General features: G+C 42.6%; 1 protein-coding gene across 1 annotated transcript; it reads left to right on the top strand.

Annotated features, from left to right (window-relative positions):
* Positions 1-23282: 23282 nt before the first annotated feature.
* Positions 23283-57290, top strand: LOC127579449 (proline dehydrogenase 1, mitochondrial-like). Its single transcript, XM_052032272.1, has 14 exons — positions 23283-23997; positions 26800-27008; positions 36517-36551; positions 42205-42354; positions 42973-43037; positions 43605-43721; positions 44683-44762; positions 47230-47311; positions 48719-48811; positions 49508-49654; positions 50860-51035; positions 51761-51859; positions 53994-54082; positions 54761-57290. Exons 1-14 carry the CDS (start codon positions 23665-23667, stop codon positions 54946-54948), a joined length of 1863 nt encoding a protein of 620 aa, XP_051888232.1. The 5' UTR covers positions 23283-23664; the 3' UTR covers positions 54949-57290.
* The last annotated feature ends 14799 nt before the right edge of the window (positions 57291-72089 follow it).

Below are 72089 nucleotides of genomic sequence, written 5' to 3'. Positions count from 1 at the left end.
TGGGTACCATTTCCATATTGCTAGTAAATTGTGGGCTGTTGGATAGATGCAACTCTAAGCACCCTTCAAAGGATTAACTAGATTTTAAAATGCTCTTGCAGACCAGATACCTTGTTCAACTTGATGGGTGATGATAAACCTCAGTTGTGGTTAAAGCAGGTATTACCAGATCAGTCACCAGCTCTGCAACCCACGCAAACTGATTTCTATTGGAGGCAATGAGGCTATGTTTCCTAGAGTTCCAGCAGCTCTTATCTTAACAATCCAGTGCCACTGAACTGAGTAGGTTAACCATATAATGTTTAAAATATGGTTCTGAAATCATCCAGCATCCTTTTAAAGAAGAAATCTGCCCGTATTCCCTGGACTAAAAGCAGGGAATTTTACTGTCAGTAAGAGATATTCTCCCCTGTTCTGAAAGATTCTGCTGGATGACATTCCAACCCTCTTAGGCTTGCCAGAGAAAAAATGCCAGAAAAACTATTTTCAATTATTTGACAGCCAAGGTTAGCATTCCAAGGAAGCTGTTTCCCAACACCACTCAACGCCTGCAGATATCTAAGGTTCCATGGTTCTCCCTTTACCACATTTGGCTGAAAGACTTTTATTTCTTGTCTTGGATTAGTTCCCTTCATTACTCAGTTGTGTGTTGGTTCTGCCTAATGACAAATAACCATGGCTGTCATTTCAGCTTAATTGGTACTCTAATAGAGGTGGAAAGACAGGCATTAACATTTCTGTTTGAAAGCAAAAGACAAGCCAACGAGGTTCCTGACTCCTGATCATGCCCAGCAGGAAGTAAAGCTTGTGTGGTTGTTAAGTAAGGGTTGCTCTTGGCAAGTTAGGGTGTTATGTAATTAGAATTGGTGGTTGGGCAACGTAATTGAGCTGCAAGGGTTGCTGAACCAGAAGGAAGGAATGGATTCAAAGAAATAGTTCTTGTGCCTGTCAGACTGTAACTGAAGAGGCAGGATTGGGGCTCTGCTGTAGGGTACAGCTATTATTAAGTTATATAACACAGAGTCAGAGATAGAGTTTCCCATTAATTTTAATCATCTGGTTCCTCAAATAAAAGTTGGATGACCTTCAAATAAATTTGTTACCTGGCAACAGAGACCTTGAGGGGATCATGTGCTACTTATTCATTTTCAGTCTTTGAGAGCTCAATGTTTTTGACAAGAACTGGAACAGCCTAAGCTGACTATAAAAACTTCAGGAATGGAATTAGCCCTTCAAATGAGCTTTGTGAATGTAACTGCAGTTTAAGTGCATAACAGGCAGTCACTTCCAAACCAGTTAATCCTCAGTGGTTTAAAATGTTTGTGTAAGTGCACGTGGTGTCCATGTGTCCACCATCTGCAAAATTAATTTTCTCAGCATATCTTCAGATCTTATTTATTATAATCTGGATAAGTAAAAGCAGATAAAGTAACTTTGAGAAATGACCACCTGTGAAAGCTGCTGTTTATTTTTGATTATCTTTAGATCAGAAGGTTACTGCGTGACTGTAGATCTGTTGCAATAACAACTTGCATTTATTTAGCCCAGTAAAATTTCACAGGATACTTCACTGGTGTGTAATTAATGATAATTTGACAGCAAGCCAAATAATCAAAAAATTGACCTGGGACTTCTAAGGAATGCTTTAAAAGGGAAGAGAGAAATTGAAAGGTGGAGAGGCTTCAGGGAGAAAATCCCATTGCCCTAGGCCCAGGCTTTGAAATGCATGGCTGCTATTTGGAAGCAATTAAATCAGGGATACACCACAGGTCAGAATTGGAGGATTATAGAGATATCGGTGGATTGAGGGGCTGGATGGGATTGCAGAGGTAGGGAAGGAAAGAGCCACAGAGGGATTTGCTGGAGTGGAAGCAGATGTTAATAAGCAAATCTGTGTCAGTCAGGGTACAGCCGTGAAGGGCTGAGAAATTGAGAAAGGAATATTGAAATTAACTAATAGAAAGAACAGGATGAAGTGAAGAAGTGTAAGTGAAAGTGGGGAGCTCATGCTGCTATTCCTTTTTAGCATGGGGTCTCTGTGAGCAGTTTATTGACTGCCATAACAGTGAAGCCCTCCATGATTCCCCATTCACTGACGATTCATACCTTCCTCTGTTCTGCAACGCTTGGCATTATTTGATGCAAAAGTAAAAGGTAATCCAAAATTAATATTGTAAAGTACTTTTATAAACACATCAATGCACTCTGTACTACCTCAATGCACTCTGTACTAACCCAATGTAACTGCACTGTGTAATGAATTGATCTGTACGATCGGTATACAAGACAAGTTTTTCACTGTACCTCGGTACAAGAAACAATAATAAACTAAATACCAATACCAATACCACTGTCATAGCGGATGGTAAGGTGGCAGAGAATGGGCGGCCTGGTGACCCAGGTATTGGGAACCAGATTTGATTCTGAACTTGGCCGCTCTGTCTGCAGAGTACTCTTTGTGAATGCGTGGGTTTCCTCTGGGTGCTCAGCTTTCCTCCCACAAGACATGCTGGTAGGTTAATTGGCAGCTGTATATTACCTCTTAGTTGTAGGTTAATAGCAAAAAGAATCAAAGGGGAGACAATGCGCATTTGTGGGAGAAGCTCCAGGGCATGGGGAGATAAAGAAAGGAAGAATGTGACTGGTGGAATTGCTTAGGCAGTTGTCGTTTCAGGTCGAGAAACTTCATCAGTCCAGATGAAGGTTCTCAACCTGAAGTGTTGACTGTCCATTTTCCTCCACAGATGCTGCCTGACCCATTGAGTTCCTCCAGCAGTTTGTTTGTTGCTCCAGAGTCCAGTATCTGCAGTCTTTTGTGTCTCCTGATAGAGTCAGCCTGCATCTGGTAGACCATGTATCCTCCTTTTGTGTTGTAACAAGAACATTTCATTGAAACACTGACTATTTCCCCAGTGCTGGTCTTCTGTACGTCCTTGTCTACTCTAATGTTATATTCAGTGCTATTCGCTGGCTGCCTTGTTGAAGGAAATGTGAACGTTATTGGGCACAACCTCGATTCAAACTGGAATTTTAATATTGAAGCATGCTTAATCAAAACTTATGCAGGCCAATAAATATAGAATTATATGAATCAGGTTACACTGTTAGTCCAAGGCAGCAGAGATTTAGAAGATTCAGGTTAAAAGAGAGTAGAAGGAGGGAGGCCAGCCACATTGGAATAGTCAAGTGACAGGTAACAAAGGCATGGCTGAGGGTTTCAGCAGCAGACGAGCTGAGGAGGGGGGGAGTGTCTTTAGACTTGGGGTTAAAGTAAAGTGGTGATGTTTACTGAACTAATATCCAGAGGCCTGGCTTATTAACTTAGAGATACCAATGCAGCTGGGAATTTTAAACGGAAGTAAGTAAATAAGTATGGAATCTGGAATGAAAAGATTATACTATTAACGATGACTATGAAACAAATAGAATGTCATTAAAAAATAATTGGCCCCACTTAGGTCCTACATGGAAGGAGATCTGCAATTCACAACCAGTCTGCTCCTTCACTAAATGGTTTGCCCGACCAATTAGGGATGGACAATAAATGATGGCCTTGCCAGCAATGTCTACATAAGCTCTCTCTAAAATACAACAGTTCTTTCTATACTCCATCAAAACCTGTCAGGATTTTAGAAATTCTATTTGGCCATCCCTCAGCCTTTGCTTGTGAAGAGTAAAGGAACAGAATCTGTTCATCTTTTCCTGACAGATATAACATTGGAGATCTAGCATTATCTCTGTAAGTATATTTTGCACCTTCTCCAGTGATTCTACATCATAGTTTTGATGCCAGTTAGGAAAAAATTTCTCTTTGTTTTCTCTATTCCTTTCCTCTAGAAATTAACCCAAATACTTGCTTTGCTTCTGTTAGGTCCTTATTTACATAGGTTGTAACTTTTAATGATTTAATTATTTGTACTCCAAGATCCCTTCTCACATCAACTCCATTTAAATTCTTATTTTCTAAATAAAACACAAGCTCATTATTTTACTTACTAAAATTTAATACATTACACTTAATTATACTGAAAGTCATTTGCAAAATAGACACTGGTCATTCAGATTTATTAATGTCTTCTAATAATTCGTCAGCATGTGTTGACCCTCCCAATTTGCATTTGTTTCCAAGACAGAAATTCTGCATATGATTAAATGTCTAAATTGTTAATATAATTAATTATAATTAATGGTCCTGGTTTTAATTGATGTATTTGTAGTTCTCCTTTTTTGATATTGTTGCTTGAATGAAACAAAATCACCAACTTGGACATGTTGGGATAATCGAGTTGTCTCTGTTCATAAATCCATTACAAGCATATGTAATATTACCCGGATGCATCAATCTGCATTCACCTGTTTCCTGTTTTGTCTTTCAGTCAGCTAACTACATTCCTAATTTAACTCTAGTGTCTTACTAATGTGGTAAAGTTTATTAATAAAGTAACAGAGAGAGAGAATGAAGGAAATGGAGTCGATGCAGTATTTATGGACTTCCCAAAGGCATTTGATAACATGCCACACAATAGACTTGTCATCAGAACTGAAGGTTATGGAATAAAATAGACTGGCAATTAAATATCTCTACTAGATCTCTTTGTAATCTCCTCTGAAAGAAAATTGGCAAAAGAGCAGGATTCAAAGTGAAAAGTTGCTTTTCAAACTGGAGGGAAGTGTACAAGGGAGTTCACCAAGGGTTGGTGTTAGACCATTGCTTTTCTTAATATATATTAATGATTTGGACTTGGAAGTACAGGGCATAATTTTCAAATTTGTTGACCACACCAAATTCTGGAAGCAGTTAACTCTGAAGTGGATTGTAATAAACTCCAAGAAGTTATAGGCAAGTTAGTGGAATGGGCAGAAAAGTAGCACATGAACTTTAGTGCTGAGAAATATAAAAATGTTACATTTTGGTAGGAAAATATGAACTAGAGGTCACAATTCTAAAGGAGGTACAAGAACAGAGAAGTCTCGGGGTACGTGAGCAAAGTTTGTTGAAGGTGACTTGGCAGATTGAGAAAGTGGTTTAAAAACAGGTGGGATCCTTGGCTTTATCAACAGAGGCACAGAGTACAAGATCACAGTAGTCATGATAAACTTCTACAAAATGCTGGTCCAGCAGCATTGAATTATTATGTCTAGTTCTGGGCATCACACTTTAGAAAAGATGTGAAGGGTTTGGATGGGGTACAGAAGAAGTTCACTCAAGTGATTCTGGTGAATGAGGGATTTTAGTTCTGTGAATAGACGTGAGAAATGGGGTTGCTCTCGGAACAGAGGAGATTAAAAGAGATTTGATAGAGGTATTTAAAATCATGAAAGGTATAGACAGAGTAGAGAGAAATTATTCCTATTTGTGAAGGGGTCAAGAAACAGGGGGCATAGAATGAAGTTGATTGGTGGTAGAACTAAAAGTGATATCAGGGGAAACAATTTTACTTAATAAATGGTTAGAATCAAAGTCAAAGTTGAGTTTATTGTCATATGCAGAAGTACATGTGTGCACAGGTGCAATGAAAAACTTACTTGCAGCAGTATCACAGATACACAGCATCATGTAAGCAGCAGTCACAAGAAAAAAACATAAATTAAACATAAATTTTACAAGAAACAACACAAATAGAACAAAAAAATGTTTATTTAAGTGCAAAGTGATCAAAGTAGTCATAGTGTTGCTAAACTGCAGTGATTAGGATTGTGCAGGTTGTTTCAAGAACTGAATGGTTGAAGGCAAGTAGCTGTTCTTGAACCTGGTGGTGTGGGACCTCAAGCCTCTGTACCTCCTGCCCGATGGTAGCTGCAAGAAGATGGCACAGCCTGGATGGTTGGAATCTTTGGTGACAGATGTTACCTTCTTGAAGCAGTGCCACATGTAGATACTACTGATGCTGGGGAGGGATGTGCCCGTGATGCATTGGGCTGAGTCCGCTACTCTGCAGCTTCTTACGTTCCTGTGCATTCGAATTGCTGTACTAGACCATGATGCAACCAGTTAGGATTGTTTCAACAGGACATCTGTGGAAGTTTGGTAGAGTGTTTGGTGACAAGCTAAACCTCCTTAACCTTCTATGAAAATAACCTGGACCCATTGCAATTTGCTTATCAGCGAAACAGGTCTACAGCGGATGCCATCTGCCTGGCCCTAAACTCAGCTCTGGAGCATATGGACAGTAAAGACACATACGTTAGACTATTGTTTATCGACTACAGCTCTGCCTTCAATACAATAATTCCAAACAAGCTTGTCACCAAACTCCGAGACCTAGGACTCGACACCTCCCTCTGCAACTGAATCCTTGACTTTCTAACAAACAGACCACAATCAGTGAGGATAGGCAGCAATACCTCCGACACGATTATTCTCAATACTGGTGCCCCACAAGGCTGCATCCTCAGCCCTCTACTCTACTCCCTATACACTCATGACTGTGTGGCCAGATTCTGCTCTAACTCCATCTACAAGTTTGCAGATGATACCACTGTTGTAGGCCGTATCTCAAACAGCGATGAGTCGGAGTACAGGAAGGTGATAGAGAGCTTAGTGGAATGGTGTCATGACAACAACCTTTCCCTCAATGTCAACAAAACAAAAGAGCTGGTCACTGACTTCAGGAAAGGGGGCGGTGTACATGCACCTGTCTACATCAATGGTGCCGAGGTTGAGAGGGTTGAGAGCTTCAAGTTCCTGGGAGTGAACATCACCAACAGCCTGTCCTGGTCAAATCACGTTGATGCCATGGCCAAGAAAGCTCACCAGCGCCTCTACTTCCTCAGGAGGCTAAAGAAATTCGGTTTTTCCCCTTTGACTCTCACCAGCTTTTACCAATGCACCATAGAAACCATCCTATCTGGATGTATCACTGCTTGGTATGGCAACTGCTCCGCCCAGGCCCACAAGAAGCTGCAGAGAGTTGTGGACATAGCCCAGCGCATCACGGACACCAGCCTCCTCTCCTTGGACTCTGTCTTTACCTCTCGTTGTCTTGGTGTAGCAGCCAGCATAATCAAAGACCCCACCCACCCGGGACATTCTCTCTTCTCTCCTCTTCCATCGGGTAGAAGATACAGGAGCCTGAGGGCACGTACCACTGGACTTAAGGACAGCTTCTACCCCACTGTGATAGGACTATTGAACAGTTCCCTTATACAATGAGATGGACTATGACCTCATGATCTATCTTGTTGTGACCTTGCACCTTATTGCACTGCACTTTCTCTGTAGCTATAACACTTTACTCTGTACTGTTATTGTTTTTACCTGTACTACTTCAATGCACTCTGTACTAACTCAATGTAACTGCACTGTGTAATGAATTGACCTGTACAATCAGTTTGTAAGACAAGCTTTTCACTGTACCTCCGTACAAGTGACAATAATAAACCAATACCAGTAATAAACCAATACCAATACCAATACCAATACCAATACCAAAAGTACTGAATGTGAGTGCATCAATGTGCTGGGCCCAGGACAGGTCATCCGATGTGTTAACATTCAGGAATTTAAAGCTGCTGACTTTGTCCACTGCCAATCCACCCTCCTTCCCCCTCCTGAAGTCAACAATCAGCTCTTTAGTTTTACTGACGTTGAGGGAGAGGTTGTTGTTGCGGCACCAGTCAACCAAGTGTCCTATCACAAGGCACCTCCAGGCAGAGAGAAGAGGCAGATTCAATTGCAACACACTAAGGGGAGCTGGGTATAAAATTAATATAAAATTATGAGGGGTATAGATAGGGTAGACTGCAGGAAACTTCTCCCCATATCAGAGGTAGGTAAAACTAGGACATAGGTAAGGGGTATGGGGTTTATGGGGGATATAAGGGGAACCTTCTTCAGTATCAGTATCTGAAAGGTGAGAATCCACAGGTCAGTGGGAAGAGGCAGGGGAATGGGAATAGCTGGATAGCTCACACATCGAGTTGGTACAGACTTGACTGACCAAATGGCCTCCTTCCATGCTGTAACCATTCTGTTTGGCTCTGGGTGTTGCTGAGGCAGGATTGTCACTGGGAACCTGGGAGCTCTTGAGTTTATTTGGCCTTCCAGATGAACGAGGTCAGGTTTCTGTGGATGGTGAGTTTGATCAACAGGCCAAATCCAGGAAGATAATCTCATTTTCTTTTATACACAAATGAACATACACTTTCTGCTCCATTTCTGCCCTTACGTTTACTCTCTCTTCAGCACCTTCAGTGCAGTTATAGAGTTATAGAGAAATGCAGCACAGAAGCAGGCCCTTCAGCCCATGGAGACGACACAGGCCATTAACCACCCATTTGCACTAACCCTATATTAATTCCATTTTACACTATTTCCACATTCCCATCAACTCCTCCCAGATTCTATCACTCACCTAAACACTAAAGCCAAGTTACAGAGGACAATTAACCTCCCAACCTGTACATCTTTGGGATGTGGGAAGAAAGCGGGACACTGAGAAGGAACGCCCATGGTCACAGGGCGGACATGCAAACTCCACACAGGCAGCACCCAAGATCGGGAGTGAACCTGGGTCACTGGAGCTGTGAGGTAACGACCCTACTAGCTACACCATTGTGCCACCCATTGTCTTGCCACTGAACAGCTCATCCCAAAATGTGATTGGTCAGTTCAGGAGATTTAACTAGGATGTTGCCTGGGATGGAGCTATTCACTTATGAGGAGAGACCGGAGAGGTTGGGTTTGTTCTCACTGGAGTGGAGGAGGTTAAAAGGGGATATGATTGAGGTATATAAAATGATAAGGGGTATAGACAGGGTAGACTGCAGGAAACTTCTCCCCATATCAGAGGTAGGTAAAACTGGAGGAAATAGGTTGAGGGTAAGGGGGTATGGGGGATATAAGGGGAACCTTCTTCACCCAGAGAGTGATAAATACCTGGAATGCACTGCCTAAGTACGTAGTTAAAGCTGGGTCATTGACACTATTTAAGAAGTGTCTTGATGAATCCTTGACTCGCTTAGGCATAGATGGCTATGGACCAAGTATTTGGCAATCGGATTAATACAGAAGGGTGCCCAGTGGTTAGTGTGGACAAGTTGGGCCATGTGGCCTGGTTCCATGATGTATGATTCTGAGAAATTCAAGCACCATCTTGAATCAGCAAACAACTTAAAAAGGGACATTTTCTCTCCATTTGATTTCTATTCAGATGTATTTATTTATTTAAACATTTCTGTTTATATTTAAAGATTTAAATTTCACATGATCAATAGTCTGTCATTTATAAGCAACTTTTAAATTTGCCATTCATAAAAACATAATTTAATAAATATATTTGGATAGAGACTTATTCTCAGTCACTGACAATGCAATAAAGTAACAGCTGCACTTGGAACTGCTTCCAAGATTCAGTTCTGTTGTCTTTACTGGACATCAATCATAGTCATTACAGTAGTGTTCAAGTACTGAAGATAAAGAAAGACATTTCTTACTCAAGTAGAATTAATTTTAAAAGTGGCATATTTCAACATTCTACTTAATTCTGTTATATTTTGTTGTGCAATATTTAATTAGTTATCAATTTCTATATTGTATTCGAAGAGCAAAACATCATATTAATAAAAAAGTAAAACATTAACAGAAAATTCTGAAAACACTTAACAGGTGAGACAGCATCCGTGGTGAGAGAAACCAAGTTAATATTTCATATTGATGAGTCCTCATTTCTGTTTTATTATTTTAGTCTTGAGTTTGATTCAGTAAACTAAGACTACACTTACTGCTTATCCTATGTTACAACTTCTATTGCTACACTCTGGAGTAGGTTGGCTTACTGTGTAACTCATTGTGCTGGCTTGACTCTTGCTACTGCTTTAAATACAGGGGGAAACAAGACAGAAAAACAGATGAAATTGCAACAGACACACATTTATTCTGCTGGATTGGCTGCGGCCTCTTGCCAATGGATTTGGTTGGGTGTCTGAATCTCACACTTGAAGCAGGCAGGAGTTTTGTTAATGTATTCTAAGTGGGACATGAAAAGGTGCAGCAACAATATTGACTACAGGACATGCAGTATCCAGCACACCAGGGAAATTTGGCTGGGTAACCTGGCCTTTGACAGATCTGCAGACAAGCAGATACTTAAGAAGTCTATGCATTGTAAGGGTAAGGAGAAAACGGATGTTAAAATTTTTAATAAGTCCAAAAACTATCTCCATCCTATCCACTTCTGGGTTTTAAGGAAACAGGATAGAATTAGGGAGGGGAACTAAGATAGGTTACTTTGGCAATTTAAGTAGATCCTGACTGTGATTTAAACTGCATTGCAAGGTTAACACTGGGAGGTATCCCAAGCCTTGAGAAACCTGGCAGCTGAAGGAAGGTGAAGTTTAGCATAACTTCCTAGTGTTGCAACCAAATTCTGTAGCTCTCAATTCACTGTGTTTAAGGATTATATGCATTTTCAGTGTGATTCACATTGTCCGGCAAATTCAACTTGGTAGCACTCAAAGCCTCCATGTCTCTACTTTAAAAATCAAGCATCCCATAATCTTTCTTAACAGCTTCTTTGTTTTGGTTATTCAGCTGCTGGGTCTCTCCAAGCTAGAACCCATTAAATTTTTATTGACAGAAATAAACTTTATTCATAAAAATATATATGCAAGAAATGCAAAACAATACATGACTTCCTTTACATTTATAATGTCATCAAGTTAATACATTCTACGTATAAAGCACCTCTGCCACTCATGTGGCCTCCTTGAACAATACACGCTTCAAGTGTTTGAGGAGCTGTTACATAAGACCCAACTTCTCAGAGCTCAGTGACGCAAGACCATAGATTGCAGACCTGCCCCATGAAGCTTTTGCTTTGGTTGCACCAAGCTTCAGTGCGTCCCTCAGCATTGGGATGTGCCAGGCAGCTGCATTCACTTCCAGACATCTTGTTGTACTGAAAGACCAAACATTTTTGGGCAGATCAAAGTGCTTCATTCACCAAATTGATGATCTTCCCGCAGCACTGGATGTTTGTCTCAGTATCCATCACTGGGAACAGACCACAGATCAGAGGATTCTCTGTTACACAGCTGCATGGTACGAGCCTCAAGAAGGACCCTTGCATCCTTTATCACATCTTCTTTGAAAATGCACAGTCCATAAAGAGGTGGATGATTATTGTACCCTCATTGCAGCTGTCCCTAGGATAGGGTGTGCTGGAAGTAAGACTCCAACTGTGCGGACAGGATCTGATCGGGAAGCTCCTATTTACCAGCCAAGCAAGATCATGGTGCTTGTTGGTGAGTTCTGTCGATGGTTCGATCTGTTCAGGATGCCATCCCACAGGATCCATTATGTCCTCCTGTTGGGGCCTGCAGGACATTCCATCCTGTCCTGCCTGATGGACTTTGTGGTCAAAGGTGTTTTGCTGCAGAAAATTTTCTGTGAAGGACAGGTGCTGTGGCAAAGTCCAACTGAATGAAACATTGTGACAATGAGGCCAGGCCCATCCTTTGCAACACCAGGGACAGAATGCAGTGGCACTTTGTGATTGCATACTTCAGTTCTACGCACAGCTTGATGCAGCCACATGCAAAGGTGGCCATCAGGACGAATTGCAGAATGTAGGTTATACTGGCTTTCAGGACCTTTCCTTCCAATGGCACCATTCCACAATTCTCTTTCTAACGTTCCAATCACCTGTGGCCCCAGTTTCTCTCTGGCCCCCTGAAGTCTTGGCTGTCCATTGTACTGAGTTACTATCAGCTGCAAATTTTGAAATTATGTTTTCCACATCCATGGCTGGATCATTAATATACATCAAAGTAAGCAGTAATCCTAATATCAAAACCTGGAGACTACTAAATACTTCCCTCAGGAGATATTCACCAACCCCTCAACCAGTACATATCAACACTATCACTGTCCTATAAACTTGGAGCTATAATTCTAAGAGCCTCATCTCTGAGCCTTTTTAAGATGTTTTTGTTTATTTTTGCTTTCAGTTACCACTTAGATTTTTGTGAACCTTAGTGTCATGTGTCATCATCTACTATTTTTTTGCCCCAAATGTCCTTTATGGAGACCAGAGGATATTCCATGAGGAAAAGGGGACCTGCATGTCAAACAGGCCCGGCTGCCAATCTGTGCTTTCAATGGACCTCAACAAGTGAAGAGAAAGACTACAGACATTGGTGGCATGCCAGCAGGTCCATGCTGGCACAACAACAAGATGTTGGATGCCTTTTATGACAGAATGTTCTTCAGAAGCCTCTCAACAAGTCTATCATTCTTTCCCTGATAGTGCGTGAAGGATAGTTCACTGTTGTTTGGTTGGACATGCCAAGGTAGCATGGACCATTTCTGCAGACTTTGGGAGGTGCACTGGGAAATGGCTGTGTAAAGCTCAGGGACTTTATCAGCAGAGAAGAAGGTGCCAAACATAAGCATGTGACGGAAGGACACAAGTGGCAGCCAGCAGCACAGATCTCACAAATATACAGCTGGCTGTGACCCTAAACATGGCTATACCTGCAATCATTCTACAATTCTTTGATGGTGCTGTAGAAGAAAATACCCCCACTAAGCATCAGCAGCTACAAAACAACCTAACTTTCAGTGGGTGTTGGAGAGGAGTCCAAAGATAAGCTGCACGGTCACTGGTTTGGAAACCTGTACTTCCACCCTGTGCTCCCTCGCTCACTACAACTTCTGGATCCTTATCTCATCATCGGTGTAAATGTTGCTGAAGGATTAATGTGTCACTTATGGCTCACTAATAACTCTGTCTTTTTTTTGTCCCTCTCTGTGTAACTCTCCTTTTCAATGATCCCCATATCTTTCAATATTTATTTGCATAACATTCAATTTTCATCTCTTACTGGTGATGCCTTCCTGGAATTAGTAATTTTAATTTGGACGTGAATATTTATGCAAATAAATTTATATTGAAAATTATATGTTATTGGCATTTAGGATTCATGAATTCTCAAAGTACTTCATCTGATGATAGTCTATGCAACAGGTACTCTTGGGAGACAATGGAAGCAGTTGGTTTCATTCATATGCAAATGTATTTGATTACTTTCAGAAAACAATATTTTGGGAGAAGCATATGAATAATTTGAGATACGATATGGGGAAGTGGTGAGGGAAATGGAGACTGCATGTTTGATTCTCCAAGGTCTTCACCACTGGAGTTTTCCTTCTGTCACTTCAGGATCTATTGTACATAGAACGTAGAACAATACGGCATAATACAGGCCCTTCGGCCCACCATAATGATCATGACATTTTACACCACTGATGGAGGCCATTTGGCATTCCAGGCCCATGTCGCATGACTGAAACTCCCTCCAATTAGTTCAGTTCCACTGTTATTTTTTCTTATATCTGCATCTTTTTTGCCAATCATTTTTAATTTTCTACTCTGTAAAATACCCTCTTACTTTTGAACACCTCTATTAAATATCCCCACAACATTCTCTGTTCTAATCCCAGATTTTCTAATCTCCCCATCTAATTGAAACCAATTATCCTTGGTAACATTGTAATAGATCTCTGCACGCACTCCAAAGCCTTGATGGCCTCTGTAAACTATAATGTTTAGAAATGGAGACAATAAACATGGATTTATAAATGTCTAATATAACTTCCTTAATTTTGCACTCTATTGGTATTGGTATTGGTTTATTATTGTCACTTGTACCGAGGTACAGTGGAAAAACTTGTCTTGCATACCGATCGTACAGGTCAATTCATTACACAGTGCAGTTACATTGAGTTAGTACAGAGTGCATTGATGTAGTACAGGTAAAAACAATTACAGTACAGAGTAAAGTGTCGCAGCTACAGAGAAAGTGCAGTGCAATAAGGTGCAAGGTCGCAACAAGGTAGGTCGTGAGGTCATAGTCCATTCATTGTATAAGGGAACCCTTCAATAGTCTTATCACAGTGGGGTAGAAGTTGTCCTTAAGTCTGGTGGTACATGCCCTCAGGCTCCTGTATCTTCTACCCGATGGAAGAGGAGAGAAGAGAGAATGTCCCCGGGTGGGAGGGGTCTTTGATTATGCTGGCTGCTTCACCAAGACAGCGAGAGGTAAAGACAGAGTCAATTTATAAAGTGAAAGCTCCTATTTTCATCACTAACAGACTACTAAAATGATGACGTCTTCAAAATTTGTACCTACACCCCTTTAAAATTGTACTATTTAGTTTATAATTCCTTGATCTTCTTACAGAGGTGCATTAACTGTGATTTGCCTTTTGTCTGTCTGTTCCACCAATGTTTATATCTTCCTGGACCTTTTCTATTCTTACTTTTGATTGCATTTTCACATCAGCAAACTTTGACATTATGGACTTTATGCTCAAGTGCAGATCATTTACATCAAAAATATCTAAACACTTCACTCTGGTCTGAACAACATTGCTATTGTTTTCTGTCTCTTGTCCAATATGCTATCCATGTTGCTGTTGTCCTTTTAATCTCACAAGGTTTCAGTTAGTTTGCATGGCTATCATGAGGGACTTTATCAACTGCCTTCAAAATGCCCATATGTACATCAACTACTCCTGCTAGTTTGTTTAAGAACCCAATTGATTACGCCATGTATGATTAACATTTAATGAATCTGTGCTGACTGCTACTTACAGTCTCTTTTTCTTCCTTGTTCACTTTGCTGTGGTTTGGCTGAGTCTGGTATCTGGCTTATCTCTTCCCCTTTTTTTTAGGTTATAACATTTAACCATAGAACCATGCAGCACAAAACAGGCCCTTCGGCCCACCATGTTGTGCCGTCCATCAAACCACCCTCACACTATCTAACCCTTTACTCCCACATATCCCTCTATCTCACATTCCTCCATGTCCCTATCCAACAAACTCTTGAACCTGTCCAATGTATCTGCCTCCACCACCACCCCAGGTAGTGCATTCCATGCACCAACCACTCTCTGGGTGAAAAACCTCCCCCTGACATCTCCCCTGAACCTCCCACCCATAACCTTAAAGCCATGCCCTCTTGTCTTGTGCATTGGTGCCCTGGGAAGGAGGTGCTGGCTGTCTACTCTATCTATTCCTCTCAATATTTTATATACCTCTATCATGTCTCCTCTCATCCTCCTCCTTTCCAGTGAATAAAGCCCTAGCACCTTAAGCCTGTGCTCATATTCCATACGCTCTAATCTAGGCAGCATCCTGGTAAATCTCCTCTGCATCCTCTCCAACGCCTGCACATCCTTCCTATAATGCGGCGACCAAAACTGAACACAGTACTCTAAGTGTGGTCTAACTAGAGTTTTGTAGAGCTGCATCATCACTTCGCGGCTCTTAAACTCAATCCCACGATTTATGAAAGCTAACATCCCATAGGCCTTCTTAACTGCTCTATCCACCTGTGAGGCAACTTTCAGTGAACTGTGAATATGAACCCCCAGATCCCTCTGCTCCTCTACACTGCCAAGTACCTTGCCATTTACCTTGTACTCTGCCCTGGAGTTTGTCCTTCCGAAGTGTACCACCTCACACTTCTCCGGATTGAACTCCATCTGCCACTTGTCAGCCCAGCTCTGCATCCTATCAATATCCCTCTGTAAGTTCCGACAGCCCTCCACACTATCCACAACACCGCCGATCTTAGTGTCATCCGTAAACTTACTAACCCAGCCTTCCGCCCCCTCATCTAAGTCATTTATAAATATCACAAAAAGTAGAGGTCCCAGAACCGATCCCTGTGGGACACGACTAGTCACTGCCCTCCAATCTGAGGGCACTCCTTCCACCACAACCCTCTGCTTTCTACAGGCAAGCCAATTCCTAATCCACACAGCCAAGCTTCCCTGGATCCCTTGGCCTCTGACCTTCTGAAGAAGCCTACCATGAGGAACCTTATCAAACGCCTTACTAAAATCCATGTAAACCACATCCACCGCACTGCCCTCATCAATCTTCCTGGTCACCTTCTCAAAGAACTCTATCAGGCTTGTGAGGCAAGATCTTCCCTTCACAAAGCCATGCTGGCTGTCCCTAATCAGTCCATGATTCTCCAGGTATTCATAGATCCTATCCCTTAGAATCCTTTCTAACAGCTTACCCACCACAGACGTAAGGCTCACCGGTATGTAATTCCCTGGACTATCCCTACTACCTTTTTTGAACAAGGAGACAACATTCGCCACCCTCCAATCCTCTGGCACCATCCCCGTGGACAACGAGGACTCAAAGCTCCTTACCAGCGGTTCAACAATCTCCTCCCTCGCCTGGGGAAAATCCCGTCAGGCCCCGGAGATTTATCTGTCTTGATATTATTTAACAACTTCAACACATCCTCTCTCTTGATATCTACAACTTCGAGAACATTACCCTTACCAGCACTCACTTCCGCGTCATCAAGACCCCTCTCCTCGGTGAATACCGAAGAGAAGTATTCATTGAGAACTTCTCCCACTTCCGCCGCCTCCAGGCACATTCTCCCACCTTTGTCTTTAATCTGACCTACCTTTACCCTAGCCATCCTCCTACCCTTCACGTACGTGAAAAAGGCCTTGGGATTTTCCTTAACCTTACTAGCCAACGCCTTTTCATGTCCCCTTCTAGCTCTCCTCAGCCCTTTCTTAAGTTCCTTCCTCGCTACTCTATATTCCTCATGGGCCCTGTCTGTACCTTGCTGCTTGTACCTTATGTATGCTACCTTCTTCTCCCTAACTAGTCGTTCCACCTCTCTCATCACCCACGGCTCCTTCACCCTGCCATTCCTTCTCTGCCTCACAGAGATTAATTGCAATGATCAATCAGCAACAAAATTATTGTTGTCTGACATGACCACAATAACAGATGCAATGGTTGGTCATATCTTTCTCCCTTTGTTTCCATGAGTTACAGGCAACTTCTGACTGACTCTGTGGGTAATGCATGGGTTGTTCAGTTCTTCAAATAAAAAACAACCATAATATGAAACAGGATATAACATTTGGCACCTGCATGTCCCCTACCCTGCCTGCCATTTATTTTTTGCAGAAGTCCATTTATATGTTGAGCAGAAGAAGTTGCATCCCTTCTGGAGGAACAGCACCTTATTTTCTGTCTTGGAACCTTGCAGCCTAACAGCATGAACATTGAATTCTCCCACTTTAGGTAATGTCACCCCACCATGCTTCTTCTCTTCTTCCCTTTCCTAGCCTTTTTTTTCCTCTCTCCTTACCTTTGACCCATCTGTCAGTGGATCTGCTCTCCCCTCCTCCCCCGCACCTGCCTACCACTATCTCTTACCTGCATCTACCCATCAGCACCCTGTGCCCACCCCGCCTCCCCTCTTTTGTCCACCTATCACTGCTCTGCTTTTCCCTCCTATATACCGGGCTTCCCATTTTCCTGTCTTCAGTCCTGAAGAAGGGTCCTGACCCAAAACGTTGACCGCCTGCTTTCCTCCACGGATGCTGCCTGGCCTGCTGAGCTCCTCCAGCATCATCGTGTTTTTCGTTCTTTGAGTTGCATCCCTTCTTCCGCTGTTTGAACGGGCTGCACTCAGTTTCCAGCAAGACTTCAGGCCCACAAGCCTGGTCTTGATCACCTGGTGCAGACTGGGTTGTACGATGGGATTGAAGGAGATAGCAGGAAAATGGAAGGACTTTCTCATTGGTCAGATCCAAATGATATTAGCAGGTCCTGACAAAGTGGGAATAATCAGGTCATTTAGTTCCACTGCCTGCCTTTTCTCCTGGGCTGTGTCCACACCTAGGTGACTCTGTTAGGCTGGAGTCATTCTGTGACCAATGGCCACCAGAATGCATGTTCAACACCAGGGACATTATTATACTTTTATTTTATAATTTTCATTTGGATGTACTACTAATTTGGAGTTTAATGTTTGCACCCTCTGCAGGTCATTTTTAAGAAATGCTTGCATTTCTCTGGAACATTTAACTGGAGAGAGTGGGGAGAGGGTGGAGGGGAAGAGGAATAGGAATAAAGGAGACGGGGCAGAGAAGGAGGTGGAGACTCAACTTTGCACCTCAACTTGGTTTGGTCATTAGGCACTCCAAAGCTCTTGACTCCCTCCCCGTTCCTGCCCCCCCCCCCATAGCTCTCTCTCATCGTCTCACTGTTTTCTCCCCCTCCCTGAATAGCCACACACTCTCTCCCTATCCCCCTCTGTCAAAGACAAAGCACCTTCCTCTTGCACTATCCGAAAATTTTTGTCATTATATCATTATTTTACAATGCAATTAAAATATGAATGAACTCACTTTTTTTTACAGCTGCATGATTTTTGCATTTTATTTTCAATCATTTGATAGCCCAGATTTTAATGTTGTAACAAAAAATGAAATTAATACTAATGTTACATTATGTTGTGGTATTATAATGTTTAGTACAAGGCTCATTCTTTCATAGGCTTTGGTGAAGGAGTCAACAGTGAACTTGGAAGAGCCTCCAAGTGTGCACATTCAGAAAATGTGCATACATACTGAAATCTGATTTAACTGAGGCTAGGGGGATCTTGATTTGGGAGTGAAGACGAAGGTTGAACAATTTCCTGCTCTTCTGTAGATTAGCTTCACTCGAGCTGGAACGTTACTAGAGGCAAGATGCAGTGTTCCATGTTAAGAAGACAAGTCAAGTCTAGTTTATTGTCATGTGCACAAGTATATTGAGGAACAGGTATAATGAAAAACATGCTTGCAGCAGCATCACAGGCACAAAGTACAGACTACACACAGAATGTAAATTATACATATTATAAATGTTATAAATTATTAGAGCAATGAGACAGTTTGGCTTAAGTCAAGTTTTCAGCTGGATTGGCTCTGTGCTGGACCCATTGGTTAGAATATGGCTCATATGGCATTGTGTAGCAGATTGGTACCACTGGTAGTAAATTGTTGAGGACAACTGAACTCGAGAAGGTTTCTCACTAATCCCACTCAACTGATGGAGTTGAAACCTTAAGTTTGAAATTCAGCCCCAAGTTCATTGTCTACTGAGCAGCAATGACCCTGTCCTTCTATACACTGCAGACCATGAACATTCTACATTGCACTCCTCAAAGAACTGAAGAAATACTACCAATGCTACCTGGCCAAAATCTTCCAAGTTCACTGGCAGGATAGGCAACCAATATCAGTGTCCTCTCCCGGGTCAACATTCCCAGCTCCTTTGGGTGAGCCACATCACCCACATGGCCAACATTTCCAGGAGGATAAAGAAATTGCTTCAATGAGTCCCAAAATCTTCTTGAAAAACATAACATCTTCACCGACTCATGGGAGTACCTAGACAGTGACCACTCAAAATGGAGAAGGAGAACTCAGGAAAGCACTGACCCTCCTTGAGTTTCTATGATGGTAGCATGTAAGAGCCATTCATAAGGAGTGCTTTCCCCTCTGTACTACCTTGATGTACTTATGTTTTGAAAAGATCTAAGGATGTATGGATGGCATGCAAAACAAGGTTTTTTACTGTATCTCAGTACATGTGACAGTAATAAACCGATTTACCAATTACAACATCCCAACTCTCCTTACTGAGAACAATCCTTCCCCTGTGATGGGTCCTTGGTTCCCACATTGGCTTCATCAGTTACCTCAGAACCCACAGAATTGGAGTGGAGGAAAGTCATCCTCAATCCTGAGGGTGCTGCTGAACAAGAGCGAATATTATAATGAATCACAGAATGATCACAGAACAGATTGAGGCCATTCAGCCCATCATGCCCTCTATCGGAGCAACTCACTAGTTCTATCCACTCTTCTCTATCCACGGCCTTCATGATCTTGCAAATTTTTTTCCAGCAATTATTATCAAACTGCCTTTGGGAGGCCACTTTGGAATTTGTCTCCACCACAACTGCAGGCAGTGCATTCCAGATTCCAATCATGTGCTGCATAAAAAGGTTCTTCATGTTACTGTTAAAGCTGTTAGTCCTTTTTGTTATACCTGTGACCTCTAGTCCTTGACCACTCCACCAAAGGTAACAGCCTCCCATCATTTACTCTGTCCAGACCTCTCATCAATTTATGTACTTCTATTCAATTCCCTTAGCCTTCTTTTCTCCAAAGGAAACAATCCCAACTTCTCTAATTTGCCTTTGTAACCATAGCCCCTCTCCTCTTCACGTCCTTTCTGTTACATGGTGACCTGAGATTAATGCAAACCTACATCTGTGATTTATTAAAGTTCAGCATAACTTCCCTGCTTGAGTACCTTATGCTTCTGTTGATAAAGTCCAGAACTGTGTGTGACTTATTAACTGCTTTCTCAACCTGCCTTGCCACTTTGAATGATTTGTGCACATGTATCTCTGGGTCACTTTGGTCCTGAACCCCTTTTAGAACTGTGAACTTTATTCTTTCTTCCCATTCTTCCTAGCAAGATAAACCTCCCTTATACGATGAGATGGACTCTTGACCTCACAATCTACCTTGTTTGGCCTTGCACCTTATTGTCTACCTGCAATGCACTTCTCTGTAGCTGTGACACTTTACTTTATATTCTGTTATTGTTTTTACCCTGTACTACCTCAAAGCACTGAGTAATGAATTGATCAGTATGAACGGTATGCAAGACAAGTTTTTCACTGTACCTCAGTACAAATGACAATAATAAACCAATACCACCTCACATTTCTCTACATTAAACTTCATCTGCCATATGTCTGCTCATTTCACCAGCCTGTTTATATCTTGCTGCAGTCCATCATTGTCCTCCTCGCAGTTCACATTATTGCCAAGTTTTGAGTCACCTGTAAATTTTGAAGTTGTGGCTTGCGCCTCCATGTTTAGAGTATTAATATAGATTAAAAAAAGCAATGGCCCCAACACCAATCCCTGAGGATTGCAATTATTCACCTTCCTCCAATCCAAAAATCGATCATTCACCATGGCTGTCTGTTGTCTGTGTCTGTTACTCAGCCAGTTTCATATCCATGTGATCAATGTCCTTCTTACGCCAAATGCTTCAACTTTACTGATGAAGGGTCTTGGCCCGAAACGCCAACTGTTTATTTCCCTCCATGGATGCTGCCTGACCTGCTGAGTTCCTCCAGCACTTTTTGTGTATTGCTCCAGATTCCAGCATCTGCAGAATCTCTTGTGTCTCAACTTTGCTGATAAACCTATTTTATGGCACCTTATCAAAAGCCTTTTGGAAGCCGATGTACATCACGTTAACTGCACAATCCTCATTAACTGGATCTATACCAAATAAAAGTAATATTATCAATGTTAATAACTGGAACCCATAATGCTGTTAGTACAAGGAATTCCACTGGTGTGTACAGTTCTGTTGGTGGCATGTTCCCATAATATTGAAAGGTAAGGTCAAGAGACTTTGAGTGTTGGATAGTGAAACAATAATGTGGCCTGTGGCAGCTTTAGGGAAACGAAAACAGGAGAGGCCCTCCAGGATTTGGAATATGTAAGGGGGGGGGGGCGGGTACTTAAAAATATAATTAGGTGGGCAAAGAGGGGGCATGAAATGGTACCGTCAGGCAAGATTAAGGAGAATTCCAAAGCATTTTATAAGTATATTAAGGGAAAAAGTGCAAGAAAAGAGTACATTGGGGACCAAATCCAGAGGATGTGGGTGAAGTCTCAAACAAACACTTCTCATCTATATTCACCGAGGAGAAGGATATTGTAGCTGGAGAATTCGCGGGGTGGGGGGGGGGGGAGGGGTGAGGGCATTTGAAGGGGCTGTGGATGTTAAATGGTGCTGTCACATGTAGGCATGGTAGTGTAGTGTAACGCTATTACAGCACCAACGACTCGGGTTCAATTCCGGCCGCTGTCTGTAAGGCGTTTGTACGTTCTCCCTGTATCTACGTGGGTTTCCTCCCACGCTCTGGTTTCCTCCCACATTATACAGATATACGGGTTAGGAAGTTGTGGACATGTTATGTCGGTGCCAGAAACGTGGCAACACTTGCAGACTGCCCCCAGAACACTCTATACGAAAGATGCATTTCATTGTGTGTTTCGATGTATATGTGACTAATAAAGATATTTTATTCCAGGCTGCTATGGTAGGCAAGAGATTACTTGGGCAGTGAAAGAGATGTTTAGATCTTTGCTGGCCACTGGTGAGGTGCCAGATCCCTGGGGAGGAACAGCAAATATTCAAGAAGTGAAGCAGGGATAAACCAGGTAATTAAAGCCCAGTGAGTCTAACATCATTTGTTGGCAATTTATTGGAAAAAAACCTGAAGTTAGGATTAATCTGCACTTGGGGGAATCAGGGATTGATCAGGGCTAATCAGTAATGTTAAGAGAAGGCCCTATCTGACTAATCCAAATTTTTTTGAGGAAATGACTAAATGTGTTGATGGTAATGCAGCTGATGTAGTCTTCATAGACTTCAGCAAACCATTTTGCAAGGTTTTCTATGGAATACTGGTCCAAAAGGCAAGAGCCAAGGGAATCTAAACTGGATCTGAAATTGGCTTGGTGATAGGAGGCAGAGGTTGATGGTCAAAGGTTTATTTTGTGATGAGAAGCCCATGACCTGTGATGTAGAACAGGGATTAGTGTTAGGAACTTGCTGTTTGGTATTTACGTGAATGATCTGGATGTGAATGTAAGAGTTGAGTAAGACTGCAGATGATGCAAAGATGGCTGGTGTAGTAGATAGTCAAGAGGATGGCCTTTGGCAACAGAATGATATTGATCTGTTGGTCAAGAAAGCAGAGAAATGGCAGATGGAATTTAATGCTGAAAAATTAGGTTACCTTTTGGGAGGACTAAATAAGGTTAGAATATACACAATTAATAGGAGAACCCCAGGAAGTACAGAAGAAACCTTATGTACAAATCCAAAGATTCCTGAAGGCAGCAACATAGGTCAATAACGTGGTTAAGAAAGCATACAAGATACTTGCCTTCATTTGTTGGGTCATGGAATATAAACAAGAATGAGAAGGTTATGATACAACTATATGAACCATTGGTTAGGCCAGAGCTGGAGAATACAATTCTGGTTGTCAAAAGATAGGAAGGATGTGATTTCACTGGGGAAGGTGAAGAAGACTCACCAGAATGTTCCCTGGTTTGGAGTGTTTCAGCCATGAGGCGAGTCTGGGCTTGCCTGTTTTTGGAGTAGAGAAGGTTGAGGGTAACCCGATTGAGGTATACATGGGGTAGGTATTGAAAAACGATTCCCCTTACCAAAGATACAAGACTAGGAGATTTAGAAGAGTTTTGTGAAAAAAAATTCTTTTCCACCTAAGAGGGTGGTTGAAATCCGGAACTCACTGCCTGGCGGGCGGGGAAAGAGGAAGATCTTCTTTCAACATTCATGCTGATGAAACACAGTGGTATCGAAGCCTGCGGGTTTAGTGCTGGGAAAGGGGATTAGTGTAGATAGGTACTTGATGACTTGCACGAATAGTGGGCCGAAGGGCCTATTTCCATGCCACATGGAAATGTTTTTAGGTGTGCCGGATCTAGAGAGCAGGGTCACAGGAGACATACCCTCTGCCCCTGCAGTCAACCGCTATTGGCTGAGCGGACAGACAGCGACCCACCGCCACTACTCTGGGTAGCAAGGCGGTGGAGCCTCCGCGCTTTGTGAATGGAAGGGCCGCGCCCTCGCAGCTGATTGGTCACCTACGACAGAAACTGGATACAACGAGGAGCATACGGCTGTAGGTTCCGGGACTGGGTGCTCTGCAGCCAGTGTTTGTGCAGCAGGTTATCCCGCCGCCTACCTGCCTGCTCCTGACCGGATGGCGAGCTGCGCCTTCTGCAGACCTCTCTCTTTGCGCTTGCTGCCCGGCCGCGCTCCGGTCGGCAGCTGCTGCTCTCGGCTCCGCTCCACCGCCGCCGCTCCCAAGCGGGAGGAGGCGCCCAATGAAGAGGCTCCTGGCGGTGGCCGTGGTCACCGCCGCTTGCGGGACATCCCGCGGGCGCCTCCCGCTCCAGCCCGGGTCTCGCCTGGCATCCCGGACTTCAGTAACTACCGCGAAGCCTATCGCAACAAGAACAGCGCCGAGCTGGTGCGGAGCCTGCTGGTGTTTCGTCTCTGCTCATACGACATCCTGGTGAACAGGCACAGGGAGGTAAGCGGGAGTCCGGGCCCCGAGTCTCAGGGCAGTGGATTCAACGAGTCTCCCAAATGCAAAGAAGTACACAGCGTGATGATTAGAATCAGAAACTACACGTGACAGTGTAATGGGTGTATTTGCGTTGCAAATGATGACACGAGAGGTTGCAGATGCTGGAATCCGGAGCAACAATCTCCCGGAGGAACTCAATGGGTCGAGCAGCATCTGGGAAGGGAAAGGAATTGTTGACGTTTCAGGTTGAAACCCTGCACGGCTCGATGAGTTCCTCCAGCAAATTTTGTTGCATACGCCTCGTGATGCGTGTTGGTTTCAGGCTTCAAGGACACGCTGTTGGTTTCTGAGAAGTGGCTGGTGGTACTCTGACTGGTGCCGTCTCTCCTTGACCACATCCTCTGCCAGCATGCTAAGAGCTCCCAGAGAAAAGCAGCAACTGGAGAGTTGAGCTTCCTCCCAGTATTTGCCCTTTGGGGCAGACTATTCCTCCAGTGGATTCCGGGTGTCAGGAGTTTGATGTCACGATATTTGCAAAACCTGAGCTTATTTTCTTTGTGGGATGAAATGTTGAGGGATTGGCTCATTCAGCGACAGTGAAGATATTGTTTGGAGGGTGAAGTTGAATGTTTTGCCCCATGAAATCATTCTTTATTTTGTTTGCGTCAGTGTCATTAACATATGCTTTCAAAGTCAGCGAAGTATTTTGTTTCCTAATAGACATAAACACACGGGGGTGGGGGCCGGTCAGGGTTCCATTGGCCAGAACCGTGGTTCCATTGGGGATAGTGCTTGTGCTGGAGTTACGGCAGTGATTTTGGTGGCTGCTTGGATTTCATTGCACTGGCACACTCTCAGGTGGTTCATTTCTACTGATGGTCTGGGGTGGGCAATTTCAGAAGGTGGCTCACCACCACCTTCTTGAGGGCAGTGAGCGATGGCCATTAAATGCTGGCTTTACACCAAAATTCCAAAAATGAATTTAAATAAAAAGTAAACGTCTTTTGATGGAGATATGTGCATTCAGGTTGTGGTTATGTAGTTTACATTGGTGGTGAGGTCTGGGGACGGCTGGGGAGATTGATTCCATTAGTGCTGGTTTGTGTCTCGGGTTTGTTATTCCACTTAGCTGCTTACTGTGGGATCTATTTCTACTTGCACTGGTACGCTTATTAAGAATGTTCTTTCACTGGCAAGGGACTCCCACTGAGAGTCAGAATCGGATTTACTATCACTGACATATGACGTACAATTTGTTGTTTGGCGGAAGCAGTACAATGCAAAGACAAAATCTATAAATTACAAAAATAAATAGTGCAATAAAAAGGAATAATGAGGCAGTGTTCAGTGGTTCACAGATCATTCAGAAATCTGATGGTAGAAGGGAAGAAGCTGTTCCTGAATTGCTGAGGGAATGGTACTTCATTCATGCTGGGATACCTGCTGGAACTGTTGTTCCATTGACAAGGATTGATGTGCAGAGTGGGCACTGAAGGACTGGAGGTGCTTTTGATCTCTAGATCTATTGCAGTTCTTCAGCCTTGACCGTCGCACGGCTGGTGAAGCTGTACCGCTGTATGCGTGCTAGTGAAATCACGTCCAACCAACCACCGAAACCACTCAGAGTGGATGTACATTTGCCACCCAGCAGGGAATGGTTCTTAAAACTTTTGCCTGCTCACGATAGTCAGTATTCCTTGCTTAGAGAAGTTGAAAAGCATCTTCTTCAATTCCTCTTTTCCTGTTGCTTTTATGATCATAAAAAAGGCTCCATTTCTCTTAAAAGATTGTTACAATAGGATTTTGCCATTGCCTCCAAAGTGATTCATTTCCCCCATTCTCACATCAGAAATAAAATTATAAAGGCCAATCGGTTCTGTTGCACTGTGGGTGGGGTTTTGCACTTCACAATTTTTTTTATTTTGCTTCTAGTACAACACTGAAATGACAAATATTGAAAGGGAAAGGGTAAAGGGAGGATTGGCAGTTGGAATCCTGCATAGAATACATCCAGCAGAGGTTCTGATTCTGCATGTTGAAATGGACCCTGATCAGAGAACAGGGAGCCCTCATTACTCAATTCCCAGATCCAAGTGTGTTTTTTTTTTAAAGTATATTTCATCTTAGTTGGAATTAAATGGCATAACATTATGTTTACATTAATCTGATCACATTGGAATAGACATTTGGAAAAGCAGCCCCAAACTAAATAGTAAAATAAGATATCTTTCTTACTCGCATGTACATCGAAACACACAGTGAAATGCATCTTTTGCATAGTGTTCTGGGGGCAGCCCGCAAGTGTTCCACACTTCTGGCATCAACATAGCATGCCCACAACTTCCTAACCTGTATGTCTTTGGAACGTGGGAGGAAACTGGAGCACCCGGAGGAAACCCACACAGACACTGGGAGAATATACAAACTCCTTGCAGACAGTGGTCAGAATCGAACCCGGGTCTCTGGCGCTGTAATAGCATTATGCTAACTGCTACACTACTGTACCCTGCCCATATTCTGAACATTGAAGTGTCATTAATTTTTCAACAACAGAGAAGCCTGTTTCATAAAAATTATGATATTTCATTAAAATCATATTTGGAATCATCTTCCTAGGTTCTGGTTGGTCTTTGTTCTGTTGAGGTGTAAATTTGATAGATTTGAAATCGCTGCTGTCAACCCATACTTGTTTTCTCTGGAGTATAAAGTGTGGTCATATGGGAGAGTATTAGTGTAGTGTAGTGTTTTGGGATGTGTAGTGTGAGGTCAGTCATGGTTCCACAATGTATTGTTTTATTTTTACAGCTCATCAATCTGAGTAGAATCCTGCTGGGAAAATGGCTTTTCAGGAAGCTCATGAAGATGACCTTTTATGGACAATTTGTGGCAGGGGAGGACCAAGAAGATATCAAACCCTTGATTCGCCGCAATCGTACACTTGGTGTGGGCTCCATCCTTGATTATAGTGTTGAAGAAGACCTGACCCAAGAGGAAGCTGAGAAAAAGGAAATGGAGTAAGTTAGGTTCAAATTGTATTTGACGAGTTGAAGTCAAGAAAGACTTGATTTGGGGATATTGTCTGACTTGTTGCTCTGACTCCTCCTAACCTCCCTATGGATATTTCTCTTAGAACAATGGAATTCTTACTGCAAGTTGTCTTAAATGAAACTTTTTGAAGCTTTTAAATGAGTAAGCAGAACCCCTTTCAAAGTGGCAGTGAGATTTTGCCGCCTTAGACTTCACACACTTGATCTTCCTCCTAATAAAAACATAGGCAGACATAATGTTTAAAAAATCCTGAATGTTAAAGCACATCTCACAGAAGTATTATTCCCTTCCAATCGATCATTTTCCAAGAACTTCATCACTGGGACTGCAAACTACAAATTCCATTGTTTGCAAGCAGTCAGTTCCTCAGAAAATTTGACTTTCCAAAATTGTCCCCATAACCTTCATTCCTGTGTGATAGAATGGATAAAAATTTGATAACTTTGTTAGGCAATGTGTATTACATAGTTAATGTGACCTCAGATTAATGCCCTTGTAGAGTGTTGTACTTGATAACCAATTTTGGACGGAGAGTTACAGTGAGTGGTTCATAACAACAGCTGTATCCTTTGCTAATGATTTCAAAATAGGACCAAAATACTGTGTACAAGTCTCATGGTCTGGTGTGCGTTACATTTATGCAAAGTGAAATTCCACTTGCTGTTCCTTTGCCGTCTGTTTGGTCAGTAATTAAACCAGTCAAATAGGGCCTAGTTGGGTTGTACTATTTGTCATTTTGAGTGGTTTACACTGTCTTTATGTGAATTTATCCCATGAAGTCTTTATTCCATCTTCATTGAAATCAAGGATATTCTAGGTTAAGAATTTGATGCATTTCATCAAGCTTCTGGTCAACTACAAACCCCAGTATTTGAGGGGGAGGGGAGGTCAAATCGAGTGAAGGACTTCCAAGGTCAGGCCTGTGGATGAACTCCGGCAGATTCTCATCACCTCTTTATTTTGTGCTCTTTCTAGTTTCACAGAGGGCAAAACTAATGGGCTGTCTGGTGGCTCCAAAGGAAACCAGCAGTGATGATTGCTGCTGCCTGGTCCTTGACCATGGTACCCAGCAGTTGGGAGAGTGGGAAAGGTTGGTGCACGAGGACAAAAACTGAAGCATCCAAGATCCTCCAGGTTGAGAGGACTACTGGGAAAGGCACACTTTCTCTAGCTAGCAGATCTTGGCTAATGATTTTCCTGATGCATTTTAAATTGGGTTCACAGTTGCATTCTGGAAATGCAGTTTGAATATGTTAATGAACTGTTCAGTGCTCCACAGTGTAGCATTCAATGTCGTGATATTCCAGTATTCATCACCATTAAAAGGATATGTGGCCTGGTGATGTTTTCCTTCTATTTGAATCCAACTACCCCATCTATCCTCTCTTGCCTATTTGGAAGGGAAGATTGAGGAAGAGCTAATATCAAGACTACCCCATATGTCTGTATATAATCTTAAACCAAATTGCTAACGTTGGCAAAATCTTTTGTAACCTGGGATTTATTCACTATTGAGTTATAAAATTAGCCTTTTGCAAACTTCCCATTCTACAAGTTTCAGGCACAAAATAAAGAAAAAGAATAAAGGTGCTCCATTTGGATAAAGACTGGCTTTCCAGAGCTCGAAGACAATAGCTTGTATGGCCTTAAACTAGGTTATTTCCAGATTTTCTGGCTCAACAATGTACAATATGATAGTTATGGATGAGTGAGCAGACTTTGTGTTACGTGTTTTGATCCTTGCTTGCAACAGTTTCTGGGACTGTAACCAGTTCACTGTTAGAACTATGTAAATATTTTATTTGCATTTCAAACTGAGCAGAGCTTGGGTAGGAACAGGTTGGAGAGACCTTAATGTGGGAACACCCAGTCATTTTATAACCAGTATATAACCTCCTGGATCATTTCTCAAAGGGCTTGTTGAGAAATGGAAAACAAAAGTTCAGACCTTGTCAGAGTAAATTAATACTCGTTTGGTACAGCTAACTTTCTGAATTCATTCACTGTAGCATTGGGGGCCAGGGCAAAGCGAAAGGGTTCTTTGCTAAGGAGTTAGAAAGCACAAGTCATTTAACTTCACAACTCTACCTTTGATGTGACTTCCAATGTTGCCTATGCATACCCAGCAACCAGTGTAGAAAATACTACTCCACTACCTCTTGAAGGGACTTTAAGCTTTAATTGTGCAATATTGATTTTTTTATATATATTCTCAACAGTAACATTCTGTCAGGACAAGCTAATCGGGGTGAGTTGCAACCTCGTGACATCGGCTTTGATGATTTTTTTGGGAATTCTTTGCCCACTTTATGCTTTGTTCAACTGTATTCAGAGTACAAATGAGGTTATTTCTTGGTGTTCGGGATGGTGTGAAGTTTTCACCTTTTGTCCCTCCTCTTGGTTCACAGCATCGTGATTGAGTTGTGCCTCAATTTTGCTATCTCATTTAAATTCTGCCTCTCGCACCTGGTGTTTCAAAGTATTCTTAAACCAATTGTAGCTTCATTATTTTGCTAAGCACAGCTTTATTAAAAAAAAGTGTCGACATCTAATGCTCTTGCAGCTCTTTTTGATCCTTTCTCGCAACAGACTCTGGGATTGTAATCGGTCTATTTATCGCTGGAAGAATGAAGTTGGAAGAAAATGTGAAACCAATTTATTGATTTTTCATTTTGGATGCAACTTTCTTTTAATCCTGATTTTGCTAATCAAGAACACAAGAAATAGCAGTGGGTCTCATAGCCCCTTAAGCCCACTCTATAATTCAGTATCGTAATGGCTGATTCCGTGCCTCAATCCACCCTCCCATCTGATACACATCTCTTTTGATTCCTATAAATGTATTTATCTCAAAACTGAATTACTGACAACTGAGCATCCACAACCTTCTGAGATAACAATTGTAAATCTTTATAATTCTCTGTGAAGTTATTTGTCCTTTATCTGAGTCCTGAAATGGGGGTCAGCCATTTATGGGATGAAGTCCCTTAATTCTAGTCTCTCCAGTTGGAGAAAACTGCTTCTGGCATCAACCCTGTCAATTCCTATTAAATTTGTGCCTTGGGTAAAGAGCTTTACTTCATTGTTCTGTTATTATTGATGTCAGTGTTTATCCTTTCTCGATCTGACTGATCTTCTTTTGCTGTCTGAGATCCAAGAAGAGCAAAACAATTTCTCTTCATGCAGTACTTTTAAGATTGTAACATGTGTCAAATAGTGCTGTGCAAGGCCAGATATATATCAATAGATGCTGGTGGAAAAGTTTGAAAAGATTGTCTAAGCATGCAAGTTTGTGGTAGAAATTGGGAAGTTTTTTAAGTTGGTTGAACAGAGAATCTTTAAAGGAGAGTAGGGTTGAGGGGGCTAATACTTGAACCAGAGATGTACAGGAGCCTGCACTTTGAGGAGCAGGAAATCAAAAGATATCTGGAGGGTTCGCAATAAATGGATGAGTTTTGAAGACTAAACTGGTTATTTGAATTTCATTTGGTTTGTTTTGGTGTGGAGGTGGGAGCAACAGATGTAGATTAGCTGGGTCTCTTAAAATGGATAAGGTTCAATTGGCATCATTCAACATTTTTTTAACATATAAAACTGATCCTTTGCAGAGGAATAATAAAGAATAAGACATGATGTCCAAGAAGAAGAGGAGCCTAAAGAAGGCCTTGAAGCAGGAGAAAGATTGGTAGAAAGACAGAGTTTTTTAAGGGATTTGGTTGGCGTGCTGTTTCTTCAAACTTTGTTTTCTTACCCAAGTTGCTTTCTATTATGTTGTTCTTCCCCTGTGCATCTTTAAACTTGAAAATAACTTGAAATCTTGAGGTTATTAAGGTGAATTTTTGATACTTTACTCTCTAATTTTTCTTTTTTTGTATAAACTGTTTAGCCTGCATCATATTTTTGCAGAGTAGTTTGACCCTTTCATCTTATTTTTCAGATGAAGTAAATCAATATTTCCATTGAAATCCTTTTGCATCTTTACCTTGTTTGTTCAGTGACAGTTAATTCTCAGTAACCCTAGCCCCTACTTATGCAAGTATTTTTGAGTAGATGAAAAGTATTGCTTGGGGGTTGGAAATTTGATGGGCTGAAGCAGTTCATTTATTTTCAATAATAATCATAATATAAGACTAGAAGTTTTAATGTATGATTGAAATACAGCATGATGTCCCATGCTTTTTAATAACAGAATATTGTCTCGAGTAGTATTCCAGACTGAGGATATTGCCAATAAAAGTTCAGTGGTATGAAGACCCTATTATCTTTTAGACAGTTCTCAAGCACTTCAATATGGAGCACATTTATCAAAATCAAACCACTTTTTTTTTCTTTTTGGGGTCCTGAAATTCATATATTGTGAACTAAGTCATTTTTGACTTCTTCACAATACTGACTACACATTTAAGAAAATAATGTCTTGTAAGTAAAGCAGTTTTGAATCTGCTGGAGAGGTGAAATGTGCTAAATGAAATGCAAGACTTCCTTTTAATTATCACTTGGTTTGGAAATGGACCCAGCATTTAGATATGGCAGGGAGAATATTAGCTCTGGGGTAGAAAGCCAATAGGAAGTGTGCAGTTGAAAAATTACACTGTTTTAACAGCCAGCAGTCTTTTCTGTCTCTCACTTGTTCACAGAATGTAGATGTTTCTGACAGTGCTGGTATTTATTGGCTATCTCTGACTGCCCCTGAACTTGAGGCAGTAAAGAGTCAACACATTAGTAGGCCTTGTGTCATGTATAGGTCAGACTAGGTAATGCTGGCAGATTGAAATAAAAACAGAATGCTGGAAACACTCAGTTGGTCAGGCAGCATCTGTGGAAGGAGAAATGGAGTTAACATTTCAGGTTGAAGACCCTTATCCCACTTCAGATGAAGGGTCTTTGACCTGAAATGTTAACTCTGTTTCTCTTTGCATAGATGAATGTTTCCAGCATTTTGTGTTTTTTTTTGATTCCTAGCATCTGCAGATTATTTTGATTTGCAAGGCTGGTAGATTTACTTCCCTGATGTGATTTTTTTTTAAAAAAAATCACAATCTGGGAGTTTTATAGTCACTGTTATAAATTTATATTAAAAGTCCAAGTATATTTGACTAGAATTTAAATTCCCCAGCTGCCTGGGAGAGATTCAAGTTATGTCTCCAGATCAATGATCCGGAACTCTTGGTGTTGGTACAATAACTTAACCACTGTGCCACTGAACTCAGTGTGAATCTTGCCAGTCAGGTGGCCTTCCAAGGCGGTCTATTTGCCTGCCCACACCTGAAAAATGTACATTACATTCACAGAGTTTTTTTTGCTGGAATGCAGGGATTTTTATTTTCTCCTTGGTTTCTTGCAGTGTGTGACAATTGGATCAGTTGCGATCTGCTTCGGTACAAGCCTGACATTGAGTTTGAGTTCTAAATTTGAGAAGCTGCTGCTGCCTAAAAGACACAAAAATCTATTTATTAGGAACTGAAGACAGGACTTTGTGGTCTGTATGATTTTAGCAAGCTGACAATTACTGTGGGGGTTTTTTAATCACATTTTTCTAATTTCATTGTGATCTGAGGGAAAGATTAGGTAGGGTTTGCAACACTGATATTTTGTGCAATTGTGTCCTTATAGTGAGCGAACAGTGCTGTGCTTGGGGGGAAATGCTGATTCATGGTGGAATGGGGAAGGGAGGATGGCTTTGGAAAAATAACTTTTATATTGGATATGCAAATCTGTGTTTAAAAGGAGAAACTCTGCAAGTGTGCTGGGAATGGGTAGTTTTATTATCTGGTCAGAGGTGAGTTGGGGGTAGTAGGTGGGGAGGAAGGAAGGGGAAAGCCATGTGAAGAGCAGCAATGCTTCCAGTGATGGCCAGTATCTGAAAGCTGCACAATCCCTGGCTCAATGCCAAATGACTAGAATTCCACGTTTATTGTTTGTAGCTGCTGGTGCGAAAGTCACACAGAGGCTGAGAGCTTGTTGATGTACTTTACAGCATTTCAATGAGGGATGGCTCTGCTTGTCCTGATTGCAGTGGGAGGTAGACTTATTCACAAAGCATCCCAGGGCAACTGCCTGTTTAACACTGAAACTTGCTCTAATTATTTGGTGGTAATGTTCTTTTTCGGTCCCAACCTACTGACTTGCAGCATAGACTGAAGGGTTGATGCTCACAGTAATTGTTTGTCGAGCCTAATGCATATTGTGAGTCATTTCAGGGGTTGGGTATTGTTGTTCCAGCTAATTGACCAGTTTAGATGGTGGCATTAATAAGATTGATGGCTGTGAAAGCATTTTTATTCTTAGATCTGTGTGTGCTTGCAGTTTGGAGACCTCTGGGTTCTGATTGGTGAGAAGAATTGAGGAGCAGATTGGGTTCACAAGTGCTTATGCAACTGGTTGTTGTTGGGAGATTTGATTGGCATAGTGTCAAGTTTAGTAATGGGGCTGAGAGCTAATGTGATGATACCGTTAAAGCTTCTGACCTTTATTGCAGCTTGTTAAACGGTGAGCAAACACTTGACCAGCACCTCTGATACAAGTTTCAATATTTACTTCTCTTTGAACATTGTTGTTTGCTGTGATATTTGCATGGCCATTTAATTCTAAGAGGTATGAATCCATTCTTTGATCTTTCCTGGCTACATGGAGCTCTGCTTTGAGTTTAATGGAAAGTCTTTGATGTTGTCTCAGCATTCTGGAACACCATACCATCTTCCCTCTAGAGATTTGTTTATCTTCTAGCTCGTTAAGTGTATGTAGGATAACTACTTTATCATATTGAAGGCACTAATTTTGCCGCCTTTAACTCTCTGGAGTGCATTTAATCAATTTTTCCATGATGACCATTTGGGACAAATACACATCCAGATTTTTAACTATTCATCACCTTGCCCTCATGTTTTGAGGCTGCTTGGTATATTTGGATCCTGTAATAACTCTTTTCTAGATCTACTTTTTTTTTGTGGCGTACAGAGCCTACCAAAGGTATGAAGGTACCAGAAAGAGTATATTGTGGAAAAAGTTGTTATTCACATAGTAGGACAACAGGGGAAAAAACAATTTTTATGAAGGTAATAAATTAACTGTTGACAGATGGAGGAATCTGGTTGAGTGAGCTCAGGGAACACAAAGGAACAGCAAGCAGTTAAAAGGCAAATGATACATTGATCATTATTGTAGGGGCAAGAGTGTAAGACTGAAGCAGTCTTGCTGTTATACAGAGCTTTGGCAAGAACTTATTTAGAGTACTGTTTGTAGTCTTGATCTCCAAACCTAAGAAATGATGATACATGGAGGTACTGTACTACAGATTCACTAAATTAACTCCTTGGAAAAGGATTAACCTGTGAGGACAGAATAAGTAGGATTGATGTGTGTTCTCTGAGAGATCTCACGGAAATGTGCAAGATTCTGAGAAGTATTGACAGGATAGATGTTGAGAAATGGATCTGCTAAACTAATAAATACAGAGGGTGTGGCCTTGAATTAAGGAGCAGCCATTTAGGACTGAGATTAGCATTTTTTTTGTTTGAGCAGATGTTGCAAATTTTTGGAATTTTCTTGTCAATGCTCAGTCATTGGACTGGGTGGTTAGATTTATGGGCAAGAAGGGAATTTGAGGACGTAGAGATCAGCGGGGTAAAGTGGACAAAGCACATGATTTTATTGAGTGGCAGAGCTTGGCTGTGTAGGGCACTCCTGCTGTTCCTTGTGTTCCTATGATGGCAATTTCTTAGTGTTATTTACTGAACGCAGGTGAAGTTGAGACCTGCTTCTTGTGGCTTCCTTGACCCATTTATAAATTAATTTACTAACTTTGGTGCTAATCCTTTTGGCTTTCCTTATTTTATATTTGGAAAATTAGAGCCATGCATTAAAAATGATTTCCAGTACTCGGAATCAAATGTACAGCAATTGATACTTGCATGCAGAGAAGACTGCAAATCTCACATTTAATTAAGAAGCTTGGCAGAAAGGCAATGTCCAAAGTGTGGGGTGTAACTGCTTTTGTCTATATCAACATTTCTGCACTGATTACTTCCTGTCACTGTGAGTGTGTGGTACGACTAGAACTGATTTGTATGGTCAATAGTCTAGTTTATTTTGGTAGTCAATCTGAAGCAGAGGCTGGATGTGAACATTCAGCCATTTAACCATTGAAATTTAAGCAACATTTCTTTGCTTTATTTGTAATTTGGAGAATTTGATAAAATTCAAGAGAGAACACCTACCACGGTAGAAATTCTGAACATGTTTTGTTTGCCTGCAGTGATCAAATCATGAGCATTCGTGTTATTACTGGTGGCTAAACATTTTTTTTTCTATGCAAAGTTCCCCCAGCTACACTGAACAAGCCTAGGTGTTCATGGATTGGAATGTACTCTGGTTTATGGGTGTTAAGTATTGCCCTCTGGAGTTGTCTGAGACATGAAACAATTGGGGAGACAAATTCCACAATTGAAATCCAACAGATACAAGCAACCAAAAAGAATTGGAGTTAAGTTTGCATCATTTCAGGCAGTATTAATTAGGTGAGTTAGATTTTAGCAACCTATAGATTGTGGCTGCAGTCTCTCTGTTCATAAATTGTCTGGTGTTAATCCTGGCATTTACCGATCCTGTGTCACGTTCCCATTCCACTTCTTAGATATGCCTTTTGGACTGTTCCACCCTTAGTAAGATTGGAATCTAAACTTGTGCCTGCTCGTGCTTGTGGCCTGTTGCATGTGCTGTCTTGTGATTTGAAATCAGAGTTGTATAAGAAAGGTCATGAATAATTAAAATCGATTAACTGCTATTCCATCTTCCTTGTAAATAGAGGGCAGCTGATAATGATGTTGATACATCTGTTGTAGTCTTCTATTGCAGAAAAGTTGAAACAGTTTGAAAAGGACTTAATTGTAGCATGTACTATAGTGTCAGTTCCCAGCTCAAAGAAATGCAGCTGGTTTGATGAGGGCCTTTTGAGTTTTGTGCATGTGATTTATAACTTTATTGTTCAGAATCCAGTTTATTATTGCTGACTTGTATGTCATGAAACTTGTTGCTTTGCAGCCGCAGTACAGTACAAAGACATAAAATTACTATAAATTACAAAATAAATAGTGCAAAAAAAGTTATGACGAAGTCGTGTTCATGGGCTCATGGAGGGCAAATCTGGCGGAGGGGAAGAAGCTGTTCCTAAATCATTGAGTGTTTATATAGAATGATTACTTACTGTCTCTGCTCAACCCTTTTCCCATCATTCCAACATCATTCTGAAAGCAAAAATTCTCAATAACTTGACGTGACAGAACTATGGTGGCGAGTTTGACTGCTCTACCTTCCCTGGCCACTGTGATGGTAAAATTTCCCTACTGCATAATGTTCTTTTTCTCTTATTTCCTCTTTCTCCAAGACTTGTCCCTTTCCTTCCTTTCTTCTGGGCTCCCTATTCAGTGTTATCCTTGTTTAAAATGTTAATTGTATTCTTTTTTAATTTTATTTTAGATCTTGTGAGTCTTTTGGAGTGAAAGATGTTGAAGGTAAGCCTGACCCTCTTCAGCTTGTCTGTACATTGCATGGAGGAGGGCTTAGACCAGAGATACTGTTTCTGACATAGTTTCCAAGACAATGGTTTAAGGCAAGCCCTTCATCAATATCTACACCCTTCCAGCCCCAAGACCATTAGCTGTCATTACCATTAAATAACAGCTGCATTTTCACCTTGGGGAATATTTTGATGGACAACCTACACTAGCCCTTAATTACAACTGGTACTGGGAATTTGTGGGCCCTCTCTCCTCCTCCTCTTATAAATTTAAAAATGCCCATTGCTTTACCCTAAAGTCTCAGCAGCTTCCGAGTGCAAGAACCTGAGCTATACACCTGAACAGAGGTGCTTCTAATCTAAGTTTAATTGGTGTGGATGTGGGGTGGAGAAGTAAACAAACCTTACTATGAAATGAGTATGTAAGAACAAAATGAGTCAGCCTTTGAACCTGTTCCACCTTTAAGTAAAATTCTGGCAAGATTACGTCTCTACCTTCTTGTTCCTTGATCCTTGATACCTTTGGTGTCTAAAGATCGATCAGATTAAGCCTTGAGTGCACTTACCAAATGAGAAGAGAATTCCAATGATTTGTAACTCAGTGAGGAGATTTTTCATCTCCGACCTAAACAACAGGTACCTTATCCCAGGACTATGCTTCCCCCATTCTGGACTCGGGACCCAGGAAAAAATGCCTCTTGCTATCTACCCTGCCAAGCCTCATCAGAATCTTCCAAGTTTTGGTGAGATTCTTCTGATTTCCAGAAAATGAGATCAATTCCATTCTATCTTTCCTTCCATGGTAACCATCTCATCCCAGTAATAAACCTAGTGAACTTTTATAGCACTCTAAGGGAAGCTCCTTGAATTATCATTCCTTGAATTATAAAGAGACTAGAAATACACACTGTGCTCGGTATGGCACCTTGCCACAGCCATATTATACCCCAACCCTCTTGCAGTATAGGCCGATGCACCGTTTATACTGATGATGGTTCCCTGTGCCTGCAGGTTGTTGGAAAGTGTGCATGTTTGGGACTAGCTTGTTCAAGATCAGCAGCTGGACAAATACCCTGTTAGTGCTCATGCCCAATGTCTGCCACTGAGGTGAATTACTGATAAATGAGTGGTGCCGTGATAGCAACTTATCAGTGTGGGGAGGCTTATAAAAGCTTACACTGGTGATAGGCCTATCTGAAGTAAGTTCAAAAAAAAGTTGTAGTCTTTCAAAACAAGAATGACTTTGATAACTGACTCATTCCTGTCCTATGTTCTTAATGGTATTTTTACTGTAAGTGAAAGAAATTGCTGAAGTAGAGATTACAATTTTGGCTGCTCTCAGCCTGCACTGCACACTTTGTTCTGTAATTGGTCTCCGGACCCCAGTGTAGGGAGGGGACAGACTCTGTGTATGGATAGAGAAGGAAGATGGCTGATGATGGTACTGACCTCTGGTCACTCCCAGTAAATTCTTTGGGCAAGTACAGTTGACACTTGAATATCCAGCAGCTTGACTACCAGTTTTTTGGGTTAGACCATAAGACACAGGAGCAGAATTAGGCCATTCGGCCCATCGAATTTGCTCTGCCATTCAATCATGGCTGATTTATTCTTCCCTCTCAACCACATCCTCCTCTCTTCTCCCCATAACCTTTGACACCCTCACTAATCAAGAATCTATCAAACTCCGCTTTAAATATACCCAATGACTTGGCCGCCACAGCCGTCTGTTGCAATGAATTCCACAGATTCACCACCCTCCTGGCAAAATAAATTCCTCCTCATCTCTGTTCTAATGGGATGTCCTTTTATTCTGAGGCTGTGCCCTCTGGTCCGAGACTCCTCGACTACTGGAAACATCCTCTCCACGTCCACTTTTAATGTTCAGTAGGTTTCAATGAGATCCCACCTCATCCTTCTGAACTCCAGCGAGGACAGGCCCAGAGCCTTCAAATCCTCCTCATACGTTAACCCTTCCATAAGAACATATGAAATAGGAGCAGGAATGGGCCATCTGGCCCATCGAGCCTGTTCTGCCATTCAATAAGATCATGGCTGATACGGCCGTGGACTCAGATCCACCTACCTGCCTTTTCCCCGTAACCCTTAATTCCCCTACTATGCAAAAATCTATCCAATTGTGTCTTAAATGTATTTAACGAGGTATCCTCCACTGCTTCCCTGGGCAGAGAATTCCACATTCACTTCTCTCTGGGGAAAGCAGTTTCTCTTCATCTCTGTCCTAAATCTATTCCCCCAAATATTGATGCTATGTCCCCTAGTTCTAGTCTCGCCTACCAGTGGAAACAATCTTCCTGCCTCTATCTTATCTATCCCTTTCATAATTTTATGTTTCTTTGAGATCCCCTCTCATTCTTCTGAATTCCAGCAAGTATAGTTCTAAGCGACTCAATCTCTCCTCATAGGCTAACCCCGTCATCTCCAGAATCAACCTGGTGAACCTCCTCTGCATTGCCTCCAAAGCCAGTACCTCTTTCCTCAAGTAAGGAGAACAGAACTGCATGCAGTACTCCAGGTGCGGCCTCACCAGTACCCTGTACAATTGCAGCATAACCTCCCTTCTCTTAAATTCAATCCCTCTAGCAATGAAGGCCAACATTCCATTTGCCTTCTTGATAACCTATTGTACCTGCAAACCAACCTTTCGCAATTCATGCACAAGTCCCTCTACACGACAACATGCTGCAATTTTTCACCATTTAAATAATAGTCTGATCTTCTATTTTACCTTCCAAGGTGGATGACCTCACATTTGCCAACATTGTACTCCATCTGCCAGACACTTGCCCGCTCACTTAACCTATCTATTATCTCTCTGCAGACTCTCCGCATCCTCTGCACAATTTGCTTTTCCGCACAATTTGCTTTTCCACTCAATTTAGTGACATCAGCAAACTTAGGTACACTATACTCGGTCGCTTCTTCCAAATCGTTAATGTATATTGTGAACAGGTGTGGGCCCAGCACCCACCCCTGCGCCACCCTGCTCACCACTGATTGCCAGCCAGAGAAACACCCATTTATCCCAACTCCCTGCCTTCTATTGGTTAACCAATCCTCCATCTATGCTAATACACTACCCCCCAACTCCATGCATCCTTATCTTATGGATAAGTCTTTTATGCGGCACCTTATCGAATGCCTTCTGGAAATCCAAGTATACAACATTCACCGGTTCCCCTCTATCCACTGCGCTCATTAACTCCAATAAGTTTATTAAATAGGACCTGCCCTTCCTGAATCCATGCTGCATCTGCCTGATGGACCAATTTCTATCCAGATGTCTCGCTATTTCTTCCTTAATGATAGCTTCAAGCATTTTCCCGACTACAGACGTTAAGCTAACTGGCCTGTAGTTACCTGCCTTTTGCCGATGTTCCCTTTTCATTCTGGGGATCATTTTCATAAACCTTCTCTGGACCCTCCAATGCTAGCACATCCTTCCTTAGATATGGAGCCCAAAACTGCTCACAATACTCCAAATGTGGTCTGACCAATGCCTTATAAAGCCTCAGCATTACATCCTTGCTTTTATTCTCTAGTCCTCTTGAAATGAATGCTAACATTGCATTCATCTTACTTATTACTGACTCAACCTGCAAATTAACCTTTAGGGAATCCTGCACTAGGATTCCTAAGTCCCTTTGCATCTCTGATTTCTGAATTCTCTCCCCATTTAGAAAATAGTCTACACCTTTGTTCCTTCCACCAAAATGCATGACCATACACTTCCCTACACTGTATTCCATCTGCCACTTCTTTGCCCATTCTCCCAACCTGTCCAAGTCCTTCTGCAGACTCTCTGCTTCCTCAACATTACTTGACCCTCCACCTATCTTTGTATCATCCGCAAACTTGGCCACAAAGCCATCAATTCCGTCATCCAGATCATTAACATATAATGTGAAAAGTAGCAGACCCAACACCAACCCCTGTGGAAACCACCAGTCACCGGCAGCAAACCAGGAAAGGCCCCCTTTATTCCCACTCTTTGCCTTCTGCCAGTCAGCCAATCTTCTATCCATGCCAGTACCTTTCCTATAATACCATGTGCTCCCATCTTGTTTCGCGGCATCATGTACTGCACCTGGTCAAAGGCCTTCTGAAAATCCAAGTATATAACATCCACTGATTCTCCTTTGTCTATCCTGCTTGTTACTTCCTCAAAGAATTCTAACAGATTTGTCAGGCAAGATCTCCCCTTAAGGAAACCATGCTGATTTCAGCCTATTGTATCATGTACTTCTAAGCACCCCAAAACCTCATCCTTAATAATGGACTCTAAAATCTTACCAACCACAGAAGTCAGTTAAAGTGAAGTTAACCCTACAAGAGAAAATTGCCCATGTTTGCAGGCTCAAAAATCAACAGTTCCAACCACTGACACCTTACACTGAGTTCACTTGATTCCCAGAGGAGCAAATGTTGAATCCTTGAATGAAAAGCTCTTTCTATGACTGATATGGACCAATAACAGGGGGAGAAAAAGGTAATGAAACAATTAAATACGACTGAGTGAAAAATTAAATAAAAACTCCTGTAGCTGCTGGAAAGCTGAAATAAAATGTTGGAAACACTCAGCAGATCAGGCAGCACCTGCTGACAGGGAAACAGTTAACTGATGTTATGATGGAGGGTCCCAAATTTGAAACATTAAGCTTCTCTTTTCACTGATGCTGCCTGACCTGCTGAGCATTTCCAGCATTTTGTTTTTATTTGACATATATTTGAGTGTTTTGTCGAATGATAATTTTTTGACGATAATGTTTTGCATTACCTGTGTTTACATTATTAATTGAGGTGCTCCCCCTCCATCATCCAGGATAATAGAGTGTCAACTGTATGAAGTTAATAACACTGGTGTGGATGCCTATTATGTTGAAACTGCCTGCAGCATTTAAGATTCATACATGTTGTAACATTGCTACCTTTGGCTCCCCAACCCAGCATGTGTCACCATTTTCAAAGAAGGGAAAAAAATATTGTTTAAAAACAGGATATGGAAATTTATGGGGTTAAAATGCAAATAAAATGAAAATCTGAATCCAGAGAAAACACTGGTTTGCTCCCAATGATTGAGTCCAGTGGGGCACCACACTTTCAGAAGGGTATGATGAATTTAGGAAAGATGCATCTGAGATTTACCAGACTGCTTCCTGGGCTTGAGGATTCTAGTTATGTGGTGTGATGAGGAAACAGTGATTGATGCACTCGGCAAAGAAGGCTAAGAAATGTGTAATATCAGGAAAGGTTGTAGAGTAAATGGAAAGGAACGTTTCTAATGGCCGAAAGGTCAATAAATAGAGTTTTCAAACAACTTAAAATAATCTGTGCTTATGTGAGGGAGAACTTTTTATGTAAAAGTGGTTGGATTTTGATGTGTTAACTCATGAAGGTGATGCATACAGATTTGATGAAAAGTCTTCAAATGCTTCAAAGGAGGGATATGAGGAATGGGTGAGATGGACTTTCTAGTTTGCTCCCAGTGGTACAAGTAATGGACTATGGCTCTGCATTATAGACTTGTTATATGGCTTGTACTTGCCACTTGTAGATTAGACCCAATCATTGTCTGCATTGTAGATGGCAGTATTTCCAGACCGTTCTGAAGTTTCTTATCTTTGCAGGAGAAGTTCAAAGAGAGAAAAAATTCCAGCCTCATCGGCAGTTTGGAGACCGCAGAGAAAATGTCATTAGTGCTCGGACGTACTTTTATGCAGATGAGTCCAAGTGTGACCAGTACATGGAGACCTTCTTGAAGTGTATCATTGCTTCTGGTATGAATCCATTGTGTGGTATATTATTACAAAATAAATATTGGGCAGAATAACCTCTGGTTTAAAAAATGTTCCATGCCTTTGAGCCAGCTATTAAAATAGATTATTGCTGTCCTTAGAACTACGCGGAGAATTTTCCACACACCAGCACACCAAGCCAATGCTTATTGGGTGGTTGTGAAATTAATGCACATTGCAACCCTTTGGATAAATAGCTCCTCTGCTGAGCAGCAGGTTGGATAAGTTAAACACCTCCATAGCATATAACCTGCACCTCACTGCCTGTGTTATTCCTTCCCCTGTAGCTTGTAACCTCCTTCTCACTGGCTGTGTTACTCTTGCCCTGAAACATGCACCTTGCTCCTCACTGGCCATGTTACTCTTAGCTCTGTGCCCGCAAGCTGTGCTACTTTTTTTCCCCTGTAGTTTACATCCTACTGCTCACTGGTGGTTATGCTCTTGCTCGTGTAACATGCACCCTACATGGCCTGGGTTATTCTTACCCCTGTAGAGACACTCTGCTCCTCACTGGTTGTGTTACCTCTGCTCCTGGCAGAATCTCTGTTGCTGTTTGGAATTCTGACACAAATGATCTTAACTGCTGAATGTACCCTACAGGTGGCAGCTCTGAGGATGGATTTTCTGCCATCAAGTTGACAGCACTTGGGAGGCCACAGTTTCTGGTAGGATCCCACGTTCCTTTTCCAACAGTTGGAGGGCTCTTGGGCCAGTGGTTTATTGGCAGATGTTGAATAACTTTGGGGATTGGTGGGGAATCTTGATGGTGAGAGAGAGAGAACGATCTGCATTAATCCCATTTATCCACATTGTCCATGGGCTTCTATGCCTTAACGATTGAAGTACCTGTGTAAATGCTTTTTATATGTTGTGAGAGTATCTGCCATCACCACCCCTTCAGGCAGGGCACTTCACACTCCAACCAGCTCTCTATAAGATGTGTCCTACTTTGGATTATGCTACCTGATGTTTATGGGTTGGTTGCACATCACTTTCTGATGACAACAGGGAATGTCTGCTAACTGACTTAACTTCATAAAGTCCCTGTGGATCCTAGTTTTTCCAAAGTCCGTTTTAGTGCACCGTTCTGCTCAAGTCATCTTTTCCAACAAGTTCCAGTTACAGTCAGCAGATATCAGCATTGGGGCATCTGACTAGATTCCAGTCTAACATTATAACCGCTACCCTTGTCTTTTCCTCTCTCGCTCTCTCTCTCGCTCTCTCTCTCGTAGCTCCAGTTCTCTGAGGTGCTGGTTAAGTGGCACAGTTTCTTCCATCAGCTTGCTGCCGAGCAGGGACTGTCTGGCCAGGCTGCTGTGGACACAAAGCTGGACTTGGAGCATTTGCAGGTGAGTATCTGGCTGATAGGAGTGTGCGGGCACTGAGTGGGGGTGGAGAAGGGAGCAGGCCAGTGACCAACAGCTGGACCACAACGAGTACCATTCAGAGAGATAGTAGGACTCCAGTGCAGTCTTTATTATTTACTGTAAGTTCTGAGGCTTTGGAGGGAGCCATTTGCTCTCCAGTGGGACTACAGTTTGTGCTTGCTTCCCAATCCCATTGTCGCACCACCAAGAAAAAAACCAGGTGGACATTGCCACTAGTCAGTTGGTTTCTCACAGCCAATAGCAAGCATGCAGACGTACTTGAAAGGCATATATTGTAATGGGGCCATGTATTGATTTCTGAATAGAACATAGAACACGACAGCACAGTACAGGCCCTTCGGCCCACAATGTTGTGCCAACATTTTATCCTGCTCTAAGATCTATCTAACCCTTCCCTCCCACATAGCCCCCTATTTTTCTATCATTCATGTGTCTATCTAAGGTTCTCTTAAATGTCCCTAATGTATCTGCTCCCACAACCTCTGCAGGCAGTGCATTCCACTCAAACACCACTCTCTGTGTATATATAAAAAAAAGACCACCCCTGACATCCCCCTTGTACCTTCCTCCAATTACCATAAAATTATGTCCCCTGGTGTTAGCCATTGTTGCACTGGGAAGAAGTCTCTTGTACCTCTAGTAAGGCTGAGTTGCAGCAAAATTTGGTTCTTAAGTGCAATGAAAAGAGACAAATGGTGTGATAGCAAACTTTTTATTAATGTCTGTTGCTAGGACTTGGGTCAAGTTCAAGGCTGAGGGGAAACGCAGCAGCAATAAGTCCAGCAGAGGAATGGTTTCAAAGAACTTTGGTCCTGGGATGTCAAGGAAAGAGAAGGAAGTCCAGGCTTGGTGTGAAGAATGTCTTGGCTGTCCACCCATACACCACAATCTAAACCATTTTCTCTTTTGTTCTTTGATGCAGGAGACTTTAGCTAGACTTGGGATTGGCACCTTGGATGAGATCACTCATTGGTTCACTGGAGAGAAGATTGGACTCTCTGGGTGAGCACTGGTTTGAGGCAAATTTCTGTGCATCTTGCACAGTGTATGGGCCTGCTTGCTGCTTGTTCACATCCTCTGCTATTCTAGAATGTTCTTTGGCCATTTTCTGGGTGGTATCCTTGCAGCGCTGACATTAACGTTAATTACACAGATCCTGCCTGGGACACAAGCAAAGGCCGCTGGTGGGGGACATGCGAGTTTTCAAGTGCAGGAAGTGTAATGCGTGGGCGAGTTTTATCAATCAGTCGCGTGAGGGGTTCCTCCAGCGTAAAGGGGTATCCTCCGCCAATCAGAATCCAGGTATTCTGACAGGTATGGTCGAACTCTATTAACACGATGGTCAGTTACACTGCTCCTGCACGTGATAACCTCACCCCATTCTTTGCCACCCCAACCTGACCCCCGCTCCTCTTACTAATGTTCCCCTACTGCTGAGGGTTACTGAACTGAGTTATTATAATTGGTGAATCTCTCACTATTGCTCTTCCCTCTGAGGACACCTTGGATTTGGATCACATTTAGCTCTGCTGCTTCTACCGTCTGGGAACCAACTGGCTATGGAATCTTAGCATCCTTAAGAATTTAAAGAAGTGATCTGCCATGGATTGTTGTTTATAACTGCATTTATTATGAGCTTTTGTCACAAGCAATGTTAAGTACTGGGTACCAAAGGAGTGATGAGCTTCTGAGGCCTGCTGTTGTTAGAGTGCAAACTCTCCATCATCTTGAAGCGTGGAGAAATATTCAATGAATCACTGCGAGTTGGTGGGTAATTCGCAACCCTCTGATGATGGTACCTGTGTAAATGGCAGGTCGTCTCTATGATCTTCAAGGAGGTGCTGCAGTAATTGACACTTAACCTTGCCCCAGGATGTTAGAGCCACTAAAGTGCAAGTAGGTGAAGATTAGCATTCTCCTACACTGTTTCTTTGGGACAGGCAGAGAATGGCTGGATCTGTGGAGTTTCAATCCTGCAGGTACTAAATATATCTTATAGAATTTTTTTTTGCTCTAAATTTTGATATTTTTCTTATTATTCTCTCACTATTCAATCGTTATTTTTTTCCCCTCTCTTTCTTTGTGCCTAACTTGATTCCACAATTTTCTTCCACCCTTCAGTTATTAAGTGCCTACCCAGGTGCCAGTTGCTGATATCTGCTGATCGTTCCTGGAACTTGTAGGAAGCAGAAGGGTGCCAAACCGTTGGGTTTTGTTAGTCTAATGACTTCAGGAATGTAGAACTAGGGGGTCACTGTCCCTCGGGGTAAGGGATAGTCCATGAGATGAGCAGTTTCTTCACCTGGAGGGTGTTGAACCTTTGGCATTCTCTACACCAGAAGCCTGTAAGGTTTTGTCATTGAGTTCATTCAAAATAGAAGTCAATAGATTTCCAGACATTGAGGGAATTAAAAGATCCGGTAGTGTAACGGTTAGCGTAACACTGTTATAGCGCTAGCGACCCGGGTTCAATTCCGGCCGTTGTCTGTAAGGAGTTTGTACATTCTTCCCCGTGTCTGCGTGGGTTTCCTCCGGGTGCTCCGGTTTCCTCCCGCATTCCAAACACATACGGGTTAGGAAATTGTGGGCATGCTGTGTTGGTGCCAGAAGTGTGGTGACATTTGCGGGCTGCCCCCAGAACACTCTATGCAAAAGATGCATTTCACTGTGTGTTTCAATGCACATGTGACTAATAAAGACGTATCTTGTCTTGTATCTTATCTGGTGATAGTGCAGGAAAATGCCACTGAAATAGAAGACCAAGCATGATCTCGGCGAATGGCAGGGCAGGCTCGAAGGGCCAGATGGCCTGCTCCTGCTCCTCACTTTTCTCCTCTTCTGTAAATATGGAATTTTTGCTAAACTGAATAATCTGATGCAGCTCACTGCCCAGGTTCAAACGTGAAAATCAGTTGCTTGACTGAGAGACTGAGAACAGCAAGTGCCCAGGTAACAATTGGCCCACATGAGAACTGGGCCAAGGACAGCCCAGTGGTGCTGCCTCTCAGTTCCAGAGGCCCAGGTTCAATCCTGACTCTGATGCTTTCTGTGTGGAGTTTGCACGTTCGTTTTGTGACCTTGTGGGTTTTCTGGCAGGTATTCTGGTTTCCAAAAAATGTGCTGGTAGGTCAGTTGACAAAAAGAATCAAATGGCAGTTGATGGGCATGTGTGAGAGAGAATGATTGTAGGGGTAATAAGGGGAGAGGGAATGGGATTAATAGGATTGCTCCCTGAGAAGCTGTCATGAACTCGATGGGCTGAATGGGCACCTCCTTTGTCATTGTAAGAACATTGAACATGGCAAGAGAGAAGGCTGAGGATTATAGAAGTTGAACTGGATGCCAGAGGCCCATGTCCAATGGGAAAATACTGACATGCATGTCCTTAATCTTGGATTGCAAGATATATTGGCCTGGGTATGCCCAATAGCATATTAATGACCCTTATCTGCTCTTTCTTTGTTTTCAGCACTGTGGACTTGCTGGATTGGAATAATTTGATCGACAACCGAACAAAAGTTGCCAAACTCTTTGTGGTTCCAAATCTGAAGGTAGAAAGCCTTAAATTGCACTGAGGCTGGGTGGGATATCTCTAGTAATGGTTGAATATTGGACCTGTCTAGGTAATGGGATTGTAAACATGGGTGTGTGTTATGTGGTATATGAATATATAGGTTTAAATGCTTGATGGGAATAGAGGATATCTGGATATCAGTGATGATAGAGGTGTGGGTATCAATAACAGTGAGGGTGTAGGATGTCCCGTACAGCAGGTACCAAGTCTGATGGGGGTAGGATTCGCCACTGGATGATGGTGGATCAGAGTAGTACATATAGAGAGGACCTCTGAGTAATAGTAGCCATAACATAATGTGCTATTAGAATAAGTTGGACAAAAGCATGTTGAGGACCAATACTAGGTTCAAGTTATTTATTTTCAAAAGTACAAGCAAAAATATATTTGACTAAAAAGTAGAATAATCTGAACTTTAGTATTTAAGCCAACAGCAGGACTGTTGCCTGGTAAGCACAGTCATGAATGCTGGATGTGCATTTTCCTAGGCCAAGAATCTCTTCTTAAAACAAACACCCCCAGCTCCCCAGGCCTTCAAATCCCTTCTTTCCTGCATCTTGAGGTTGGGGTAGGTAATCTGGGGGTTTTCCACAATCTCATAATTTACAAGGCCACAGTTAGAGGGGACAAAATCCCAGTGGGGGTGCTCTTTAGTTACATTAGGGTTATTTGCCCTGTCAAGCATCAGGGTTAGAACCAATATATCTTGATTGTGCTGTTCCTTGGCCTTGACAGCTTTCTTCAGCTGTGTTTGTAACCAAACTGCATTAGATGTCTCTGCATTCACTTTGTTTATTTTCACTCCAGTTTTCTGGCTAGCTTCAGGACAGTAATGGTCTTTCATTGTTCGAGTGCAAAATAAAATGCCCATCACACTATTTCTTCAAGCACTTCTGAGTTTGGTTAAATGTGAAGTATGTCCAGATATGCAGCAGTCTGACACATTCAGTTTTTCATAATCACTTTTACAGCTCATGTAGGGTTGACGGTTAGACTAGATTAATTAGTCTTGGGTGTATCCTTTCGCCCTAGGAACTGGACTGAGGCCTTCCTTACAGGCCTTGTAACAACCATCACATTTCAACATTGGGGGCAGGATTGGGAACCAAAGCCCTTAGTGTCATGTTTTCATTGTGTTTGATTTCCTGCATACCCTTGCCACTCCCTATCTCTGTGGTCTCCAAACTCAGGGTTCCAGTATTTTTGAGCTCTTGACGCTTCCCACTTCATTTCAACCCACTACTGGTTGCTGTGCCTTGGTCACCTGGGCTGCATGCTGTGGAGTTTGTTTTCCTTCAATGTGCAGTTGTCCTGGGTCACTTGTATTGAACAGGATTGGGTGTGCCAAGGGAGGGGTGGAAGTAATGTCTGTGGTGTTTTGCAGACGGGAAAGATAGAACCACTCCTCCTACAGTTCACAGAGGAGGAAGAGCTGCAGATGAAAAGGATGTTGCAGAGAATGGATGTTCTGGCAAAGGTAGGAAGAGGTATAAAGTGGCTGAAAGAATTTTATTGTGAAGTAGGGGTATCTGAATTGCAATGTCTTATATTCCAAAATAAAATCATCAAGCTATACGGTACAGAAAACAGGCCCTTCAGCCCAACTCATTCATGCTGACCGAACTGCCTCACTGGGCTAGTCCCATTTGCCTGTGTTTGACCCATATCTCTATCAGCCTTTCCTATCCGTGTACCTGTCCAAGTATCTTTTAAATGTGGTAATTGGACCTGCCTGTACCGTTTCCTCTGGCAGCTCATTCCATATATTCATCACTCGCTGTGTGTTTGTGTGTGTGGGGGGGGGGTGGGGTGGGGGGGGGGGGGCGCAGGGAAGATTGCCCCTTGGGTCCTTTTTTAAATCTTTCCCCTGTCACTGTAAACCTATGCCCTTTAGTTTTGGACTCTCCTACCCTGGGGAACTGAGCTGTGGCCAACCCCCTTGTATAAGCCCCTCATGATTTTATAAACTTCTGTAAACGTGGCAATATTTCTGCTGCCCGCGAGTGTTCTTTTCCACTGAGCTTGCACCCACAGCTGAATAAACCAGGTGCTACTCTTCGTGAGAAAAGATGTGACCTTGCCCTCTGGCACCAGTAAGGTTCGGCTGGAAATGTGGCAGCCCTCTGGGACAGGGACAATAGTGATAACCTGTTAACCTTCCTGCCCACTACAGAAAGCCACGGAGATGGGTGTCTGCCTTATGGTTGATGCCGAGCAGACCTATTTCCAGCCGGCAATCAGCAGACTAACCCTGGAGATGCAACGCAAGTTCAATGTGGAGAAACCCATCATCTTCAACACCTACCAGTGCTACCTGAAGGTAAGTTCAGAAGATGCATCCCAGGTTTCCCTTTCGTACTTCCCACTGTTGAGAACATTGTGTTATTTCCTGACACACTCTAAGGCTTCCTCTGTAGCAGGCCCCTAAAGGAACTGCCTTGTTCTTGTGTAATGATGATCACATTAAATGGCAATATATAACACCCAGCTTGGCAATAGGCACCACTTTTGGGAGAGGAGAATGGAGACATGTTTATTTGGTATCTTTTGTGACCACAGTACACCTTGAGTGAGCTTTAGAGCCAATGTACTTGTAAGCTGTAAACATGGTTGTAACATAGGAACTGTGACAGCCAAGTTACTGTCTGCCAGCTACCTCAAACAGCAATACATGTTGGCCAGCAACTCACCTGCTGTTCTTCCAAACTGTGCTGTGAGATCTTAAGTTTGCCCAAGAAGATGGACAGGGCCTTGGTTTAGGACCTCTTCTGGGACCTCCTCAATATAGCACCCACTGGGAACCATTCACGAGTGCCAGCCTGCATTATGTTACTGATGCTAGAGTGTGACTACAGCTTATGACAACTTGACACAGGGTAGGATGTGAGCCATGGCTGAAGTGGAGGTGGAAGTATTCCAGAGGACTGTTGGCTGTGGAATAATTGATAGATATTGTACTGCAGGATTTGCTGATGGCTCAATGCTTGTATGTGATCATAAATATACCAAGGAAATTGATAGGAGGAAGCCATCAACCATAGCTATCCAGCAAGGCTATTGCAGGGGTACAGCTCTGCAATGGTTAAATTACTGGTTTGATGTCCTGAGGCCTGTTTGTGATCTGGGGATGAAGTTCAAGTCTCGTCACTGCAGCTGGGAAATTTAAATTCGGTTAATTAAAATATCCGGAATAGCATGCTGGAAGATGAAACTACTGAACTATTGTAAAGAGCTTTTAGGTTCACTAATAGTTTTAAGGGAAGGAAACTTGAGATCCCTGCCTGATCTGGCTGTACGTGACTGCCAGATGAATCAATGTGGTTGGCTCCTAACTGCCCACTGAAATGCACAAGCAAGTGACTGCGTTTGGGTAAAAGCAGGCCTTGTCAGCAGTGTCCATATCGCACGAAGAAATAATCCTGTCACTAAGCTAATATCTAGTGTCTCATTGAATCCGTGCTGATTGAGTGAAGAGGCTGGGTGTGATGTTTTATCCATTGTCCTTCTATTTCCTCCACCTCCCAGGATGCTTACGATAATGTGACTGTGGACGTGGAGTTGTCTCGCCGAGAAAACTGGTACTTTGGGGCAAAGCTGGTGAGGGGAGCATACATGGACCAGGAGCGAAAACGTGCTAAAGAGATAGGATATGAGGATCCCATCAATGAAAGCTATAAAGCAACGAATGTCATGTACCACAGGTATTGTGTGCATCTGTTCACTAGCTACAAAGGAGGAGCAAGGTGAACTCGCTTTTGGCCACACAGGGAGAAGGGTGTTGGTTGAATCGAGAGGAGGATATCCCTTGCTTGGGATGGTGGTGGTGGAGGGGAATTTTGCAAAATGACACCAACAGGCAGTCGAGTTAGTTCATAAATTTCCAAAGCTGGTGGCAAATGTCCTGCCTCTCCTGACAACTCCCTGCAGAACTTCTCTGAATGAGGCTCAAAGAAACCGTGATCTAAAGATCCTGGGCAGTTCAATCTGTACTGCCCAATCTTCTGCTCCTGTTCTGGGTTGGAGAATGAACCTCATCATTACCCAGATAAACAGGAGCCCAGTACTGAGAAAGGCAGTGTCAGATGTTTTCGGGGGTTATAAATGATGCACAGCGAAGGCCAGGCACATCTTCCTGCCAATCTTCCATGCCACATCCTTCAGGCTTTTGCAATGTGGGCCAGGCTAGAGCTGAAAGCTGGTGATCTTCAAGCGGAGGTTTCCCAGGCTCTTGTTATCTTGAATGAGGTAGAATGAAGTCTCTGTATAGCCTGCTACCATCTGAAGTAGTGAGGTGATGTGTTGTACCTTAGATCACGCTAACAGCAGTGAATGTCGTTTGTCCAGCCAGTATTGTGTGTGTGTGATGGGTCAGGGCTGTGGACCACCCTGGATTTCCGAGGTTCCTGATCTTCTGCTCGTGTTACAGGTGCTTGGATTACATCCTGGATGAAATTAAAGTGAACGGACGGGCCAATGTAATGGTGGCCTCCCACAATGAGCAAACAGTCACCTACACACTACAGAGGTAATGAGGACAAGCACGGCTGTGAATCATGCGGGCTGGCTTTCTCACTTTGTAATGGGATACATTCTTCTTAAGATCTTTATTAGTCACATGTACATCAAAACACACAGTGAAATGCACTTTTTGCATAGTGTTCTGGGGGGCAGCCCGCAAGTGTTGCCACACTTCCGGCGCCAACATAGCATGCCCACAACTTCCTAACCCGTACGTCTTTGGAATGTGGGAGGAAATCGGAGCACCCGGAAGAAACCCACGCAGACACTGGGAGATTCATTGCATTGCTGCTGAGTTAACACCCCTTCTGTAATGGAGGTTATGTAAATTATGTGATTGATATATTGGTGCCTCTTCTTTCCCATTCCTCACTGTGTGTTTGTACTGGAACAGGTTTAGCAAATTAAAAATTGGTGGCTGAAAATGTTTTATTTTCAAATCCCTCTCTCCCTCTCTCCCTCTCTCCCTCTCTCCCTCTCTCCCTCTCTCCCTCTCTCCCTCTCTCCCTCTCTCCCTCTCTCCCTCTCTCCCTCTCTCCCTCTCTCCCTCTCTCCCTCTCTCCCTCTCTCCCTCTCTCCCTCTCTCCCTCTCTCCCTCTCTCCCTCTCTCCCTCTCTCCCTCTCTCCCTCTCTCCCTCTCTGTTCAATTTTTCTCTGGGGGTGAGGGGAATCTTGGTCTTTCAACAACATGATTTGGATTCATAATATTCAAACTGCATGGGATTATTTTTATCTGTGCCCACTGAGAATTAATATCCATTGGAACGGGAGATTCTTGGCCATTCCAACCACATTGGCTTTGGCTTCTCTCAGGATGCAGGAGCAGAATGCCTCCTGGTCACCTCACCCCAGATACCAGATATCAGGCACAGAATCATCAAAGTTTGTCTCAGCAGATAGCTATTCTGCCCCTTGTGTCCATGCCAGTTGGGAAAGAGCTAGTTAGCCCCAAACCACTCCCCAGATCTTGGTCTATGTAAGTTATCACTCCAATTACTTTTTAATTGTGATGAAGGCTGCCTTCAACATCTCTTCCAGATCCCCACCACTCCCACAGTGCAGAGATTTTTGATCAACTCCCCTCTACTTTTTGTATCATTTTTAAAAATAATTGTGCTCCTTGGTCATTGATCCCTCTCAGCCCCTTTTTATAATTATAAACTTCCAATTGATCTCCTCTATCTCTTTTAAAACATACAGAAATAGACCAGTCGGCCCATCGAGTCTGCTGCGCCATTTGATCATGGCTGATTTTCTTATTCCCCCTCAACCCCATTCTCCTACTTTCTCCCCGTAACCTGTGACGCCCTTAGTAATCAAGAACTTATCAACCTCCACTTTAAATGTACCCAATGACTTGGCCTCCACAGCCGTCTGTGGCAATGAATTACACAGATTCACCACCCTCTGGCGAAAGAAATTCCTCCTCATCTCTGTTCTAACGGGACGTCCTTTTATTTTCCTCCTCATCTCTGTTCTAACGGGACGTCCTTTTACTTTGAGGCTGTGCCCTCTGGTCCTAGACTCTCCCACTACTGGAAACATCTTCTCCACGTCCACTCTATCCAGGCCTTTCAAAGAATGGCTGAATGTGGTTGGTTTCTTTGGAACAAAGAATTACCTGCATTCCTTCATTATCTCTCATTTTCCAGCAACGTCCTCGCATTTTGCCTCTGTACCCTCCTTCAGGCAGTCTCTTCCTTCATGTGCTGTGGTGACCAGAATTAAATGCAGTTCCCCCACTAGCCTTTACACAATTCTACATGACCTTCCAAAAACGACAACTAGTAACAAGTGGAGTTTGCTTCAGGGGTGCAATTAGTGCTGGAGATGTTATCTCTGTTGCTATGTCTTGGTCCTTCCCCTGAGCAAATGTGAAAATATTTTTTACAGCTGTACATTTCTTGTCACCTTTTTGAGTTTGGTATTCACATCATGTGTGATGCCTTGGACTGTGTAACATCAACAGTGTGCCCGTGACTTTGGCTGTGGAATCTGTAATCAAAGTGTCAGTGGATGGAGGGGATCTTTTGGGATTGTAAAGCCACAGTGCATGCAGCTTTTCCTGCTGAAACTAAAGCTCGAGGTGCTGGTGTGTGTACCATTCACTAGTTACTAATTCCAAGTTCTTTTCCTTCTAGGATGCATGATCTGGGCCTCCATCCATCAGCAAGGAAAATCTACTTTGGCCAGTTGCTGGGCATGTCTGATCAGATCAGCTTCCCTCTTGGTATGTAAGCTCCAAACCCATGAATCTACACCCATTACTGGGTAATGCAACCTTTTGTATAGCTCGTTTAATGATCTTGCCTCTTTTGAGTCTGAATGTTGTGAGTTCAAGTCCTACTCTAGAAACTTGTGCACATGGACCTAGGATGAATGATATGGATCCATTGGACTTGGGCTGACATTCTAGTGCAGGGCAAAGGGAAAGAATGATGTTATACAAATGCAGGTCTCTCTTTCTCAGCCCAGGTAATAGTCACTTAACAGAACCCATGTCTCTTCAGTGTCTCTCAACACCACGTGGTGTCTCTTTTGATTCCTTGCTAGGTTTTCTGTTGGATCCCAATGTCCATAGTATTTGCAAGGATGCATTCGAGAATCTAGGATTGATTGATAAATATGGAGGTTTGTGCCACAGCCTGAAATTTATAAGGGATCAGAGTTGGACATTGGTGTCTTTAAGCATACCTAGACTCTGTATAACTCTTTGAGGACACGTCAATGAGGACTAAGTGATGACCCCCCCCACCCAAATATGCTGAAGAACATAAGACAGTGGACCTAGTATGCACTGATATTAGCAAGTTTAGATGATTCTGAAGTCTTCCCAATAGCACGAGACGAACTAGGCTGGGGCTTTGAGGTAGATTTTGTAGGCTAACGCTCTTTACCTCCCTCACAGGCCAGGCTGGGTACCCTGTGTACAAGTACGTTCCCTATGGTCCAGTGGAAGAAGTTATTCCCTACCTGTGCAGGCGCGCACAGGAAAACAAGGGCATGGTGACAGGAACCCAGCGGGAACGGCAGCTCCTGTGGAATGAACTGAAACGTAGGATCGTGAAGGGAGAGCTGTTCAAACCTATGTCTTAGAGAAGTCCTGGTGATCGGGTTTCAAGAGCGGCCATTGGCAAGGAGTTTATGTGGTCTGTGTTGATGCATTGTAGCACTTTGGTGCAGGGAAGGCAGTGCTGTTCTGTGACTCAATCGGGGTATTCAAAGTATTGGGTCATCCCTCAAACAAAGTTTCTGGTTAAAAATAATAACTATGCTCATTGGGCCGACAGTATGTAATGCACCACTGGGCCTTGCCCTGCCTCTTGGGCTGTGTGATTGTTGGCTCTTTTACATGCTTCCGTTAAATAACCTAGAGCTGTTTAACAAAAGTACAGTACATGCAAGATTAATATTTAAAATCCTGACTGGTATGATGGGGTGGTGACAGTTCCACAAATATTTCCTGCTCATTTGACATAACATCAGCTGACAGGTAAAAATAGCAGACTCAACGTAGTCATTCTGCTGCTGAAGCTCGATTTGATGAGCTGGAAATCTTGTGTGGAAGTTCTCCCTTTCTACCTTACTAACAGGGTTTGTTACTTATTAATTTTTTTAAGTAATGCAACAGTAATTTCAAGCATTCTTCAGGGTTTTTTAAATATGAGGGAAGTTGGCCATGGCTGTTTGCCATCTTGCCCTTGTGCAGAGGTTCCATCCTCTGATGTATTGTCCCTGCCAGGGGAAGCAAAAGGCTTCACTGCTTGCAGGAGGGCTTTCATGATCTTTCCGCTGCAAGCACTAGCAGCTGTCCAAAATGAGACCAGGATCATGGACTGAGTTCTGAAGGTATTTCACAAGGTGTCTGCTGCTTGAAAAGCCGTGCAAGCTACATCATCCATTTAAAGTATACTTGACTGAAGTGCACAACGTACTCACTTGTTTATATAATAAATTACTACTCCAGTTACTAAACACTGATGAATGTGAACTCAAACTGTTTGCATTGGTAATGGACTAAATAATTGCAACTTCCTCTTGTATAAAGTACCGATTAGTCCTATTCTATTATTGTGAGGTACTTGAGTTTTGGGTAAATGTAAAGCTGCAAGCATAATTTGTTAATCAGCCTATATTCTACACTCAGAAGGGAGGGGGTTGCATTAAACACAAAATGATCAGAGCCTATGCTGCCCTCACTATTAGTCTCCTACATACTGGGTTTATGCAGCTTCTCTACTCTCCCGCACTGACGTAATGTAAAACTGTACTTGAATCACACATACGTGTATCATTTTCGTTGACCTGGAGCATCCTACTGTAAAAGGAAACATAAAAGCCTTGTCATGTGATGTGGGCAGAGCTAACCCATGCAGAGAGAGGATCGTTGGTTTAATTAAAAACCAGACCCATCAGCTTTTTGTGACTGTTTACCAGGTGTTTTGGATACGGAGGCAAACAAAGTGCTGAGAATATTCAGCAGGTCAGTCAGCACCTGTGGAGAGAGAAGCAGATTTCCAGCTTCTTTAATTTTTACATTTAATTTTCAGCTTTTGAATACTGTGGGTGTAGAATAAAGTGAGCTGCTTTGGTGGTGATGGTGGGAAACGATCATTCCCATTCCCTATTCTACCGGGCATTTGCCACTGCCACCACTTGACTGCCATGTTGAAGTAGAGTACATGTATCTGAGTAGGTGAGACGTTGTGGTTGACCTGGAAATGCAAGGATGAGTAGAAGCCTTTGGAGATTTCCCTCTCTCTGTCCCAGTGAAGTGCCTCGCCCTTTCTCTGAGAAGCGTGTTCAGTCGCTAGGCTAAGGGGGAACCTTACTGCAGGCAGCAGGAAGAGTGATTCTTCTGCAGTCTCGGGCTAGGCCTGACCATTTACAGGACCACTATTATGCTACAGTTGTCTCGTCTGCTGAATGGTTCTCGTAATTTTCTTCCTGGTGCCCCAGGAAGGCAAGATGTTCATTTCTTTCTTTTGGGTTTGGGGTCAAGTTGGGGCATTGCTGCAGATATTCATGACTATTATTTTAAAAAAGGGGCTTAATCAGATAAGCATATTGTGGAGCAGTGGCCCTTTTTCTAAATCTGGGGAATTGCTAAGGGACGGTGCCATTAGGAGCAAGGTGCTGACTAACTGCCAGAACTGTGAATCTATCACTGCATTGTGCCATCCCAATAGCAAGCAAGCAAGCAACCAGAGCAATCATTAGGCATCCAAAGGTTTGGATTAATTGAGCAGTTCTGATGGCTCTTGATGGGGTTGGGATGGGTATGATGGCTAGTGGGATCCTTTGCAGGGACCCTGATGCTAGAGGTTTCAGTATAGCTTGTGCTGAATGTTTGACTGTTCTCCACTGATTTTTTTTAAAAAATCTTTTGTGTGTTCCATCCTGTTTTAAGTTTTCAATAAATTTTATTTGTGTATGTATTGGTTGCAGTATGTGTCATTTTTAACATTCAAGTTAAGAGAGCATCTGATAAACTAGTCTGCCAGTTAATTGTGAATAAATGCTGCAAATACACAGCAGATTCTCTGGTGTCCAGAAGGAGCAAGTTGTTACGTACATTTTGAAAATTTTAATGTTTTTCAGTGCCAATTAACCCACTAATTATCTTTTTTTAATTACCCATCACACTTCCACCCCTAATCCCCTTTATTTTTAAATTTTATTTATTTGCCCAATCAGAGATTGGAGTTTGTCTTTGCAAACCTTACAGTTTGAGGTCTGTTAAATTTAAACTGCACTGCTAGTCAGCACAGTACCAGTGAACACTCAGTACTTTACAACATAGATAAGTATGCTGCTACCTATTGATTTTGGGGTTATTGCTAGTAAGGGTAATGTGTTTTAGCTTCTTTGGAGCAAAATGGAAAGAATATCAGCTCAATTGTTCTCTCCAGGTCTTGGTGAAGATAGGATATAGTCGATAACTGGTAAATTAGCTGTTATCAGTGATCCGTTCTGCATCAGCAAATCCTGATCTACAGTATATTGAAATCAACTTGCCTCTCCAGAAACATTAAAAATTTCAGTTGCAGTTCAGTGGGCAGAGAAGTGAAAGGCCCCAGCATGCCTGCTGCAGGAATGCCACTGGGCAGCCAGTGAACAACACTCGACACCAAAACATTGGCACCATCTTCCAAACTGAGCCATGTAAACTGCTTAGAATATGGGAAATGATAGAGTTGACTCTTGCACATTGAGTCCTGATCCCTGCAGTGCAAATCCAATGTCAAGCACAATGGTGGCTGGGATAGAATTTAAAAACCTACAGTGATATGAGAAAGCAGAAACGACAGCTTTCTGGCAGGGCAACAGGTGGGGTTTCTCCTCCAGAGCATAGACTATGTCATGACGTCCTTTCAGGGAATCTTGTTATCTTTCCCCAAGTCCAAATGTGTCTCCCTTTATCCAGCTCATCCTCGACTCCTCTACCAAAGCTGAGTGGCTGGTGTCAGCTGCTGTAGGACGTGCCTGAGGTACATGAGTGTGTTCAGCAATGATGCCAATCACTGCCTTTGAATCCCCAGGACCAAATGGGTGTCAGAAGTTCAATGGACTGATGTGGCAGCAGTGTAAGAGATCGCTCGCTTATCTCTGCTTGCACTAAATTACACCCATCCTTTGATGAAGTGATGCGTTTTCATGAAACTAAATTCAGATTATCAAGATGTCAATGGGGAGATTTAAACATACAGAACAGTAGATGTTAAAGGGATTGTATGTCCTTTTCTCTGTATTTGTTATTTTACTAACTAGTATACATGCTGGTTCTTATTCTAACTGCACATAGTGCCTGAATATGAAGGGTCACTACGAGTCATGGAGAACTACTCGAACACACGCATCTTGTGTATTCCACTCCCAACAATTTTCTGTATGTGGGCATGTGTCATAAATATGTCACATTTATAGACACTACACTAATGTAGTCCAGGAGAGTTCCTGAAATAGAAACTAATTCTTGGAAACTCTCTGCAAGTCAGGCAACAGATGTGGAAAGAGATGCACAGTTAACACTTTAAGGTGAAGGCTCTTCATCAGAACTGAGAGAACTCTGACTAAGGAGCTTAACTACTTTCCCCAGAGTGATTTTTGTGTGAGCTGAGTGTTTACTGAACTTTCTGTTTTCAGATTTCCAGCATTTGCAGTTATTTTTATTTCCAGGAGAGCTTCCCCTGTTGTTCAGGCCAATGTTTATCTCAACCAACATCACTAAAGCAGGTTAACTAGACATTATTGTATTTCTGTTAATGGGAGCTTGCTGTGTGGATAGTTCTGTGGTACATCCTGTTTTACAAAGAAAGACTATATATTTATTTCTTCTTTCATATTGATAGTACTTTTTATTGTGCAACAGTTTCCTGTTTTCAAGTAGGTTTCAGGTTGTTCAATTTGAACTTTATCTCTGTGATAGTAATAGCCTTTGTTTACACTGACGTATGGTGTATTATCTCCAAAATGTATGCGCATGCACACTACCCCCCCCCCCCCCCCACCAAATAGCTGTCCACAACCTCAACCACCAAGATGGACAAGAAGAGCACATGGATAGGAACACCACCACCAAGGTTCCCCGCCAAGTTGTACACTGTTCTGACTTAGAAGTACATAACTGATACTTGATTGTCACTGAGTCTAAATCCCGGCGGTTGCTATTCAACAGCATTGTGGGAGTACCTTCACCAGAAAGACTGCAGTGGTTCGTAAAGGTGGATCAAGTGCAAGTGGGGCTGGGTGACAAATGCTGGTCTTGCCAGCAATACCTGTGTGGTGCAGAATGAATAAAAGAAGTTTAGCTCTGGCCCTGACGTGCCAGTGGCTCCTCTGGTGCGATGTGCAGTTTGTCATGGATTCACCTTAGTCGTGGAGTTGATTGGCCCTTCAGCCTATCGAGTCTGCACTGATCACTTTACACTAATTCTGCTTTAATCCCATTTTTTATTCTCCTCAATGCCCCCAGATTCTACTTCATCTCTACACTAGGGGCAATTTACAGTGGCCAATTAAACAACAAATCTGCACATCTTTGAGAGGTGGAAAGAATTCAAGAGCACCCTGAGGAAACCCACGTGGTCACAGGGAGAACGTGCAAACTCCACACAGACAGCACCCGAGCTCAGCTGCTGTGAGGCAGTGATTCTGCTGGTTACGCCACTTTAAGCCACTTAAGCCACTTATCCCTTTAAGGTAAGTATCATCCAGTCCTGGTGTAAAACAGCCACAGACTTAGACTGATTCGGATCAGCTTGTGAGGAACCTGTGATTGGCTTTGTGTATCAGTTGTGGAAGGGTATCAGAAAGGAGAATTCTACTGGAATACAATGACAACTGCAGTAAAACATCCTAAACTGTTTCACCAGAATATAAACAGAACTGGACATTGAGCCTCACAGAGACTCTTCAGAACAGGCAACCAAGTCCCTGCACAGAGAGTAGTTCCAACCCTCAGGCGCCAAGATTACAGACCCTGGTGAACGTAACATGGAAAATCTATCAGCTGGAGTTCATATTGTAGAGGTGTACAGCATAGAAGCAGGCCCTTCGGCCCACCACATCCATGCTGACCTTTTTGCCCTCCACACTAATCCCATTTGCCTGCATGAGGAAGTATCCTCTACTTTTCCTGTTTAAGTGTCTGTCTAAATGCCTCTTAAACATAGTGATTGCATCTGATTCCACCACTATAAGTTCCAGATATCAACCATTCTGTAAAAAAAATCTACCTACACCGTCTTGTTTTTGATACCCCTGTATGGAAAAGAGTTCTTCTCCATATATGCCTCTTATAACCTTATGTACTTGTTAAGTCACCCCTCAGCCCCCTTTGCTCCTCATTTCCAAGACTCTGGGAATTCTCTGGAGACCAGTATCCCCTGTGCAGGTAACCCCAATTAACTTATGACTACTGCATCATTTAGTTCCTATGAAGCCATAAACTTGCTTCAGCAGATGGTTGTCTGTGGGAATGCCTCAGCAGACAAGCCACTTTGCACCCCAGCTACTCTTGTGTGGTTAAAAATAAAACAATGGTGACGTCTAACACATAGGTGCTGTCAAGGGTTTCGTCTAAGACTCCATCAACTTATTTGTGTGAACCATGGTGTTATTAATGCACCACCCATGATTCATTAGAGTACCACAAGCCTAAGAACAAGTCATAATGTGGAGTGCACATCATGCTGTGTAGTCTCTTAGTAACAGTCCAGCAGATGGAACCTGCTGTTACATCAGTAACACAAATACACTTTGCTCCGCCCAAGCTCGCAATATTAATGAGTGCTGAACATCACTGCAGTACTTACTACATCCTGCACAGAGGCTGCCTTTGCAAGCCAATCACCCCTGCTTGGGGCTCTGGCACTCAATGAGTGTGTGAACCAATTACTGGCAATTAGTGAAGATCTGGCTGGTACACAGAATTCCAGATATCTCCTCAAGCCTCATTAGGCAGTTCTAACATTTTCTGAACAGGTCTGACACATCAACTTTATGTACAGATTGCTCTACAAGGGACTGGCACCGAGCTATTGGGCCAAATGGCCTCCATCTATGCCAAAATGATGGATGCTGCTCGACCTGCTGAGTCCCTCCAGCAGGTTGTTTGTTGTTCCAGATTCCAGCATTTCCAGTCTCTTGTGTATTCATCACTAAGTAAGTTTGCTGTACGCCAATACTCACTTAGTGTCCAGGAATGAATTAAAAATTACTACCAGATCCCTCAACATTTCATCCCACAAAGAAAACAAGCTCAGGTTTTGCAAATATCGTGACATCAAACTCCTGACACCCGGAAACCACTGGAGGACTAGTCTGACCCAAAGGGCAAATATTGGGAGGAAGCTCAACTCTCCAGCTGCTGCTTTCCTCTGGCAAGCTCTCAACATGATGGCAGGGGATATGGACGTGGAGAGGCAGCACCAATCAAGGTACAGACAACACTGGCCACTTCTCGGAAACCAACAGCATTTCCTCAAAGACTGAAGCCAACAAGCAAAGCAAGAGAATGTTGCACAATATCATTTACAACACGACAATCTACTGGAAGAACTCAGTGGGTCGAGCATCAGGAAATCATGCAGGGTTTCGATTTAAAACATCAACATTTCCTGTCACTCCACAGGTGCTGCTCGGCCCTCTGAGTTCCTCCAGGAGATTGTTTGTTGCTTCAGATTTCAACATCTGCAGTCTCTTGTGCAAGAAATAGTTATTTCTAACTGTCGGATCCCGTTATTTTCGAATCCGCAGGTTCTTTCAGGAGTCCAAGAATGAGTTGAAAACAACTTGGTGCTTCACAAAGTTTTATCGGAAAAGGTTACAACAAAGAAACAGTCACAGAGCACATGGCACTAGCTTTACTAGTAGGAGATGAGCCGAGACAAAGGAAATAAAATGAGCTGGGAGGAGGGGGAAGAGAGCAAGAGAGCGATTAACAAAAAATGACACCTTTTATACCTGAGATACGAGGAACTCCTTAGCTAACAATAGTCCAGTCAGAAAACCTATTAGATACCTGTGGCAAAACCAACCAACGAGAAAACATATTCACCTGATGGAAGAACCAATAAGCTAAGAAGCGGCCATTCCTTGTATGGCCACTTGAGGTGTATTAAACACTGTACATGTTAAAAAAACAGTCGAATCCAACATAGCTCACCTTTGAACTTACTTTTCAGTAAAGCTTGATAAAGAGCTCTAAAGTTCGCACACAACAGTCTCAATTACATGCAATCCTCCAGGACGCTTGAGTCATTCAAAGCTGGTTACAGTGGCTCCAATATTAATGATAAGGTCGGCTGGGTTCAGGTTGGCCCAGTGGTGGTCCACAAACTCAGCAACGCCAGGGTCATGGATCTGCACGGGAGGGCTTCAGCTGAACAATTTTGGGTGGGGTCCTGTCCACCAGATTGGCTGCCTGACTGGAGGGTGGGAGCTGGTGACAGGAAACCACAGGCAGGGATGCTTGGAGACAGCCCCACACCACTGCAGCAGGCAGTAGTCGGGGGTTGAGCATTGAGAAAGAGTGTGGCTGTCATCAGGCCTGGGGAGCCTGGGGGCAGTCTGGAATGGCAATCTCCAGGGCATCTGCAGGCCAATTATAACTGAGTCAGTGGCGCAGTGGCCACAGTGAAGGCGAACCATACAACCCACAAGAATGGCATCATTACCAGTACACAGGGGTCATTGGGAACTCAGAGTCTTCCACTCCCACTACATTCCACCCACCTGCACCATTACCATTGGACACAGTAGGGAATCAACATTATATCCCTGAGGAAATCTCCATGTCCTTAAATAGACAACTTTCCTATTGACTAATTCAATAGGAAAGTTGTCTATTTAAGGATATGGAGATTTCTTCAGGGACATAATGTTGTCCCTTGAGTGATCTGCACTTAAATGCAAGCATCTCTTAAGTTAATACTGTCTTTGATTTCACTTGTTAACCACTCTGTTCTTTGTGGGGCTTCAATTCCTTCAGGAAATTTATATTTGTTCCACATTATGGTTGCATTGCTTAAGGAGCATTATATCTTTTGATCTGGTTTCCTAATTCATCTTGGCCAGAATTTTCATTCAGATTCAAGATCTTAGTTTTGGACATAAATTAACCCATATATTGTTCTCTGGAGGCACCAGTACTGCATGGTTATTAATTAATCTCGTCTCACTGAACGTTAGTAATTCACCATATTTTGCTCCCTTGCAGGGTCCTTGACATACTGACCTAGAGCACTATTCCATAATTTGTTATTCGAACTATAACAGGAAATTTGATTTCCCCAGTCTTTCCAGGAGTGTATTTCGAAACTACACTCAAATTGATTCTACATCTTGATTTTCTGGACTAAGATCTTTCTCCCCACTGTCTTTATCCACTATTTTATTATCAGGACTACCATCCTCCTGTTCCAATTTGTTCAGTTGATTTAATAGCAGAGTAACCCAGACTATTTTTTTTCTGACCTTGGTCATTCTGTAATCATGTCTGCATGATGACTAATAGATTAAATCCACTTATATCTCCTATAGTGTGTGATTTTCTTTCAAAAACTTTGTTCGGTTATATAAACACCCTTTAATATTTCTTTATATTTCCCTGGAGCCACCTTAGCCAATAATGCCTTTTTAATCCTTGTTAAGCTCTCTGTCCTTGCCTGACTCACTCTGCTCCATAATTTTGAAATATTTCCAGCTTTTTTTGAAGCTAACCTTTCCTGAATTTCACGACCCACTCCACCTGTTGATCTGCCTATCTCCCATCTTGTTACTCAGTTCACCAGGTGGCAGCAATTTTAAGTGTATCCTCTTCCAGTGGAACAGTTTCCTCCTTCACCAGTTCCTGAAACACTGCCCAATGATTCAAGATGAACTCCCACATCATTTTATCACCCATACATCATCATACATACCTCAGGCATCATCTATCATCAAAGATACCCACCACCTGGGCTATGCCATCTTCTCATAGCTACCATCGGGCAGGAGGTACAGAAGCCTGAAGTCCCACACCACCAGGTTCAAGAACAGCTTCCCTTTAACCATTCCATTCTGAAACCAACGTGCATAACCCTCATCACTACAGTTTAGCAACACTATGACCACTTTGATTACTTTGCACTACAATGGACTTTGTCTTTTTTTGTTCTAATCATATTCTTCCTTGTAAAAGTTGTTTAATTTATGCATAATTTATGATTTTCTGTGAATGTTGCTTATCTGATGCTATGTGCCTGTGATGCTGCTGCAAGTAAGTTTTTCATTGCACCTGTGCATACATGTACTTGTGCATATGTCAATAAACTCGACTTTGACTTTGACTGACTTTGACCTTCCATTCAGATAAATTAGGGATTGCTTCCAGCGAGGTTCTATATTTTAATTTTGGGCCCAGCTTGTCAAACTCCCTCAGGACAACCTCATTTCTCGCTGCACCCATGCCATTGGTTCCTCCCTGGACTATGGTAACTGACCTCTCGCTCATTCTTAATCAGAGGAAGTTGTTCCTTACACAGACACTGGCTACCAATACGTCTTCAGAATTAGAGTCATAGTCATACAACACAGAAACTGACCAACTGGTCCATGCCAACCAAGATTTCCATCTAAGCTAGTCCTATTTGCCCATGTTTGGCCCATATCCCTCTAAACCTTTCCTATCCATGTACCTGTCCAAGTACCTCTTATATGTTGTTGATGTACCTGCCTCAACCACTTCCTCCAGCAGCTCATTCCATGTACTGACCACCCCCTGGGTGAAAAGTCTGCCCCTTGGGTTCCTACTAAATCTTTGCCCCCTCACCTTAAACCTATGTCCTCTAGTTCTTGATTCTGCAATGCTGGGGAAAAGACTGTGCGCATTAACCCTATCTGTGCACCTCATGATTTTATACTCCTCTATAAGATCACCCCTCATTCTCCTACGCTCTGAAGAAAAAAGTCCCAACCTGCTCAATCTCTCTCCATAACTCAGCCCCTCTTGCAATTCCTGGCTGCAGATGCAGGCAGCAGAGTTCACCCCCCTCACTACACTGTACCTGTGGTAAACTTTTCCACTCTCCTCCCAATCCCCTGCTTCCCCTTTCCTAACATTTATTCCTGGTTTCATGGTCAATTTGATTTCTTAACCCTGAAGACCAGGTTGAGCATCTAGGACTGAGAAGAAGGACAGATGGTTAACGATTTTTGGAATTCTCTGACCCAGAGGTCTTTGCAAGCTCACTCACTAGTGTATGTTCAAGAGTGAGGTTGATAGAAGATACCAAACAAAACGAAAGGACAAGGCAATAGTGTGAAGGGTGAAGCTGAGATGGATTAGATATGATCTTAATGAATAACGTGAAGGTTCAAAGGACTAAATGGTCTATTCATGCTGATACTCCTCGTCTTCTTATGCTCTAGGGCAGGCACGGTAGTGTAGCGGTTAACGTAACACTTTACAGTGCCAGCGACCCGGGTTCAAATCTGGCCACTGTCTGTAAGGAATTTGTACGTTCTTCCCGTGTCTGCGTGGGTTTCCTCCGGGTGCTCCAGTTTCCTCCCACATTCCAAAGATGTACAGGTTAGGAAGTTGTGGGCATGCTATGTTGGTGCCGGAAGCGTGGCGACACTTGCGGGCTGCCCCAAAACACTCTATGCAAAAAGATGCATTTCACTCTGTGTTTCGGTGTACATGTAACTAATAAAGAAATCTTATAGTTTGTATAAACTTTTAGACAGTAGGCTATATTCATATGCAGCCTGTTAATACTGATACATAATGTGTTTATGTACTTTCTGTAAAACATCCTGTGTTATCTAGGATCTGGTTCAATATTTTTCTGCCCAGCAATAGCATTAGAAGAGAATTTCAGTGTCTTTTCACATTTCTGGGTGTGCCCTTACATTACAACACTTCATTGGTAGGTTCTGGTGGTGACAAACTTTGGGGCTCCCAGTGATAAGGGAAAGAGGTAAAAGTGTCCTTATCTACTCTGCTTCATTGGGTGTTGGCCAGATATGCTGGCAGTCTTTTCGCATTCACTAATGGTCTGTGGTGCCACTGTGTGTTAGTATCAAGCAATTACAGATGGAAAAAAAAACAGTTGCATGGTATTACGCATTCCATGGCATTCCAACACAATTTACAAACAATTAAATACTTTTCAAGTGTAGTGGCAGACATGCAACCAACTTATATACAGAAAACTCCCACAAACAGCAATGTTATGTTGATGAGATAATCCGTTTGAGGTTCTTCATTCCAAGATAAATGTTGCCCCAGGCTCCAGAGAAAACTCCCCTGATCTTCATCAAAATAGCGTCATGATTTGAGACACTTCATCAGAAATATCAGGTAGGCAATTTGGTCAAAGCTAAACCCACCTAGCCAGAAGTCCTCATCACAGTGTTTACTGTTAACCGTGTTTTTGCCTGCACCACTTTATAACCTGGAAGACGGATCAATTGTCTCTGATTCTCATGGAAACATTGTACATAAAAGCAGTTTCTCATGAGCTAGACTGTGGTCATAATATTTCATGGGTGAAGTTGAGCCTACAGTAAAACTCCGATAATCTGGCACGTTTGTGACTTCGGTGGTGCTGGATTGGTGGATTTTCTGGACTTTTGGATGTTATTCCTGTTAATTCCTCAATACACTTTTAATTACTTTTTTAAGATGTTACGCTGTATTACAATAATTTCTCCAGTGAACTCGGTAAGTTTCAGGGGAGTGTGGGGACCAGTGAGTTTCAGGAAGCACTAGCCCCGGTGAGTCCAGGGGAGACCGGGAAACAGTGGACTCGGGAATGCAGGGACCGTTGAGTCTCCAACCCTTGAAGACTAAAGTTGAACATTTAGCACTGAGAAGAAGAACAAAGAGTCTTCACTCAGATTGTTTATGATTTTTGGAATTCTCTGGAGGCCTTTGGAAGCTCACTCACTAGTGTATGTTCAAGACCGAGGTTGATAGAATTTTAGATATTAAAGAAATGAAAGGATAAGGTAATGGTGTGAAGGTTGAAGCTGAGGTAGATCAGATATGATCTTAATGAATATTGTGAAGGCTCAAAGAGTTAAATGGCCTATTCTTGTTGTTATTTCTTGTCTTCTTATGCTCAGGTTTGTATAAACCCTTAGGCTATACTCACATGCAACCTGTTAATGTTTATACATCATGTATTTATGTAAAACATCCCAGGGTACTTCTGGACAACTTTTGCTATCTAGGATCTGGGTCAATATTTTTCTACACAAACATTTCCTGACAAGCCAGGTGCCAAACCATCCCAAATGGTCGGACAGTGAATTATCGGAGTTAAACTGTGCTAGGAAACTGCAGTTGCTTCTGTGCACATTTCACAGACCAGATAAGGTCATGGGTCTCCCATAACATGTTTCCTCCATAAATTGCAGCTTTTATCTGTAATGCAGGACCCACATTAAATACTCACAGAAACAGCAGGAGTAGGTTGTGCAGGGATCGGCATTGAGACATCAATTAAAGGGTAATCACTTTGACCTCAGTGCCAGACTCAGGGTTATCAAACTGATTGTCCCTTCACTGTTGACAGCCTTTTTGTAAAATTCACACTGGACACACATGCTCGATCCGCACACTGAGGCCACTGGCAGCACCTGGCTCTCGGGGCGGACGAACGTGTGGCGAGTACCCAGACAGGTGATTGCTGTGTCCTCCCTTCCTGCAATTGTCCCATGGCTGCCATGGTGAGAGTACTTTAAGCCCTGACATGCTTCCCAGCAATCAGGTCAGCAATACTGTGGCATTTGTCAGACGTTCATGCTGTTCCTGATGGGAGCAGCTCACATCCTGATTTCCTTCTATATACCACAGTGCTCTCTTAATGTTTAAGTTCATAATTCCTTTCTTGCACATACTTAGCGGACTAAAGAAGGGTGAAACCCAATTTCTTGGTATCCCTGTTTTAAGCCCCTTCTAAGTTATTGTCTTCCACAAAATGATACAAGAAGTCTATATGCCCCTTGAAGAAGTTACCCTCTTCCCTATACTTTCCCCATAGCCCTGTGTACTTTCACATTTGTGTGTATTTCTAATCGCTTTTTGAAAGTTAGTATTACATCTCCTTTCACCACCCTCTCAGGCAACCTTGCATTTATAGACATCAATTTATATTGATATAACTTATCTCAAATGAGGAAAGTCGATCATGTTTTCTCTTGTGAATATTAAGAAGTGGAATTATTTATATGTCAAGTTGGCAGTAGTTTGTTGTGTGACAATCTTCCATTCTTTTGGCCAATCTGCTAAAACATTTAAAATAGACAAATTTGCGCCACTGTAATGGATGGAGACGCAGAGCTTTTTACTGAAGGCCAAAAACATCTATGGGGTTAAACTATTGATGAACCAGCATTGTGCTTGGCAATAAATTTACTACCTTTTTCCTCATATTGGGCAGGAAGGAGTGAGATCTTGTTCTGAGTTCTCAGATTTGATTTACTGTTGAAAATTTATTGATGTTTTATTTCTGATTTCTGACTGGGGGTTTGTCCCATGAGGAGAGATTCGGCAGATTGGGCCTAAACTATCTAGAATTTAGAAGAATAAGAGGTGAAATTATTGTAACACTCTTAGGGGGCTTGACAGGGTATGTTGACAGGAATGAAGTTTCCTCTAGCTGGGGAGTCTGGAACCAAGGCTCACAGTCTCAGAAGGTGGGGTTGGCCATTCAGGACTGAAGTGAGAAGAATTTTTTTTATATATATCCAGAGGGTAGTGAATCTTTGGAATTCTCTACCCACAAAGGCTGTGGTGGCACAGTCACTGAGTGTAATCAAAACCAATAGAGATCAATAGATTTTGGGGAACTAAAGACATGGTGTTCGTACAGGAAGGTGGTGCTAAGGTAAAATATCAGCCACGATCATATTGAATAGCAGAGCAGGCTAGAGGAGACTAATGGCCTTTTCCTGTCTCCATCTCGTACATTTTTATTTAACACCTTTAAATGATATTTCATCAGTACAGCCTCAGTGGCCGAGTGCACTCATGAGTGCTTCATGCTCTCAGATTCACTGAGATTCAGGAATAAGTAGCCAAAACCAACTCTAATTGTAAAACAACAGCAAAGGTCCACGCTATCTAAAACTGACAGATAAGGATCCTGATATGAACTCTTTTCTTTTGAAAACAGTAAACAAATAGACATAACAGAGATACTTTAGATATCTGTTGCCAGATCTGGCTAAAATAATCTTAGAACAAATCCAACAGAAGGTTGAGGAGGGACACAGGTGGATTCTGCTTATGGAAAACAGGAGGGAAACAAGAAAAATCGAACCTCCGGGAGCAGCAACTGGGCTTTCACAGTGGTCCAGTGATACAAACGGTGTGACTTCAAACAAAGATAAAGTTCCATTGCTGCAGAAGCTAATGCAGGAAGGCCAACCAGGGCATTTGTGAAACTTTCATCCTTCCTGAATCAAGAAAGACAGTTTAGATCCAGTAATGATGAAGAAGTGGTGATTTATTTTGAAATCAAGATAGTGTGCCTTTTAAAGAGAAACTTCAGCTGGTGGTGTTCTTCTGCAGCTACTGTTCCAGTGGGGGATCACGGGTTTGGAAGATGCTACTGGTGTAGCATTGTTACAGTGAGGGACAAGCTTATGACTGTTGACTATTCAGTGGTAATAAAGGGATCTGGATAGCTGCACATTAAGGCTCTTGAGATATTGATCTCCTTAACAAGAATCCACTGACGGTTTAGTTGCCTTTATATTCAGTGGATGTTCTTCAACTTCTCCTGAGTCTGTTGCCAATGTAACGCTCCTGCTTCATTTATGTTGATCCCATTGCTCATCTGATGCTTCATCTTGTGTGCACTTCATGTTCTCGTGAGTCAGTACCTTGTAGATTATCCTATCTGCACATTCCTTCTTCCTTCTCTTCATCTTGGTAGTCTAACGGAGCCTAACAGCTGAGGGGGTGCTCCATCAAGTGGGTCGTCAATGTTAATTTATTCTCTAGGTGTTTTCAGTCCACCTCATGGCTAGTTTGGGCCACCTGAGTAATATGGGTTTGTTTTAACTCAGTTCTGCCTCCGAGGTAGAAACATCTTGGACACACAGAGCCATTTAGGTACTGCACATTGCTCATTTTTATCAGAAATTAACCCCACCAATTTCACTGGATGCATCGCTGTAGGTTTTCAAAGGTCAACTCTTCTTGGACCTGCAGCCTTTCTTGTTTATTTCTTTCCAGCTACCTGTAAACTTCATTAATCAGAGTCATTGTCATTATGTTCAAACCACATCGTGATATCACCCTAGAAATGCTTTGGGGCATTGTTGATGCCTGCAAGGCCCAAAATGAACCATAGAAAACCATAGAAAAACTACAGCACAGAAAACAGGCCATTCGGACCTTCTAGTCTGTGCCGAAACATTATTCGGTTAGTCCCATTTACCTGCCCCCAGCCCATACCCCTCCAGACCTCTCTCATCCATGTATCTATCCAATTTACTCTTAAAAGTTAAGAGCGAGCCCGCATTTACCACATCAGATGGCAGCCCATTCCACACTCCCACCACTCTTTGAGTGAAGAAGTTCCCTCTAATGTCCCCCCTAAACCTTTCCCCTTTCACCCTAAAGCCATGTCCTCTTGTACTTATCTCTCCTAATCTAGGTGGAAAGAGCCTACTTGCATTAACCCTGTCTATGCCCCTCATCATTTTATAAACCTCTTTCATATCTCCCCTCATTCTTCTCCGCTCCAAGGAATAAGGTCCTAACATGCTCAATCTTTCCTTATAACTCAACTCCTGAAGACCCAGCAACATTCTTGTAAATCTCCTCTGCACTCTTTCAATCTTACTGACATCCTTCTTGTAGTTCGGTGACCAGAACTGCACACAATATTCTAAATTTGGTCTCACCAATGACTTATACAACCTCACCAAAACATTCCAACTCCTATACTCAATACTTTGATTTATAAATGCCAGGATGCCAAAAGCCTTTTTTACAACCCTGTCTACCTGTGACTCTACTTTCAGGGAATTATGTATCTGAACTCCCAGATCCCTTTGTTCCTCCGCACTCCTCAGTGCCCTACCATTTACTGTGTATGTCCTACCTTGATTTGTCCTTCCAAAATGCAACACCTCACACTTGTCTGCATTAAATTCCATCTGCCATTTTCTGGACCATTTTTCCATTTGGTCCAGATCCCTCTGCAAGCTTTGAAAGCCTTCCTCACTGTCCACTACACCTCCAAGCTTAGTGTCATCCGCAAACTTACTAATCCAATTTACCACATTATCATCTAGATCATTGATATATAAAACAAACAACAATGGCCCCAACACAGATCCCTGAGGCATACCACTAGTCACAGGCCTCCAATCTGAGAAACAACCATCCACAACCACTCTCTGTCTTCTCCCACTCAGCCAATTTCGAATCCAGTTTACAACCTTTCCATGGATACCCATTGACTGAACCTTCTGAACTAATCTCCCATGTGGGACCTTGTCAAAGGCCTTACTAAAATCCATGTAGACGACATTCGCAGCCTTACCTCATCTACTTTCTTAGTGACCTCCTCAAAAAACTCCACAAGATTCGTTAAACACGATCTACCACGCACAAAGCCATGCTGACTATCCTTAATCAACCCTTGGCTGTCCAAATACTTAAATGTCCTATCTCTCACGACACCTTCCAATAATTTACCCACTACTGATGTCAGGCTCACTGGCCT

Source organism: Pristis pectinata, chromosome 17 (assembly GCF_009764475.1).
Source record: "Pristis pectinata isolate sPriPec2 chromosome 17, sPriPec2.1.pri, whole genome shotgun sequence".
Classification (NCBI taxonomy): domain Eukaryota; kingdom Metazoa; phylum Chordata; class Chondrichthyes; order Rhinopristiformes; family Pristidae; genus Pristis; species Pristis pectinata.
This window is presented reverse-complemented; position numbering and strand designations above follow the sequence as displayed.

Excerpts from the sequence above, each read along its gene's own strand:
- LOC127579449 (XM_052032272.1), top strand. The coding sequence starts at position 23,665 with ATGGCGAGCTGCGCCTTCTGCAGACCTCTCTCTTTGCGCTTGCTGCCC. Across the intron at positions 43,038-43,604 it reads TTGGGAGGCCACAGTTTCTG|CTCCAGTTCTCTGAGGTGCT; the intron begins GTAGGATCCCAC and ends TCTCTCTCGTAG. Across the intron at positions 54,083-54,760 it reads TCAGATCAGCTTCCCTCTTG|GCCAGGCTGGGTACCCTGTG; the intron begins GTATGTAAGCTC and ends CCTCCCTCACAG.